Consider the following 70,558-nt stretch of genomic DNA (forward strand, 5'->3'; position numbering starts at 1 on the left):
TTTCTGTTGTTAGCTCATCTGGAATCCCATAGTGATCAAGCAGCCTTTTACAATGTGTTAATACATTGCTGCTCCATGTGTTTAGCAACAGCTCGTTTCCAATAAATTGTAGGTAGCCACCCATCATAAAAAGGTAGTCTTTTCGGCTGTATGTAGGCTGGCTTGGACAAACCTGGGGAGACGTGTGAAATTCCATGCTATTCCAAGCACTCTTTTCCACGGTGTTTCCGTTTTAATTTCCTAGCTGCTTCGTGCCTCCTTGCTTGCAAGGCAGAGTCCCAGCCAGAAGAGACTGTCTGCGACCCTGCGCGCTCCCATTTTCCAGGACAGATGAGGGCAGCCCCTCCAGCAAGACTTGGGCTGCTTAGCGGGAGCAGGAGTGAAAGGAGGCACAAAAGACCCACAGTTAGCAGCAGTTTAAGGTAAGGCTTGCAAACTGCTGGTTGTCCTCTGCAGGGCTGGCTGTCCCCATGCTGCAGCCTCAGCTCCATGGCTGCAGAGCTTGTGGGCCAGACAAGCCCGGATTCAGCAGCTGGTTCAGGAGCTGATCTGCTCAAGTTGCTCTATTGCTGTTACTATTTAAATTGAAACAGTCCAGCGTCCTAGAGCAGGTCTGCAAAATGTTGGCAGGGAGCTGAGGAGGAGGGTGTGAATCTCGTAAAGCCGCTATTGTCCCTGAGCTCTCCGCAGTGTGAAACCGCAGCCTGAGGGGCTGGGCTCTGCCCTGGAGGGACTGAGGCTCCTCGGGAAGAAAGAAACTCCACCACAAAAAATCCCTTCTGCCAGCTCTTTTATTGGAGCGAGCAGCTAGAGATGGAAACATCTTCAACCAGCGCAGCAAGCTTCCCCACAACCCGTCTGTCAGTGCCCTGAGCCCTGTCTGCTTGCATAGGAGTTACACAGCCATAAAGGCCAAATATTTTCTGCCATCAGCCACTTAGGCTTCTTCTGTCACACATAATTGTAGCTTAAAGGTATTGAATAATTGTGTTCGTACTGGGCCTGATCCAGCCCCCAATAATAATCTTAATGATGGTGTTCTTAACCAGCCGCGTGAACCTCTTTCAGTCCCCAATAGGGGCTCAGTCGTGCTGCAATTCTGTAGAGAAGGCCGTTCACTTTAGGGCTGGTTTAGTTTAAAAATTAAAGACAGCCTATTTACGAGACTGTTTTTTGTTATTGCTCTAAATTCCTGCGTCCAATCAACAGCCTGTAAATTGGATGGAGACAGCGCATGACCCATTAATGCAAGTAGTCGGCCTTGTAGCCCTTTCGAGTTATAGTTGTGTTACATTTGTCTCATGTTTAGGGACCCTGTTTAGGGGAGAAATAGAGAAATCTTCTTCCTACGCTGGAAATCCATAATACACAGTCTTGGGGTTGTGTTTGACCTCACAGTCATCTGCTCAATAAGCTACTTGGCCTTCCAAAAGGGAAAAACACTCATATGCTTCCTGTAAAAGAAAAGTCTAAAATGGAGGCAAGCAAAAGACACCCTTTCAAGAGAGACACCGGCATGATGGGAACGACCGTGCCTGGGCACAGGATTCCCAGGAAAACACTTTCCTCCCAGGGTGGTTCCAGGTGAGCATGGGCCTGTTAAAGAAGCTCAGTTTCTTTAAAGGATCTGCAAGAAGATTAAGAAGCGGCTTATTCACAAGTTTTGAAATACAACCCACAGTGTGTTGCGAGACTAGGCAGGAGCTAACACATGCCCGTATCAGTATCCAGCAGTGAAGTGGGCAGCAGGGCAGACACCCTTCCCTTCAACAGCTTGAAACTAGACGAATGCCCTCATTCAAGCAACCCCCTCCATTTTCTCTCCGGAGTTGTTTTTAATTTTATTTTATTTGTGATGATTTCAGCAATGCAGTTCACAGAGGGTTATGCAGGAGCTGTGTGAGAGGAGGAGAAGGATGAAAGTGGAAAAAGAAATCAAGCGGGAAAGAGGGGAGATGAGGATCCCATTCTGCTGCATGGGGAGCCTGTGGCCTTAGGGGGACGGATTTACCAAGGACAAGGGAGCCTGTGGTGGAAGAGCTGCCAGAAGTAGTAAATGAGCAATCCAGGTGGGAAACAAAGTGAGAGCAACTACCCACCAGTAAATACAGATGGAACAGGGCTTGCGTTTCCTACAGCTGTGGCCAGCTGTGTAGCAGCGGGGAAGGGTGCAATGGGTGTCCGGGGAGGGCCTGTTTCGGGTTAGCAAGGTTAAGTGCAAAGCAGGTGATACTGCCTCTTGAGCAAGCGGGGGCCTGCCTGCATTTGCATGCCGTATTTTTCCAGTGACACTTCACAGAGCGTGCATGTTTTCCGAATAGCCCCAAATAAACATGGCCCCCCTTATATGCACACATGTCTTACGGGTTTTGAAAGCGATCCTGACAGATAGAAGAGAGGAAAAGGAGCAAGGACTTAGGAGACTCGGTTCTGCAGACACCCTTTATATCAGGACCTCCAACAAAATAAATCAAGCCAGAACTGAGGCTGGTTTGGTTGTCTTCCTTTTTTTCTCCAGCTGTCCCACCATGTCACTGTATCCTTAGGCAACTCACTTCTTTCCTTTGTGTCCCAGTTCTTGCCAAGATGTGGGATAAATAATGACATCTACCTCACAGAAAATATTTATAGTTTCTGTTAGGATTTTCCTACATTTTCTGCTGAATTTCCTCGGTTTCTCCTTAGCTTTTGAAGAATGCTTGGGCTTATATTGCAATCCTGACACAGACACATATCTCCCACAAGCACTGTATTGCTTGTCCAATATTAAAGTCAGATTCCCCACACACATCCAAAAAAAAAAAAAAACCCAAACAACAACAACAACAAAAAATCCACACCCCTTAAGTATGCTTTTAAATGTTGTTTTTATTTGTTTTCTTTGCAGCAGACTCTTTACAATCTATGTCTATAGATGTAGGAAAGACTATGAGAAATGTCCTGACTCCAGGAAGTGGTGCTTTACTCTTCACTCTTCACCTTGCCGCAAATCTTTGGATAAAGTTACAAGAGCTGGCAATTTTGGAGCCTAAAGACATGTAAGTAGTGCAAAATGGCGTGGCTCAGGTTGGGCTCAAGCTGCTCTGTGTCCCTGTGTGGACGGCGTTGTCCAGGTTGTCCTTGCGGCAAAACATCCCCGGTGGTTAAACACAAGGTTTCCAGCACTAGGTTAGGGTGAGGAAAGTCCGTCTGTTTTGCCATTGAATTCACCAGAAAGGAGACACACAGGGGCGCCAAAGGCTTAGGAAAAGAAACCCAGCATGATTTTCTTTATTTCTTTTTTTTTTTTTTTTAATATGTATAGCTCCTTCCTGGGAAGCCTCCTGGCCACATGAATGCAGCCGGAGGTGAACGCCGCAGGCCATCAGCCCCGGCGCGGCCTCGTCCGCGAGGGCACCGGGCCTTGGCGCCCAGGCCCACGTAGCCAGGGCTGGTGCCGCTGGCTGCCAAGGCCCTGTGGCACTGGCCAGAGGCGTCGCAACGAGGTCCCCGAGGAGGCGCCTCTATCGCTGTGCTGTGGGGGACGTCGCTGGCGGGGCGAGCGGCACACCGGGCTGCCCATGGCACCCGCAGCGCCGTGCGCACCGGGCGCCCCTTCCCCGGCCCTCTCCTCGGAGCTGACTCAGTGCCCAGGTCAGCGCTGGGGCTCGCGAGGCCCGGCTGCCTCTTCGCTGCCAGGTGGCTCCTTTCTACAGACCCTCAGCACCAACCCCTGCCACGTGCTTTCCCCTCAGCGAGCTCGCTGGACTGGCCTCTACAGAGCGCCGCCTTTGTTGTTTTTTTAATATAAGATATAAAATTGGAAAAGCTCCTCCATATCGGGATGATTGTAGGACTTGTTAGAAAACACGAAGTTGAGCGTCGAGTAACCGTTTCCCTCCTGGAGGTCCTGGCCTAGTCCGCGGTGGTTGCGATAGGCGCTGAGGGGGACGTGACCTGCTCGTAGGTGCACACCAGCCTGGGAGAAGCTGCCTGTTGACTATCTAATGTTAGCATAGATGAATCAAAGTAGATCTAATTTGAACTCTGCTATGGGGAATACCGGGCTTTGTTTTCTAAATATATCTTGGAATTATTAAGGTGTTTTATTCAAGGCACTAAAGAATGAAATTCCACTTCTGATGCATTATATTATGCTTGCACTGCTGCAACTCCCAAGTATCCTTAGAGAGTAAAGCCAAGAGTTTCAGACGTGGATGCCTAAGTTTAGATATCAAAGAGCACAAATTAGGCACCTGCCTGAAATATATATATATATATATATATATATATATATATATATATATATATCCTGCTTTATAGAGATTCTGATCACCTGCTGCTTGTCTTAATATCACTTTCCTGGCTACAGGGTGCACTGTCAGCAGCAACAGGAGGAGCAGATACTGGTCTAGCGGTTGCTTCAGTCAGAAATCTTGGTTTCCTTTCCTTGATCTTCAGCAAACCAGCTGCGAGACCTTGGGGAAATTCCTTATCTTCTCCTTGCATCAGGTTGCTTGTCTGCGAAGGAGATAAATGGGTAACACTGTGCCTCTCGAGGCTTCCTGGAAGCTTATTATATCACAGCAACTGCTTTGAGAGGCAGGTCCTTGTAACAACAGCAGCGTTAGTGCTGCAGCACGAGGGAGCCCCGCTCTGCTGCGCCAGGGCCAGCCGAGCCCCGTTGCGCTGCCCGCTCCAGCAGTTGCTCGAAGCCGCCGCAGAGGAGGAGAAACACAGAAAGGGCCAGATCAAAACCCCTCTCCGTATTGAGTGTGCACGCACAGAATTTATTTTACTGAGTAATTAAATGTTTAAGATAAATATCCCTGGGGGAGCGGGGTTGTTTGAGGTTTTATGACATATCTTATTAAGGGCTCAGTTTTGAAATCTTAATCCAAGCAAAACTCCCCATGTAGAGTCTTAACACTAGAGTTTCGTCTCCAGTGCGGGGGACACACGTGGCTGGGGGCGGCCTTAACCGGGCGAGTGAAGTGCACGAAGCTCTGCCGAGAGAAGAGCAGCCCTTCCCAGGGCAATTTCTGGCCTTGGGATTAGCTCTTTGGTCAGCCGGGTCGTGGTGAGGAGCCTTAGATAGCATGCTGCCTTCTGAATTTCTTCTGCAAAGTTTGGGGATGAACAACTGAAAACAAATAAATGTCAAATAAACCCGATTTCTAATTGGTTTTGGGTGGTATGATCAGTAAAGCTGCAGACTACTCCAACTATGAGATTCTTGGCAAAACAGTGTCCTGATTTTAACTTCAAAAGTTTTCTTGGGAGGACATGTGAGTAGTCAGAATTACCCAGAAAATAATCTGATGTTTAATTCCAATTGACACCTTTAATTATGTTCTTCAAATTGATCTGTTTTTAATTTTGTTAAGCAATGAAATGTTCGATAATAATAATCATAATAAAATAATAGTACCAGTCAGAATAAATAAGCTGCTCTCTTTCTTTTTCTAAAGACAAAAGGAGGTAGCGTCAGCATGGACTTACTATGCAAAGGCAAGAGACAAATTCCTCACAAGTACTTATATTAGAGAGAAAAATACAAAAAGTTCCCCGGGTAATTAACAATAATAATAATGAAATAAAAGCTGGGAGTCCGAGTCCCCCGGCTCATGGCTCGTAGGGGGAGGCCGGGAAGGGCCCGCCGTGGGGCCCGGCGCTGGGTGACCTCTGCCCACCCGCTCCCTACGCCGTGACACCTAACACAACACAACGTCTATATTAGATAGGGATGTGTTAATTAAGAGGCAATTGCCGCGCTGAGGAGCCCTCTGTCGCTGCCGAGCTCGGGGGCTCCCGCGCTCCCGGTGCCCGTGGGTCCCGGCACCGGCGTGTCCCGTGGGGGGCGGGGGCCGAGCATCCTCCTCCTCCTCCTCCTCCTCCTCCTCCTCCTCCTCCTCCTCCTCCTCGTCGTCGTCGCCTCCTCCCGGCGCCGCTTTTCCTCTTCTCTGTTTCCCTTCCCTTTTCACCGCCCGCAGGGCTCCCCCCGGCCCCCCCCGGCCCCGATCCAGGCAGCTCCGTCTCGCCCCGCGCCTGCCCCACGGGAGGAGGAAAACGAGGGGGCAGAGCCCGGGATCAAGCGGGAAGAGGGTTCCCACCGCGCCCGGGAAGGGCAGCTGCCCCCGCGGGCACCGGCCCCCAACCAGGGCCCGCGCCCCGGCTCTCCCCCAACTTGCTCCTTTTCCTGCTCCCTCTCTCCCGCTTCCCGCTGGTTTGTTGGGCGTTTGCCCCGTCCCTTCCCTGTCCTGCCCGCGTTGTGACGGCCGGGACGAGGGAAGCGCTGGGGCGTCGGGTCGGGAACGGGAGCCTGGAGAGCGGAGACAGAGGCCGGGATCGGCCTGAGCACCTCTCCTTCCCTCTCCTTCTTCTTCTTTCTCCTTTTTCCTTTTCCTTTCCTTTCCTTTTCCCCTTTTCCCCTTTTCCCCTTTTCTCCTTCCTTCCTTCCTTCCTTCCTTCCTTCCTTCCTTCCTTCCTTCCTTCCTTCCTTCCTTCCTTCCTTCCTTCCTTCCTTCCTTCCTTCCTTCCTTCCTTCCTTCCTTCCTTCCTTCCTTCCTTCCTTCCTTCCTTCCTTCCTTCCTTCCTTCCTTCCTTCCTTCCTTCCTTCCTTCCTTCCTTCCTTCCTTCCTTCCTTCCTTCCTTCCTTCCTTCCTTCCTTCCTTCTCTTCCTTCCTTCCTTCCTTCTCTTCCTCCCTCCTCCCTCCCTCCCTCCTTTTCTTCCTCCCTCCCTCCCTCCCTCCCTCCCTCCCTCCCTCCCTCCCTCCCTCCCTCCCTCCCTCCCTTCTCTTCCTCTCTTCCTTTTTTTTCTCTTCCTTTCCCTTTTCCCCGCAGACCGACCCTGGCACAGGGAGGAGGGAGCAGCGGGACCCGGAGCCGCCGCGGCCCCCGCGCAGGTTCCAGGCCCGGGGCAGCTCTCGCCCGATCGGGAGCCACTGGTGGGACCCGCCGCGTCCCTCAGCAGGGGGTTGAAGGGCAGGGGCTGCGCGGAGACCCCTGCAACCCTCCCCTAGGGCAGCAGAGACTCCCCTGCGGAGTCACCGCCGGGACGGAAAACACCCGAGTGACCAAAAATAAATAAAAATAAAAAAACAAAAAAGACACGTGTCTTTTTTTTTTAAGGAGTTTAAAAGGGTCGTTTTTGCTGGGGAGGGAAAGCCGAGGAGAGGGCAGTGCGAGGAGTTTTCTCAGCCCGATCTCTCGGGATCGTGCGGCGGGAGGGGGCTGAGGGGAGGTTTGACCCTCGCTGCCCCCCCGGCCTCGGCCCACGGGCGATTCCAGCCCCCTGTGGCCGGGCTCTCCCGGGGGCTCCCTTGGGCTCCGACGGGGCGGGCGCGTTTTGCCCCGGGCTCCGCGTTACGCCGCCTCCATGAGCTGCTGCTCCTCGACGGGCTAAGGAAGAGCATCCGCTTCCCGAAAAAAAAAAAAAAAAAAAAAAAAAAAGGCGATAATAACAACAACAACAATAATTTTGCTGCAGGGAAGTCGCAGCCTCCCAGGGGCGGCTCGGAGGGGCCCGGGCCCTGCGGCCGGGGGGGAAGTCACGAAACCTCCGCGCACCTCCCGTCCCGCCGCGCAGGAGCCTCCCCAGGAGCGGGGGCGCTGCGGGGGGGTCCGGGCACCGCGCAGCCCCGTCCCGCTCCCTGACACCCCCACCCCGCCGTCCCTGCCCCCCGAGCAGCTTTTCCGACCCTCCGTGCCCCACGAGCGTGGCAGGGAGCTACAGCCCCCGCACCCCTGCCTGATACCTGCGGGCAGCTTTCCCTGCAGCTCCAGGATGGAATTTACTTACATCCCCCCAGATCCCGCGGCCGGGGCAGGAGGATCTCCCCCTATACGGAGTTGGGGAAGGGGCTGCGCTGCCTCCCTGAGGGTGCGAAATCAGAGCCGCGCTGCATATACATATATTTATGTATTGATACACGTGCGTGTGTAGACCCGAGGTAGCTTCCAAGGCAGTGTGACACCTGAACCCCCGAAGGAGCAACCAGAGAGGCTTGGGGGAGGCCCCGCAGTTCGGGCTCATTCCCGGGGAGTGCAGCATTCCCGCCGGGATCCGTGGGCAGGGACTCCCGAGGGCGCTGCACTGGGGGAAGATTCGTCTCCACTTTGTGCCCTTTTGTGTCCCTCTAGACTTCCCCGGCCGCTCACGGCACCCCCATATAGCGCTAGTTTAGTGTCCCCGTCCCCTCCCGGAGGACGCTGCTTCTCGCTGGCGCTGCTGCTGCTGTTGGGGCGCCGCTGTTCCCCGCACGAGTGGGTGCCGAGCGCGCAAACCGCTGCCGAAAAAAATGGGGGCGGGAGGGAGGATTTGGGGAGGGGGACGCGCCGTCTGCGCCTCCTCCCGCCCCGCGCAGCCCTCTCGGGGCAGCGCGTCCCCGTGGCGGGGAGCAGCGACCCCGGCCGTGCCCGGGGGGTCCCCGCGGGCCGCGCGCCCCGTCCCCGCGCGCCCAGGGCCGCCCCCGCGGCGCGGCGGGCGCGCGCAGGGCGCAGGCGCGCGCAGGGAGCGCGCAGGTGAGGCCGGTGCGGCGCAGGTGAGGGCAGGAGGCGCCCGCGGGAGCCCCGGCGCGCGGCGCAGTCCGTGACCGGCAGCGACCCGGGCACACGCAGCCCGCGGCCACCATGTCCGTTCTTGCCAAAATGGGCGACTGGCAGGTAACGCGGCCCTCCTTCGCTTTACTTTATCTCATTTTTTTCCCTTCTTTTTTGCTTCGGGGAAGGAGCGGGGCCGGCCGAGCTGCGGGCGCCGGGGCCCGCGCAGGGAGCGGCGCGACCCGGGGCTCCCCGCGGCCCCGGCTCCGGGCCCGGCCGCAACAGGTCGGCGGCGGCGACTCAGGCCAGGCCGGCGCGGCGGGTGCGCTGAGTTGCGCCGGTCTCTGCCCGCGGGGCCTCCCCGTCGGGGTGCACAAAGGGGCACGTGCGGGCCCGGCCACCGAGGCCACTGGCTGCGGCCGGGCGAGCAGCGGAGGCCGCCGGGCCGGGGCAGCGCCCTGGGGCGCGGGTTCGCGGGCGCCTCCCCGGGGCAGCCCCGGCGAGAACGGGGCCCAGGAGAAGCGTCCGCGGCCTCCGAGCGACACCCGTTCGCCCTCGGTGTCGTGGGCTGCAGGAGCGGCGAGGGAGCCGCAGGGAAAGGGCCGTTCTCCCGCCTGGGCCTGGCCCAGACCGCCCCACGGGCCCTCGGGGACGGGCGAACCGTCCCCCCTCCCCGGGCAGGGCGCAGGACACAGGAGAGAGACACGTGTGGACTCCTGACGGGCTCGAGACCCCGGCACGGTGACCGCCTCCTGCCCTCGCAGCCATGTGGGCCCTTGGCGAGGCCACCGGCGTGGGGGGCGAGCGAAACACACGGGGCTGCGCCAGGGAAAACGGCGTTTTCTGCCCCAGGACAGGCCCAGGACGGGCACCCACCTTCCTCCTCTCCATTTCTCGGATGCTGCAACTAGGGCCTTCCCCGGGCTGCGCTGATTTTTTTTTTAAGAGTAGCAGCAAGTGGTCTGCAAAGGAAGAAAGAAGAAAAGTGAGTGAAAAATCGTGCACTTTTACAGTAAAAAAAGCACCAGTCCTTTTATCAGTTCGGTGCATAGAAGTGATCACAAGAGAGGAAATAGAGGGCTTACCCCCCCCCCCCTTTTTTTTTTTTTGGACTGAGGCAAACCCTTATGTAATCGCGCTCCGGGGCTCTCCTCCTGGAAATCTCTTCCCGACTCTCCTTACGCCCGTTCCCCTCCTTTGCCCCTCTCCCGGCCGGGCCTGGCCGCGCTGGGGACTGGGGACAACCTCCCCCCGCTTTTAACTGGGGCAGCGGAGGGAGAAGAGGCCCCGGGGGGGTTCAGAGCGGGGCCGGTGCCCGGGCAGCCGCGGACGCCCCCTCGGGCCGTGTCGGCTCCTGCGGGACGGCGCGAAGTCGCGATAGCCCCGTGTCCCCCCCGCCCCCGCATTAACTCGGCCTAATCGGCCAGCTCCATTTGAACCTCAATGGGAGCAAAAACAACAGTTTACTCTCCAGACAAAAGCCATATGCACCCCCCCGCCCCCCCTCAAAAAAGACCATAGAGGAGGGTGGGGGCGAGCGGCTGAGGAAAGACAATTTTTTTTCTTCCCTTTTTTTTTTAATATTTTTTCTTTTATTTCTTTTTTCCCCGGGGTGCCCGGCAGGCCCCGCACCCCGGGGCAGCCGCGCCGGGCCCTGCGGGCGCTAAATCCGCCCCGGCGTCCGCGGGGGGCCCCGGGGCGGCTCCCGGGAGCGGCTCGTCCCGTTTGCAGGGGGAAGGTGCGGAGCGTGTGGCCCCCAGCCCGACCCTCCTCCCCGGGGCACCCTGTTCCCCTGCGCTTTTGGGAGCCCGGGGCAGCCCCGGCAGGGCCGGGCCCGACCGGCTGCTTCACCCGGCGCGTGGGATCGGCGAGGAAAACGAGAGGGAAGAAACAAGAGGAAGATTTTGGGTGGATGGATGCGAGCACTTGAAAGAAGGGGGAAACCAGGAAAAGAAGGGTGGAAAAGGAACCCTAAAGGAGGGCAGGATGGGCGCTCGTCTCGGCGCACATTGCGAAGCCAGCGACGCGCTCGGCAGCCACCAAAGTTTGGTCGCCGCGTCCAGAGCGTCGCGGATCCGAGGAGCGGGAGCCAGCGGGCGCTTTGCAAGAGAGGGACGCGCTTTCGTTAAACCCCGTGGGGGGTGAAAAAAAAAAAAAAAAAAAGAAGGAAGGAAGAAGAAAACGGAGAAATAGCAGCGATAATAACGAGGTGGCGCCCGGCCCGGCCAGAGCCGCGCGCTCCCGCGGCCGGGGCGCCCCGTGGCCGCCCCGCGGCGCGGGGCTGGGGGGGTCCCGGGGGGGTCCCTCTCCCCCGGTCGCGGGGCTGGCGCGGCCGCCGCCGTTTATGCTAATGAGGCGCGGAGGGCGCGGGGGAAGCGCCGCGAAACGGGAAAGTTTCTGCCATTAGAGGGAGATCTGCGAGCGCGCAGGGCGCCGCGCGAAGCCTCCGCGCCCGCAGCACCGAGAGGCAGCGCCGCGAAGCCGCTCTCCCTCCCGCGCCGATCCATGAAAATGCTCTGGAAGCTGACGGATAATATCAAGTATGAGGAATGCGAGGTAAGCGCCTTTTGCCCCGCCACGCCGAAGCCTCCGTCCGTCTCCTGGTTTCCTATAGGGGAAAAAAAAAAGAAAAAAAAAAAAGAAAAAGAAACTTCTCGCGCCTTTGCCAGGGTCCTTGGCAGCCCTGCAGCTGGAGAGGGGCTGCGGGTGCATCCCGGTAACTTGGAGGTTTGTGGAAAGCCGGCTGGCCGGGAAGTGTGTGGGGAGAGGAAAACAGGACGGAGGATGCAGCAGCCGCCGCCTTGGCTATAGGTAGATCCCGTGTAGATAAGGCTCTGTAGGATGCTACACTCATCCATACGGAGGGATGGACGGATGGATGGATGGATGCCTGAATGAATGGACGGATGAATGAATGAAAGGGCAAAGAGACAAAGGGAAAAGGACTATCCTTACACGCTAGGTACCCGAGGCATCCCAGTAGGATGACTCGGGACCAGCGCTTAAAATCAGCATTTTGGAGGTAGCAGCGGGTTTGGTAACACTGAACTGTGCTGCTTTCTTTTTTTTTTCTCTCTTTCTTTCTTTTTTCTTTTTTCTCTTTTTTTTTTTTCCCAGGGTCAGTTGCTGAAGTGAAACCGTGAAACCAGGAGGGTTGGAGCGATATCCCCCCAACCTCCTCATTTTCAGGGATTCACTCTCACACCTTTGAGCAGCGATATTTTAAACTCTCGCGAAAAAAAAAATGAGAGAGAGAGATAAAATAAAATCTACCTAATTTTGTTCTGGAACCAGTCAGCGCAGATTGTATTGCATGAGTGAGTGGATGCGCATCCAGATTTTTTATTTATTATTTTTAAAGAGAGGCAAGTGTCTATTAATCTGACCAAAAAAAAAAAGAAAAAAAAAAGAAAGAAAAAAAAAACCAAAGGACCGATGCCCAGCACAAAAGCAACGAACACTCGTGTCACGCGTGTCGCCCAAGCTGCCCGCAACACGGGGCTCCCTTCGCCGGTGAACGCGCTGCGTGGGTCGCACCGTGCGGGGAGGCGCCCCCGCCCCACGGGCGTTTCTTGGGCAGGAGAGGGGGGGTCGCTCCCGTCCGAAGGCGCCGCTGCTGTTTGCGGAGCCGTCGTTAGGGCAGGAGAGCGGCCGCGGGCTCGTCACGCTCTCCGGGCACTGAGACAGCCCCGGGTCGGGTGGTTTGGGGTGAAGATGTTTCCCAGAGCGGAGGGGAGCTCTGAGATTTTGCGGCTGTTTGGATGCTTGATTTCTAGCAATGAGGTGTCAGGGTGTTGTGATCAATTTTGCTTTATTTTTTCAAAAGGCGGAGAGGAAAAAAAAAAAAAAAGAAACACTCAGCTGGATTTAGTGGATTTAGGGAGAAAGGGCCTTTCGGCCCCGCTCTGCGCCGCAGGGCGGGCGTTTGGCCGCGCGCGTATCCCCGGCCGGGGCTTTCGCTGCCCGGCGCAAACGGGACCTCGCACCGAGGTGCCCCCAGCGCGGGCGGCCTCTGGCCGGGGCTCCCGTGTCGTCTGTCGCCGTGTCCGGGCGCGTGTGCGCGGCTCGGGCTGCCCGGTGGCTTCTTGTGGAAGGAAGAAAAGCGAATGGCCTGGCAGGACCTGCGTGGAAAAAAAAAAAGAAAAAAGAAAATAATAATAATAACAGTGATGCCAGCAGACCCCCGCTCCGCCCCACGGCCCGGGAAGGTCGTAGCTCGCGGGGGCGCGCGGAGCGCAGCGCAGCGCAGCGCAGGGCCGCGCAGAGGAGCACAGAGCCGCGCAGCACCGCGCAGGGCCGCGCAGCGCCGCGGGGCCGGTCGGGGGAGCTGCCGGGAGTTGCACATCCAGTCGGACGGGTTGCGCCGCGGCCCCAGCTTGTCTGGGCTGGGAGCAGCGCTCGCTTCGCCTCTGCCCGCGGCCGCCGCCGCCCCCCGGCCCCGCCACCCTCCTTCTTCGCTTCTGCCCCCCGTTATTGGTGCCCGGGACCCCCGCGAGGGGCGGCGGGCGCTCGGCAGGCCCGGGCAGCCGCCGGGCCGGGGGCGGCGGCGGAGGAGGGTAACGAGAGGACGGGGAGACACCCAAAAAAGAAGAAGAAGAAAAAAAAAAGGCGGCTTCGCCGGGCGGTTCCGGGGCGCGGAGGAGGCGCTCGCTGCGCTGCGCTGCGCGGCGCGGGAGCCGCGGGCGCCGCCGGGGCATGGACGGGGCGGCGGCGGGGGGCGCCCCCGCGGAGCCCACCCCGCGCAAGGGCGGCGCGGGCGCCGAGGGCCCGCAGGGCGCCCCGCAGCAGCAGCAGCCGCAGCAGCAGCAGCCGCCGCTCTTCTCGCTGCCCTTTGAGGCCGGCTACGCGCAGCAGCAGCAGCAGCAGCAGCAGCCCGAGGTGCTCCCCGCTCCGCACCGCGGGGCTCGGCCGCGGGGGGGGGCGCGGGCAGGGGGGGAGGGCCGCGAGGGGGGGATCCCCCCCCATTCCCTCCCTCTTTGGCCCCCCTTGCGGCTCCCACCCTCTGCCCGGCTCTTTCTCTTTCACTTTTGCGTGCCCTGCAACCTTTTAAAATGTGGCCCCTTCCCTGTGATTCGTCAGTCGCTGCGGCTGGTCCCCCCTCTCGCTCTCCCCCGCTCGCTCCCTCTCCCTTTTTGTCTCTCCCTCGCTCTCCCTCTCGCCCGTCCCTGATTAGATACACGGATTCCTCGTTCAATGGACGTCATTTAGCACGGGCTCTGCCTTGAGTTGCCTTCCTCGCTTCACGCTCGATTTCAAGCCATTCTTCCCTTATTAAGTATTCGTGTAATATTAATAGTCATGAATATCTGCTATTAGGAGTCTCCGGGAAGGCGGCAGATCTGGTGCTAGGAGCTCAAGTGAAGCGGCAGCTAAGTCAAAAGGAGGAAAAAAAAGAGAGGAAAGAGGAAAAGAAAAAAAAAGGATTAAGAAACAAACACACACTAAAAAAAAAGCCAAAAAAAGCGCAAAACAAAAACAAAAAAAAAAAGGAAGCGACCAAGTTTGGCTCCCCGCGCCGCGCAGGACGGGGCTCGTCGCCGCCGCCGCAGCAGATGAAGGGCGGCCGCGAGTGGGGCCGGCTCTGATGGATCCGCGCGGCGCGGCCGCGGAGCAGGAGCGGGATCAGGATCGGGAGCAGGATCAGGAGCGGGAGCAGGAGCAGCCCCGGCGCCGCGGAGCCGCCGCCCGCGCCTAGCGCCGCGTCCCGCTCCCCTCTGCCGCCTTCTCGCCTTTTTCCCACCCGCCGCGTCCCCCGCGACTCTTCGCAGATGTTAGTGCACAGTTTCTCGGCGATGGTGAGTGGCCGCGCGCTTCCCTCGGAGCGGCTTTGCCGGCGGGCGCTATTGTTGTCGGCGGTGGCGGTGGCGCTCGGGGCTTCGCAGCTTTCTCGAGAGGGATTTTTTTCTTCTCTTTCATCCTTTCGTTCTTTTTTTTCCCCCCTTAAAATCGGTGCTTTACCTTATATATATATGTATATATATATAAATTTTGCCTGCTTCGAGAGAGCGGCAAAAGGCTTCGCTTGGACCCTACCGCCTAGATCTCCTCTCTCCACCTGCGAATGGGATATTTTCTGCTTTCCTGTCTTCTTTTTATTTTATTTTTCCCCCCTGTTCTCCGGGGTCCTGCCTCCTTCCCCCATCCCCGCTCCGCGGAGGGCCCTGCCCGTTCCGCGCACGCACCCGCGGGCTGCTCCGCGGCGCGCCCGGTGCCCCGGGCCGGCTGCGCGGAGCGGCCCGCGCTGCCCCGGAGCCTTTTTTGGCCCGCGGGCGGGCAGGGGCGCGGGCCGGCCGGGCCATCGCCCCGCGACGTCTGCACAACTTGCGGCGGGAGCCGCGGGGCTGTCGGAGCCCGATTTCGGCGTCTTCTGGTAACAAAATGGCAGTGCCTTCGATTTTTTCCTTGTTTTTATATATTTATATATTTATTTATTTTGGGGTCCCTTAATATGTGTTAGCGGTAACCTTCGCGAGAAAAATTTATCTTGGTGTTGCTGGGAGCCAGTGGGAGCCTTTTGCCTCGTGGCAGAACGAGCATTTTAACAACGCCCGCTTTGCAGCGATGATGGTTTTCTCTTTTCCTCCTGCGGGTAATTCCTGCTCCTGAAATTCCGGGGGGCCGGCAAACCGTGGGCACGACCTGTTCGGGAATCCGGGCCGTCCCGCCGCGAGGCTTTATTTATTATCGTCGTTGTTGTTATTATTATCAAAGCGGCGCCGTTATCGCCGTTATTGTCGTTGCTGGCGGCGCCGCCGCCGTTGACGGAGCGCGCGCCCGGCTCGTCCTTGGGCTGCCGCGGCCGGCCGGGCGGGCGGGGGGCGGCGGGGGCCCCTCGGAGGCGCCTCCCGCCAGGAGCAGCCTGATTTTTCACCTGTTTTGTTTCCCCCCTCGTCTCCGCCGCCCCCGCACGCCAGGAGCGCCACGACAGCAGCAGCAACGGGACGGCGCGGCTGCCGCAGCTGGGCGCCGTGGGGCAGCCGCCCTACACGAGCGCGCCGCCGCTCTCGCACACGCCCAACGCCGACTTCCAGCCGCCCTACTTCCCGCCGCCCTACCAGCCCATCTACCCGCAGTCGCAGGACCCCTACTCGCACGTCAACGACCCGTACAGCCTCAACGCGCTGCACGCCCAGCCGCAGCCGCAGCACCCGGGCTGGCCGGGCCAGCGGCAGGGCCAGGAGCCGCCGCTGCTGCACCCGCACCGCGGCCTCCCGCCGCAGCTCTCGGGCCTCGACCCGCGCCGCGACTACCGGCGGCACGACGAGCTGCTGCACGGCCCGCACGGGCTGGGCGCCGCGCTGCCCGACCTGCCCCTGCACGCCATCCCGCACGCCATCGACGACGTGCCGGTAAGCGCGGGGACGAGCGCGGGGCCGCGCGGAAAATACCCCCCTTCACCGGCCCGGGGAGGGGGCGCCTTCTTTTTTTTTTATTTTTTTTTCCTTTTATTTTTTTTTTCCCTTTCCCCTTTAACCGTTCGCGCGCCGGATCGCTCCGTTATTCACGGCTTTGCCCGCCCACCCCCTCGGGAGGCGCGCGCCGCGCTGGGGAGGGGGTGGGGGGAGAAGAATAGGAGAAGCCCCCACCTAGAACAATGGGCCGGTGCCTCCCCCTCCCCCCCCGGGCGCGCGCGCGCCCCCGCGCCGCCTCCCGCGGCCGTGCCCGCCAAAACAGGAATAAATCAAATTACTGTCATCGTTAACAACGTGGCTCCCCTCGCGGTGACAATGAGCTGCGGGGGGAGAGGGACCATCAGCCGCGAAACGCGGGGTCTCCTCGCGGGTCCGGCCAGGCACACGGGCGGGGAGAAAGGAGGAAAAAAAAAAACACTGGGGGGAATAAAAACAAAAAAAGTGGGTGAAAGTGGCCTAGGAAAGGGGGGGAAATAATTCCCCGTGGTTGCGGGGCGGCATTGCGGGCTAAGGGCGCCCGGAGTTGCGAGGGGAAACGGGCGCGTCCTGCGCGCGGGCTGGCGCCGTAAATCACGAGCTATCGGTTATCAAATTGCAGCCCGAGCTGCTACGCCCCGTGCTAAACTAAACGTCGGGAGCCTATTGGGTGCTGCGTTATTGGGGGGGGGATCTAATTCTGTTATCAATAAATACAGTTTTAAGAAATGGTTTCTAATTAAGCATGACATTAGCACACGGGCTGTTTGCAGAGAGAGCAGGGCTATTGTTTCGGCGAGGAAAGTGGCCTTATGCAACGACTGCTTGTGATGATCAAAGTTCGTCTTTGTGGGTTTCTCCCCGAAAATGGAATTAGAACATGCCAATAAATTTATCAAAGCCCGTGGAGCCCATGCTAAGGGGCTAAAGCCGCTTTCCTCACACGAAAAAAAAAAAAAGGAGGAGGAAACTGGGGTATCTGGATGTGATTTTTTTGCTGAAATGCCATCCCAAATTACAGGATCAAATATTACAACAATATATTCGCTGACAGTTTAATGATTACAGTTTCGTGTTGCAAGGATAATGTTCAGATGAACTTACCTATTTCGGGGGGTCATTTTGAAATCTCTTGCAAATTATACTTGGGGAAAATAGTGAATTTATTGCAGCCTTCATCTGGCTAAATTAGCCACAGAAAATTGCTGGTTATGTTCAGCAGTTTTGCAATAAACGCACGCATTCCCCAAAGTGGAGGATTTAGTCAGCAGTTCGGATCCGCTAAAACCAGGTCGATTCTTTTAACTTGATATAAAATAACACAGAGGCAACAGCAAGAATAAACTAATTTGCTGCCTGCAAGCCCCTGGTTGCTGCAAGAACATGACCTAAAATGTTCTTTTGATTTCCCCCTTGCTGCAGTTGTGCTCCGGCGTTTGTGCCCGGATACAGGGCGCTGATTTGGGAAGCCTCCTTTGCACACAGATATTTCACAGTACAAATCGTTTTATTCTACTTTCAAGGATCTGCGAATTAATAGCATTACTATACTTGGTGAAAACCAAATGCCATCTGGTTCAAATCCTTAAACCAGCCCAGACATTTTTTTTCTTTTCTGTAAAACTGATTCAGCAGGATCCACGTAGAAAAACATAAAAACAAAAGAATGCATCTCGTAAGAGTATTTACTTAGTTATGCAAAAAAAAAAGGAAAAAATATATTAAAGAAATTTGGGTCAGGGAAAGGATCATTTCTGTTTTTTTTTTTTTTCGCTTTGCTGCAACAGTTAACCTTCAGTAAAAGTGTTCGCTAAATATTTAAGAAAATCAAGTAGACGGTGAAAATTATTTAATCGTAAATATCTCCGTGGGATTTTAAACTTAACAGTCCTCTCTATATGGAATATGTGTAGAAATAACACAAATAAAAGTATTATGCCACACTACATTTACTTTATGGGTTTAGGGTGCATGCATAAAGGGATCATATTTCCCCATATAGTTAAAACACAAGAACTGCAGCAGTAGTCATTTCTGAACATTTCTCAATTTAATTATACTTAAATCCAGAAGCACTTTAGGCAAGTTACAAATGAGAGCATTGAGTATAATAAAACCTGTAATAAAGCAACTTAGTACCATCCACCCGGAATCATTGAGATCAGGCACAATTAACAGGAGCATAAATCCAAGACAGAATGGAAAATGTTAGAATCAGTATTATTGTTGGACAAAGACTAGAGAAGGAAGTAATAGTTTTTTAAATGGTAATGCCTGCGTTTTGTAACGATTGCGAAATCTTCTATCTCAGCAGCCACTGGTGTTAATTTGTAAACACAGCCAGACATTATATTGCCTGTCAGTTTTGCGCGCATTAGAAACATGATTTCACTCGACTTTCTAATCACGTTTGGACCCGGGCGCACAACGCGCGCCCGCGGGAAGCGCCGCGGCGCTACCTGCGCGCTAACGGACGGGAGCGGCCGTTGCGCGGGCGCTGCGCGCCTTCTGCGCGGGGGCGCCGCCGTCGTGCGCTGCGGGGCGCGCGGGGGGCGCCTTGGGGGCTTCCCTTTTGTTGGCACCGCACGCTCACTCCCTCCCCCGTCTCCCTTTTCTTCCCCCCACTGCAGCACGTAGAAGACCCCGGCATTAACATCCCGGACCAAACGGTAATTAAGAAAGGTAAGCGCTGCCCTGCCGTGGGAAGCGTTAACGGGCGCGTGTCGGTGGCCGTTGGGAAGCGCTGGCGGGCAGCGCGGCCGGCGCCGGGGCGCGCGGCGCCGCTGGGAGGATGTCAGGGACGGGGCTGTGCGGAGGGAAGGGCGCCGCTCCCCGCCCGGCTGCGCGTTCGGCCCGCGCTCCGGAGCGGCCCCCGCGCCGGGGCGGCGCTGCTCCTTTCCCCGGGGAGGACGAGGGGTGCGCGGGGCGCCCCGGGGCGGCCGAGCTGCCGGGGGCCCGCGCCGCGCTGGCCATGGCGCTGCCCGCCCGCCCCCCGTGTCGCCCCCTCGCCTGCCCCGCGCCAGCCCTTTGTCACGTCGAATTAGACGCGCGGGGGATAAATCTTGAGAGATGCTCTTTCCACGGCGGCACGGTAATTGGCTCTTTTTATTAGTAATCTCCAGAGTTCGTTTAACTCCTGTTGTATCTATTAGCCTTCCCAGAGCTATTAATGTCACAAGCGATCTGTCCAAAGCGCGGAGGGGAGCGGGGCGCAGCGCAGGCCCGCGGCCGGGGCTCTGCTTGCCCGACACGGGGTGCGCGGGGCTTGGGGAAGCCGCGGGCTTGGCTCTCGTTACGGCTGCTCCCTCTCGGCTTCCCCACGTCAGAAGTTACTCGCTGAAAACGCCGAGTCCCTGGGGGGGTTGTTTGTAGCCGAGCGCGTGGTTCAGCGCCGCCTTCTCGCGCTGTTCACACGCAGCCTGCGGGTCGCCCTGCTCCCTCCTGCGCCGCTTGCGAGGTGACGGGCACCGCAGGGCGCCCGCCCGCCCGGCGCTGGCCTCGTCCTGCCCCACTCGCCGGGCAGGGGCCGTCCGAGCCGCCTCACTCGGCGGCGCCCGGTGCTCCGGATCGGGGGAGCCTCGTCGCCCTCCTCCTGGCCCGCTCCCCGCGGGCTCCTCACCCTCACCTCCCTGCTCCTCCCTCCCTGCAGGCCCCGTGTCCCTCTCCAAGTCTAACAACAACGCCGTCTCCTCCATCCCCATCAACAAGGACACGCTCTTCGGCGGGGTGGTGAACCCCAACGAGGTCTTCTGCTCGGTGCCGGGCCGCCTCTCGCTGCTCAGCTCCACCTCCAAGTACAAGGTCACGGTGGCGGAAGTGCAGCGGCGCCTCTCGCCGCCCGAGTGCCTCAACGCCTCCCTGCTGGGCGGAGTGCTCCGGAGGTGAGCGGGGCGGAGCGGAGCCGCCGCGCCGAGCCCGGCTCTCCCGCCGCGCCGGCGTCGCGGGAGCGGGAGGGCAGCCCACGCGGGAGGCTGGTTGTGCGTGTGCGTGTGTGTGTGGGGGGGGGGGGCGGGGGGCGCCTAACGGCCGCGCCCAACCGTCCCCCCGCGCGGGTCACCCAGCGACCCGCCCCGGCCGTCAGGCGCGGGGGCAGCGCGAGCTCCGCCCCGCGAGGCGTAGGCGGCGCTCGGCCGTTAGGGGGCGGGGCGCGCGGTAACGATGGCAACGCGAGGCCTTGTCCGTTAGCCCCCTTCCCACCCCTCCCCTCCCCTCCCCGCGCATCGCGGCTGAGAGCCCCGTCCCCCGATGAGCCAGTGGGGCTGATAACGGCCATGCAAAATAAATAATAACCGTAATAATAATAATAATAATAAGAAGAATCGCATCGAAAAGTTTCAGCTCTCCGTTCGAGTGACACATGGTCACACTCTGTAGGCACCCCGTCCTCTACTTCCCTGCAGGTTATAATCTAATCCAGACAATTAAGGAGTGCTTGGATAGGGAATAAAATCCAGAATTAATTAACGAAACTCGGATTTTGAGGGTTTGTGTAAAGCCACCCCTGCCCAAAAAGAGCAGATAAGCTGCTTCTATGTGTTCACGTGCTTGCCAAACACCCCTGGGCTCCCTCCCGGCGACGTGGGCTCTCAACCTTGCAGATTAGTCTGCTAAATAATGCAGCAGCTATCGCAAGAGAGCTGGGTGAAAATACAGTTCCCCTCAGGGCCAGAGTGTGTTGGGAGTTTAGAAAATTATCATTATTACTGCTGTTGTTGTGGCGGGTGCTACCCGGAGGTGCTGGTGAACACCCGGGATGCTAAAACTTTTGAAATCTGCGCTAGTTTGTGTGGCGGTTTGGGCAGATTTAAATGTGAAGCCGAATGCCCGTAGGTCAGCAAAGGTACATTTCATACTCCGTTTTGCTTTCAGCAGTTTCTGCTCCTCACTTCCCCATCACACAACCATCCCCAAAACCCTTTACCCATGTCTCTTCTCCCTGGGGTATGACCTTTTCCAGTTGGTTTGGGGTGATTTATAGAAGGGGGCTGAAATACAGCCCAGTGCTTGGCTCGTTTTGTTCTAAGCATCTCTCTGTGTGAAACAGGGCGAAGTCTAAAAATGGAGGGAGATCTTTGAGAGAAAAACTGGACAAAATAGGATTAAACCTGCCAGCGGGGAGACGCAAAGCTGCTAATGTTACCTTGCTCACATCGCTAGTGGAGGGTAAGTGTCTCTGTGCTCCCAGACGGTTTGTTTTGAAAATGCCAGTGTTGTTTTTGCCTCACAGGATAAGTCTTTCTTTTTCTTTTTTTTTTTATTGATTTTATTTTATTTTATTTTTCAAGTTGGTTCTCTGTGTTTGAAAGGCTCATTTGGTTTAATCTTTGAGTCTTGTTTAAAAAAAAAAAAGAGGTGAATTGTGTATTTTTGCCTTTTGTTTTAACCTGAAATGGACTTAAAAGGATCCTGCAGAATCAGCACTGCATTCCACCATGTATTTGCTTTTAAGTCTTTGAACTAGATTTTTTCAGGGTCCCATCTTGCTCCCTCATTCAACTGAATAATCCCTCCCCCGGCTAAATGGTTTTCACTGGGAGCAGCAGCCATGGGAAGGATCCATGAGAACCAGGGCTACAGGCTCAGACCCAAAAGTGTCATGCGAGTTCATAGGTACAGGGAGCAGAAATTGTAGTTCCTCTCGTGCCACACTCCTTCCTCCAAAGGACAGCCAAGCAAATTTACACTGCAGCGACTTAAAAAAAAAAAAGCCTTTTTTTTTTTCTTTTAGACTGTCCCTCCTCCCCAGCAACATAACAGTAAATCATTTAAGGTTTCTGACATCTGCATTTGAGAAATGCGTGACCATTACTTCCTGAATTAATTTGGGAATCCTTGACCTAAGCCATGAATTAATGGTGTCCTGAGAGCCTCAAAGTTGCACCCAGCCCTCCTCCCTTTTGGTTCTCATTTTCAGAACATATGTTCCCTTCATTATATCATTCTCCCCTACTTCACTCTGGCAAGAAAAGGTGCAACTTCTTGTAACACCTTCAGGTATCCCAGGTTTTTCCAAACTCAGATGTGGGAGGCTCAAAGAGTTTGGAGATCGTCTTGTTTTAAAATAGTTACTTGGTCACAGTTACTGGTCCAAGGTAAACCTGAATCTACTAAATATATCCTGCTCCTTTCTCTTCATTTTGGGAGTTTGATTCAAGAGCGTCTTAGAGTGATTTAGTCTGCAAAAAGCTTTTAACTTCAGGCCATGAGGTGCCGATCAGCTGAAGTCTGGCTGCTTGGAAGGGAGTTTGTAGCTTTGTTTTGGTGCTGCTTTGCTAGAAATGCTAAACATTCAAAGAGACCAGGAGAGAAATACTGCACAAAGCCAAGCTGCATTATGCATATATATTTAATATTCTGATTATTAGCTGCTCTGCATTTGTTTTCTTGCTTTTAAAGAGGCTTTGCAATTGCACCGAAGTGCTATAGTAAAAAATCTGGAGGGAAAAAACTTGTAAAAAGTCTAGATTTGGTAGACACTTAGCGTTTTTTGTGATGTTAATGAATATGGAGAACGTTTTATGGTAATCTATTGTTCTGTTTGGCTTTCACCTACAATGTTTCTCAAAGAATAATTTTTAAAAAACAACCCTGGCCTGCTCTCCAGATAACTCAGGCTGGTTTTGGTGGGGAGACGATAGCCTAAACATTGCTTGGGCTCTGAGTCCCGTCGTGATGAGGCAGTTTCTCGAGCACTGTTATTGTTTATGATCCGCTCCATTTTATGGAAACAAGCTCACTGGACTGAGGCTTTGAAGCCCTAATTGGCGCATGCGTCTTCCGGAGCTGGAGCTAATGGCAGGAAGCCCTGCAGTAAAAACCAACTGGTTCAGGAAATTAAAACCAAAGATTTGAAAATCAACAAAACAGACAGACCGGGTGGAATGACCCTAAAATTCTCATGGTTAATCGTTTGGAGGTGAACGTATAATTATATGCGATCAAGTTAAATTTTAAACACTTAGCTGTTTAATGCATTTTATTTAGAAGAGCTCTAGGAGTAATTATGATCAATATTAATCATTGATGCATTGCAAGAGAATATAGAGGCATGTACTTGAGGTAAAGAAATACCTCCCGAGTAAATAGCTTTGAATGAAATGTATGGCTGGCTGGGTAAGCATACATATTTCCATGTGAATATAAGCACGCGCTCTACGTGGTTAGAGCGGACCTGCCTAGCCCACGTGCACTTTAGGAAATGTGTGATTTCACCCCTAACAATTGTCTTGAACATATCATTTGGCCTGGCCCTAGTCTGAAGCAAAGAAAATCCTTACAAGATGAGATGTGATTCACATTTCTCACAGTATCTTTTTAAAACAAAAATATTTGAGCCTTTTAAGAAGAAAAACCCAAGGAGAAAATAGCCTTTTTAATGGATTTTTTTTTTACCTTTGTGCTACGTATATTGATCAGATCTTTTTCCCTCCCACTCGCACCCACGCCTCACTTTCCAGGAGAAGCAGTACATCTAGCTAGAGATTTTGGGTACGTTTGTGAGACAGAATTTCCTGCCAAAGCAGTAGCTGAATTTCTCAACCGACAACATTCCGATCCAAACGAGCAAGTCACAAGAAAAAACATGCTTCTAGCTACAAAGTAAGACATTTACCTTCCTGGCATGTTGTTCAGTTGTGAGGGGAGGGGTGAACCTGGGTCTGGGGCTCCTAATTGTGTGTGTGTGTGTATGTGCGCGCGTGTTTGCCTCATAGTCAGTGGCTAATGGCCTTGCAAATTATATCTGTCCTCGTGCTATAGGGGAGCAAGGCCTGTATGTAGTCCAGCCTATACGTAGCTCAGCTTGATTCCCCTCAAGTCAGTTTATGCAGATTACCTTGGAAGAGGGTTGTGAAAATTGTGGGTGGCTATTTAGTTAAAGAAGAAACAATAACTGTTCAAAGCAAACATTTTCTGGGTCTTTTCACGTAGCTTACCAATTTAGATTGGTAAGGAGGGGAAGGCTTCCTATTGACAGTAAAATTAAACTGGTGCATTAAACTGATTTCAATTCATTAAAATCTGCAATGATTCTTTCTTGCTAAGCAGCTCTGTTACTTGGTGAGTGTAAGGATATTAAAAATATATTTAAAATGGCAATCTGTATGCCATTAAAATGCTAGTGGAGTTTATCATTGTTGGGGTTGCCTAGACTTCCAGGTGGTGCATGAAGAGAAAATGATTGTTTTGATATGTTTGCTGAAAATTAAAAGGGTTGTTTAGTAGCCCTTAATTACCAATGGAGGTGTCACCAAAGGGCACAGTGCCAGAGGGCGCAGGCAGAAGATGGGAACGGGTTTCTGGCTGGAAGACATTAGCACGGTTTTCAGAACACAGACTGCTTCAGCACAGCCCTAAGCTCCTGCTATGAGGCGTGTTATTCCCCCAGCCACTGGAGCAGCAAGGAAATGATAAAATGCAGCTTCTGCACTATGCGCTCCCAACTCCTCTTTTCACCTCCCTGGAAGGAAATTTCCAGAGCTCAGCGTCAGCCTTTCCTTCCATGGGAAGATCCTTTTGGGTTTGGAAATATAGATGTGCACACAAAAGTGTTTTGGAACACTTCATTTTAAAGCCTTGATTCTGCTTTCCGACTTCACTCTGTCTTTCTTCCTGACACCCAGGCGTATTTTAGCCTTGTGGTGGAAGAGATCTGAGTATGTCCAGTTCTAAAAAGGTATCCTCCAAAATGTGAATAAACACTCGAGCCTCCCTGTGGTTATTGCACCCCATCTTTTATTCTGTGTTGCCGGGGGAAGACTTTGAACTGCTGTTGATTCAGTGCCAAAATCCTGCTCAGAAGAGGCATGTGTGGAGAAGGAAAACCGAGGGGTAGGGGTAGGGGTAGGGGCAGGACTCGTGTGCACGTTCTGGTGGGTGCGTGTGCGTGCTGTTTGCCAGCACTATGTGCGAGGCGGCGGGCAGGGGCCAGGCACGCGTGCCACTTTGGGGGCAGGGCGGCAGTGGGGAGGGCAGCAGCCCCCTGCTCTCGGCGCTGGTGTAAGGCGGCAGGGAGCAACGTGGGGGCTGTGCAGCCGCAGCAGAGGTGCTCACTGCTCTCGTCCTCTCCCTTCCCCTGCCTCCCTGCTCCGTTTGTGCTGCAGACAGATCTGTAAAGAGTTCACCGACCTGCTGGCTCAGGACCGATCTCCCTTGGGCAACTCACGGCCCAACCCCATTTTGGAGCCGGGCATCCAGAGCTGCCTGACCCACTTCAACCTCATCTCGCACGGCTTTGGGAGCCCCGCAGTGTGCGCGGCCGTCACCGCCCTGCAGAACTATCTCACCGAGGCGCTCAAGGCCATGGACAAAATGTACCTCAGCAACAACCCCAACAGCCACACGGACAACAGCACCAAAAGCGGCGACAAAGAGGAGAAGCACCGAAAGTGAGGACTCCCCCAGCTCCTCTCCCTGCCCCCAGGTAGCCACCGCTCCGTGCAGCTCCCTCCTCCCTCTCCCCACAGCCCGCACCCCAGGAACGGACCCGAACCAGGGTCCTCCTGGCCAGCCTGTTCTCTGGCTCCCAGGACTGCTCTGCCCTCTCCCCACATCCCCCCGGTGCCCACTTTTCCACGTGCTCCTGTCGAACTTGCCCCCCTTCCCAGCAGCGCTGTCGTGTTACCCCGCTCTGGAGCCCGAGAGAACAGGGCGGGGGGACGGAGCCAGCAAGGAAAAAAGTTCTGTCTTGAGTTTGTGAACTTTTTTTTTTAATAAAACAAAAGGAGGAAAAAAACACACAAAAAAAAACCAAAACAAAAAAGGACCTTTTTTCTAAAAATATATTAAAAAAAATAAAAAAAAAAACAAAAAGAAATAAATAATACTTAAAAAATTCTATGAGCTTCACCGGACTGAATCACCACCTTCCCTTACATAAACTTCAGTTAAGATTGTAGCCATATTAAAAAAAGGAAAAAAAGCGAAAAAAGCGCAACAACAACAGCAGCAGCAAACAAACAAACAAAAGCAAAAAGGACTGATGACGTTTTATCAGTATTGTGAATAAACTTGAACACAAAACACAAGCAGTTCCATGTCATATCTTCAGTTGTAGAACTTTTTCCTGTCCAAGGTAAAGCGACCAGCTTGAACTTTCTATTGCAACACGATTCACGGTTATTATATAAGGGAATCAGTGTTCATGTATGTATATATTTATTTATGTGTAATTTAATGGGAATTGTAAATATGGTGAGTCTGTTTTAAGCCTTTTTTATTTATCTGGTGATCTCGTTTACCTCTTGTTTAGTGGGTTTTAAATCTTCCCCTCTTAGTTCATCATGTGGTTCATGGTACTTATTTAGATATCAGAGGTTTTTTGGGGGTTTTTCTCTGGGATTCATCATTTTTAGCCCTGTTGTAGCATGTTAAAGGCGACAATGAAGCAGCTGAACAAATAATAAAGAAAAAAAACATGAATTTTTATATATAATTAGTATGACATTTAGTTTCTCGTTGAAGAAAAAATTAAGTGATGTTGGACCCTGGCAAGATTTTTAAACGTTAGTGGTTTTACAACCCTTATGTGTTGTGGAAAATACAAAGTTATTTTCATCCACTGTCCTCTTGAAAGCACCATCAGAGCAATAAATTAATACTGTCTTTTAAATCAAGGCTTAGCTTTTCTTTCCCCCGCTTTTTTTTTCCTATTTTTTTTTCTTTTCCCCTTTCTTTTGTTTTTCTCTTTTTTTTTTTTCTAAAGAACTTCAAACATTTGGGACCACCTGGTATCCTGTATTTCCACTGGCCATATTGGAAGCAGTTATAGTTGTATTGTATTGAGTTGTGCCGGCAGTAGTTTCCATGCCTGTCAATGTATCATAGTCCTTTGTTGCCCAGATAAATAAATATTTGATACGCTTTATGTCGATTTTTTTATTCAGTGGCTGTCTTTACCCAGGCGTATTTTTGTTCTTGGCAGTATTTTTTATTCAGTATGGTTACAGTAATTGAGTTTAACTCTCCCTTGACAATTGCTCCTTGCAATAAGCAGCTGAACCCATTGTTTCCCTCAAGTATAATAAAAACTTACTTTCAACTTGGAGTTCAGAGCAGGGTATCATTTAGATATTCCACTGAGTCTGTATTCAGACAAATGACACAATAAAGCACAATGTATTCTTTTGGATAAAAAATTGTCTGTACTACTAACAAAATGACACACTATCTTTTCTTTAACCAAAACATAATTTTATTTAAAAAAAAATAAAGTTTTATTTTATTTATGTTGACCTCTAGGTTTTTATTTACGTTTACACATAGCGTACAGAATTATAAGCCCGTAATTTTGTACATGTAGTTGTCCTAACAGAGAGTGGAGAGAGAAACACAAATATCACCTGTCTCAAGAAGGACATTTTAAAAAGAATAAACCATGACAGAGCAAATGCTGAAAATCGGGTGCTATGAAAAAAATGATGTAGCGCTGAACCAGAGCTGGGTGCTCCTTCCCCCTCAAAAAAGAGGGAAAAAAAAAAAAGCTCTGTAGCCTGTGGCCAGCAAAATCCTCGCATGGTTTTGAACTAGGCTGAGCTGTGTCGGGGGGCAGAGTGTTGCTGGTGGATGGTCCGTGTTTTAGTGCGGTGCGCGGATTGACGTGGAGGGGCGGTCGTGGCAGCTTATGAGGAGCTGAATTTTTAAAGTTTCTTGTGGACACTGGTTGTAAAATAGGAAGTTTGCTTTAGCAATGGAGTGGGCAGCTTGTAGGTAGGCTGTAAAAACATGCGAGGATTTGGGGTCTGAATCCCCTTTTCTTTGGCCCATGGGGTGGCTGAAGCCAGAATCACTCTGGATTATACAGAATCATGGGAGAAGAGGCTAATGCAGTTTAAAATGTAAAGGGATGGTCTCCTTTAAATGGTGATGATATTTTGGTGGTGGTGACTGGTTTCTCTCTCCTCTCTCTCTGTTTCTCTCCCTCTCTTTTTCTTTTACTCAGACAGAAATTGAGGAGGTTACAAGGGAGGTGTTTACGATAAAGCTGCAAAGAGAATTAACATTTGCTTATATATTTTGACGTTTGGTAGGGCTGGTGAAGCAAAGCATTAGATAAAGCCCAAGATGTTTCATTTTGCTTTGGTAATCTACTTATGGAGGGCAGTGTAAAATCAATCTTGCCAAGCAGAAAGAGAGTTGGTGGAGTCTAATTCTATTTTCGAAAGCCGGCCAGTTTATAAAAATGGTGGATATGTGGTTTTTTCCCCTCCTTATAAATTGAAAGCGGATCTTCTGAATGCAAAGCTGCAATTGTTTTAAAAACAGTTATTTATTATTTCCAAGAGAGACTGGTTAACTGTAAAGTAGATGTAACAAAATAATGAGGTGAATGAACCCTAACTGTACATATTCTTGACATAAATGAAATGCGCAGCGTTGTAGCAGGTGAAGTGAAGCATTGTCTATCAGGGCTGTTTTTCTTGGCTGCATCTCAGATTGTGTGTGGGATCCTAACCTCGGGCACAATAGCATTCATAAACAGCAATACATTGCTGCTCTTTCTACAGCAGCACATAAATACTCATTTTTAAACGAAAACAATCTTATTAAATACCATTCATTCATATCTGGATTTACAGATGCTTGTTACTTTTTGAAACCTGTACCCAATATAATCGCTTTATACTGGGCAATGTACAAAGCAGTCTTATGCTAGAACATTATAAGGTCATAATAAATAATGTTTTAAAGATATAATTAGCTGCTTTATGCTCGGAGAGCACATTTTAAGTATCCTTCTGCTGCATTCGCAAGCCACCAGAAAAGAGAAATGAAATGTCCTTGTGAAGATTTCTTTATTATTATTGCTATTTCTACAGAAGGATTTTACAGGCGAGGATGGGAATTAGACTAGCTGCAGTTTAGCCTCTTGCGCGGTGCCCAATGTGCGGTTCCTAAAACGCGCTAATTGCTCCAGCAGCCTTCGGATGCGTTTTTAACATCGGGACCCATGTGCAGCAGTCACGTTCTAGGTCATGCTTTTATATGCTAACAACAAAAAAGCGCTGTTGTCTGCTTTTCCCCCCACTTTTTTTTGGCTAAAATTAGGGAGAGGGTGGCTGAAGGGGAGACCCCGCTGCCACGCGATGCTGCTTTCCCCACGCGACCCCAGGAAGGAGGAGAACCCTCCTCTCTGGGCCGTAACCTACCCCACCCTCCAAAAATCGAATATTAATATAATTTGAGATCTAACTGGTGGAACAGCCATCAGGACAGCAATGCCCCGCAGCTGAAATAATATTTAAAATAGAAGGGGTTTGACATTTGAGAAGGCAGTGGCTTGAAATACCCAGTTGTACTTAGCTAATTCAGTCCTTAACCTCTGGTTTCAAATAAATCAATTACAGTCGATTCCACTTCAGTTCAGAAGTGCACGAGGTTTTTAGTTAATTGAATACATTTTATTCACTTGCTAGGAGTATTCATTTATCCAAACCCTTGCGTTTAAGGGCGGCTTTTTATTGCCCGTGATAAATCCGACCGCCGTCGGGTGAGCGCCGCGTTTGTTGCCTCGTGCCCAGACCCCGTCCCGGGCGCTTCCCGCTCCCCGTGGCCGCTCCGTGCGTGTCCCGGCCGCCCTGCCCGGATCCGCAGCCCCTGCGGGCGGCCACGGCAGCGGCTCCGGCGCGAGGGGCTAGTGCAAAAAGGGGGAAAAAAAGAGCAGGGGTAGAGGGGGCATCAGCCTCCGTCCTGCGCACCTTTGTGCTGCGGGAGAGGCCGCCGGCGCCGCGGCCCTGCGCTGCGCTGAGCACATCCCGGGACTCCCCTGGCAGGATCCTGCTGGCTGCTGTGGGGAGGAGAGGGGTTAATTAGCGTCATTATCAATCACCGCTGCTTGTCTAACGCGTCCAAAGAATAATCAAGTTAGGGGGCTGCGTGGAGCTAGCATCTGCCTCATTCCGCTTAAGGATTTTTCTCCCCTGTATCGTTCAATTATTGGAACTCTGCGCTGGTTTCGGGCTCCGTCAGGCCCATAAAGCAGGGTCAGATCGTTAGAAATCCAGAATGGAGGGGAAGCTGCAATAGAAATAACAAATGGCTTCATTATTTGAGTTACAGGTGCAAGAACGGCCGTGAAAATGATCAGCGCTTACTAGAAGGTACTCCCCCTTTTTTTCATCTCCACTAAGGAGGGGAAAAGAGATCAGCCAAGCCTGGTTCTTAAATCAAATGATTGTTTTGCATAGGTTGCAGCCTCTCCGTTTGCAGCATTTGCCTTAGTCACCTCAAATGCTAAAAAATAACTAGCCTAAAGCGAGCAATTGGGAGCGGAGAAAAAGTAAAAGCTTTTACGAGCATTTATTAGTGGAGTCTCTCTGGCTTCAGTAAAGCTATTTTAACAGAGCCTTACTTCTTTTCTAAGGGTAGTTTCTAGATTTTCTTTCATGGACCAACTTATATTTTGGGCCGGGCTTTTGTGGCAGAGGGGAATGTCTGTGTCCCTAGACTGTGACCCCTCCGCCCTGGTGCCTGGTGCTGTGGGTAGAAGGGCGACAGGCCCCTGCTCTCCTCCTCCTCCTCCTCCTCCTCCTCCTCACTAGCGTGGCTGGGCCTCTGTGGCCCCAGGTAAACTCAGGGACCCCAAACCCTCACAGTTGGGTCACCCGGACGTCTTCACTGCGCAAAGGCGATGTGGACCTGCCAAGAGAGCGCTCTGCTGAGTAGGAAAAGGACACGCTGGTTTCCAGCAGCGCTTTTCCTTTAGGCCGTGATTTTGCAGGGCAGGTAGGAGCAGCTGGGGCCCTCTGAGCACGCGGGTGTTTAGAGGCCTCCAGCCTCAGCCCCCAAGGTCGCCACGAGCTCCACCATCAGCATGAACCTGCTGGTGGCCTCGTGGCTCCTCAGCACCGACCTCTCCAAGCAGAGGCGGGGAGACGCGGCGGGTCGCGCGCCCGGGGCCGGGGTTGCTAGAGCAGGACTGGCGGGCGCGACGCGCGGCCCACGTCACCGCGCTGGGGTGGGCGCACACGCGAACCCTACGTCTGCGGGGCACGAAGGCCTTCCCTGGCCAGGGATGTTCCCAAGCGGCGCTGCTGCTGCTGCCTGTGGTTGGGCTCGTTCCCTTTGTGACGCTCTATTAAAAGCAGATGCGGCGGCTCTCAGTAGAGCACGGTTTTCTAGCGGCAGCGTGGACTACTCAGTCAAACGCAGGGATGATCTCTCCTCTGCACGATGTTTGGGTTACGTTCCTGCTTGCTTGGTGGTTGTGCAAAACTTTCTGCCTTCGGGCACGGTCATCCCCCTCCCCTCTGTGCAAGAGCCACCCCAGTCCCCGCAGCTGAGTGTAAAGATGTGGAGATGGACAAGGTTTGGGGCCCGCTTTTGGCTGCTGAGCCAAGGCATTTCTTGGAGGTGCTAGGAGGAAGAGGAGAACGGAGTTGCCTTTCTGCCCCTGTCTGCTCCCTGCCGCTCGCCTGCCTTGCCCTCCTCCTTCTACCAAAGGCTGCTCCTCTGCCGGGCCAAGCTCAAGGACTCGTTGGTAACTTGGGACCGGAGGGGCGTTCGGCTTCCCCTGCCCTCCGCCAGCCCTACCCTGTGTTTGGGAGCTGCTTGTGCTCGGCAGGGGCTCAACGATTTGCCGGGCTCCCTGGCACCAGAGCCGTGGGGTGCAGGGTGCTGCTCTTTGGGATGGGGGCTGGCTGCTCTCCATCCCCATGTCTGTGTGTGAGAGAGGGAGCAGGAGCCACACGATTCCCACAGCCATCCCGCTGGGAAGGACTGGCCTTTGTGGGAAGCTGGGAAAGGGAAGAGAAAACTGGTGGTGCCGGAAAACCAGGAGGAAAAGGGCCAGCACAGGAGGCTTTTGCCTTTGGTGCCCAGGAGAGCCTGGGCATCTGCATTTGGAAAGTTTCCTGGGAAGGATATGGGGAAACTGGAATCACAAGCAGAACTGGCTGCTGCTAAGGCCCTGCTGGAGCCCAGCTGTTTATTTGTTCACGCTGTCACATCCAGGGAGATTTTGCAACGAGGGCTCCTCTCTTCCTGCCCGCGTGTGCAGGCACAGGCGCGTGTCACCCTGCACAGAGGGTCAGCGCACGTGTCCATCCCTGCGGGCGCGCGTTTCCATCCCTGTGGCTCATGTGTGTCCATCCCTGCGGACACGCGTTTCCATCCCTGTGGCTCATGCGTGTCCATCCCTGTGGGCACGCGTTTCCATCCTTGTGGCTCATGCGTGTCCATCCTTGTGGATGTGCGTGTCCGTGCTGGCGGACGCGTGTCCATCCTTGTGGCTCACGCGTGTCCATCCTTGCAGGCATGCATGTCTGTGCTTGCACGCGCGTGCCCACCCTTGCAGGCACACGCGTGTCCATGCTGGGGGGCGCATGTGCATCCCCGCGGGCTCGTGCGTGTCCATCCTTCTGGGCAAGCGCATGTCCATCCCTACGGGCACACATGTGTCCGTCCTCGTGGCTTCATGCATGTCCATCCTCGCGGCCCATGCGCGTTCATCCTTGCGGGCACACGCGTGTCGGTGCCGGTGGGCGCGCGTGTCCCCGTCCCCACGCCGGGAGCGCTGGAGCGGCTGGCAGAGGGGGTGGGGAGGCTGCCTCCCGGATGGTTGATATTCCAGGTTCAGCCTCTTTCTCTGCTCTCATTCTCTAAGCCCAGCCGGGGGGAGCGTCGCCCCAGGCCGAACATATGCTTCTTTCCAGCGCGCTAATCCACCTTCCGCGCGCAGCAATAATTGCTCCAGTGTCCGCGGCTCCTCGGCGCTTTGTCCCTCGCTGCCTCCCATCAGTTTGGCACACGCCATTTCCATCAAATCCTTTCAGAGCCCCGGCTGCTTTTGTCACGGCCCCGCTCGGGCGAGCGGGCGGCGCCGAGGCCCGGGTGTCCCGGTGCCAGCAGCGCCGCCGGCCCCGCTCCGCACTGGGCCTGGCACCGGCACCGGCACCGGCACCGGGGGGACGGGCGCCCCGGGAACAAAAGGGCCGCCGAGCTGCTGCGCCGGGCAGAGTTTGCTGCTCCTGCGAAGGCGCTTGAGCGATTTTTGTGGTTGTTGCTGCTGCAGAAAAAAATCATAATAAATAATAAATTTAATGAAATAATGATAATAATAAAAAATAAGCCCCCAGGGGGTGTTGGAGCTGCCGCCCTCTCCCCAGGGCGGAGGAGAGGGGCAGCTCCATCAGCCGGGCCTGGCCCCCGCGGGGACACGGGTGACACCTTCCTGCCCCTGTCGCTGCGGAGGGGACACGGGTGGCTCCGGCGTCTGCCTCCCCTCGCGGCCCGGGAAGGCTGCGCCGTGCGGAGCCTCCCGGCCGGAGCCACTCGGGCCGCTCCGGGCGGGACGGACCCGGGGGGACGCGCGGGCTCCGGGGTCCCGGCCGCCCCTAGGGATCCGGGCCACATGCGGGGCCAGGGACCCCCCGGGCAGGTCCCCGCAGCCCCTGGGTCCCCCCGCCGAGCCCGGGGCGGGCCGAGCCCCTCTGAGACCGCAAGTGTCCCAGCGCCCACCCGGGGCGGCCGCTTTCGATGGGACAAGTTTGTCCGGGATTGTGGGAAAACGTCCTGGCAAACGGGCTGCACTCGGCAGCGCAGCTCGGATTTTCTCCTTACACGTTCTTTTTTGTTTGTTTGTTTTTCTTCTTTTTTTTTTTTTTTCCTCTGGGCGGCTCTGAATAGTTTTGCTAAAACACGGGTCTTTCCCGCTGCTGAGAAAAATCGCCCGAAAAAAAAGAGGAAAAAAAAAAGAAAAGAAAACGGGGGGGAAAAAACAGCAAAATCCTCTCCACCAAACCCCTCTACACTAGGTTTGGATATAACCGCAACACCCACAGAAACTGCTTTATGAAAAACAGACTTTTCTATGAAAAGACTCTTCTGGCAGCAATTAGTCTGGCTTTCCTTAACAAAATTCTTTGTAACGTCATTCGGGGAAAGAGAAAAAATCCAGGATAATTTTGATTACTCAGTAAAAAAAGAAATAAATAAAGGGAAATAATAATAAGAAAAAGGATATTCGTGATTGTCCCGGGAAAAAAATAAAAATAAAAAAAAAGGTCCAAACTGCCTATCGATCGAAACATCAACCCCGCTGCACTGTCTTTCGGAGGACGGGGTCTGGCTCGCTCAGTCCGCGCGTGGGGGCGCAGGAGGCACTAACAGCCCCACGCGCGGCGGCTCCTTCGTGGGCTTTGCTCGGCTCTCAGCCTCGCGTTGGCTGCGCGGCAAACGGGCGCGGAGGCGTAAGTAGCGCCCCGGGAGGCGGCGGCGGGGAGGAAGGGGGGAGCGGCCCTTCCCGGCGGGAATCACGTTCCGGGAGCCGCGCGCGCCTTGGGCCGCCCCGCGGCCGCGCGCAAATCCGCGCCGCTCTCTCAAAATGAGGCGCGCGCTGCGCTGCGCTGCGCTGCCCTGCGCGGGGGCCGAGGCGCCGGGTGCCCCCCCGGGGGTCGCGGGACGCCCTCGGGCTCGCTGCCCCCCTCCCGTCTCCGGAGGGAGGAGGAGCAGGAGGAGGAGGAGGAGGAAGGGCGGGTGCCGCTGCCTACCTGGGAGGCTGTCGCGGATGCTCAGGTCCCTCCGCAGGTTTTTACTCCCCCCCGCCCCAGCCCCGTGCGCTGGTGAAAGGTGGCGTGTTCCAGCGCGGAGGTTCAAATGTTAAATCGCTAAACCAGAATAGTAAAGGGGGGAGGCGGGGGGGAGAAAAAAAAAAAGGCGTGTTTATATTTCAGATCTTTTAAAAGGTCGGCCTTAATTAGGTTAAATACAAGTATTATTGGCCCAGAAACACATACTGCAGCAAGCTCGTTACAAGCCTAATTGCAAAGAAAAAAAAAAGCGGAGGGAGAGAGACAAAAAACCGTGATCTTTAGGCATGGAACACCTCGTTCCGGCGTTGTTTTTTGGGGGGATGTGGGGTTGTGAATCTGCTCTGAACTTGCCGGGGACCCCCGGCCCCTCTCCAGCCTCCAGCGCTCCCCGGGGCTGCTGCTGCCCTCGCCCCACCCGGCAGCGCAACTTGGGGCAGGAGGGGGCAGCCGTTGGCCTGAATCACGAATGTTCATGGCTTAAGAAAAAGAGAGAGAGAGAGAGAGCGAGCTGAACCTCCCGCCTGGCGCAATTAATAAACATGGCAATTTCACGCCCAAGAGGGGCACATTGTTTCCTGCGGGCGCCCCGGGCGCGGCGCGCGGGGCCGGCCGCAGCTGCGGAGCCCGCGCTCCCGGCGCAGCCCGCGGTCACGGCGGGGCCCGCGGTCACGGCGGGGCCCGCTCCGCGCGTGGCTCCCGCCGCGGGGCCGCCGCGAGCCCCCGGCGCCGCTCGTGCCGCCTCCTGATAAAGGACTTACCGGGCGCGCGGGGGAGCGGAGCGGCTTTTCTGAGGGGTAATCAGCCCGCAGGCGCAGCCGCTCGCCCCTCAGCCCCTCTCTATTTATTGCCCCCAAATGTTATGTATTTATTTATTTCTCTACAGGCAAATCTCGCCGTGCCCCGGGAGCCGCCTGGGTGTGTGGGGGGGACAGTGGTGGCTGACACGTCCCCGGGGCCAGAAGCTGCGAGGCGGCGCGTTAACGGCGAGCCCGTAATCTCTTAATCACGTTACATTTTAAGTGAGCGTGGGTGATTTCACTCATCGACGAGTTATTTAAGCGGCGGAGCACAGACCCCGGCCTCGCTCACGAACATGGGCTGGCGGGGGCGGAGGGGTGATGTTTGCTAGAAATAAAACCCCTCTGGGTCGAGGGGCTCCTCCGAGCCGAGGAAACGCAGGGATCGGGACCCCCTTCCCAAGCCCTTTCCCAAATCATCCCCGCCGAGCGCCGCGGCCGGCGCTGCTGCGGCCGGTGCCTTTAGCGAAACCGCCGCAGGAGCCGCGGGGCTGGATCGGTTTGGCCGAAGCGGGTCTGGTTTGTGGGGAGGGCTGAACCCCACGGGTGGGGAAGGAGAGGCAGTTTCCTGCGCCTGGGGCCTCACGTAGGTGGAGAGGTAAATTCTGAAAACTAACCCCGGCGTTTTATTCGCCTGGTGTTCCTTAGGACGGCCCCGGCGATATAAAAATAATAAATAAATAATTAAATAAATGTTGTCCTGCACTTTAGCGTTCCCGTCCCTCTTCTCCCTTCCTTTCTAACCTGCGGCTCAGGCAGCCACTTTCTATCCGAATGCTTTTTCAAAGTTGTCCGATTTTTTTTTTAAATCCCGTTTCTGCAGTATAAATTTCTGTCTTTTTTTTCACTCTTTTAGTCTGAATGTTAACAACGTAAGGGAAAAGAAAGTAGCGACGGGGCCGAGGGATAATCCACGCCGTTCTGCCCCCGCCGCCGGTTTTACTCGGGTCAGGCTCCACCTCTGGGCTCCGCAGGGCGCCCGGGGCTCCCTTTGTGACGGGCAGGGGAGGCCGGTGCCGCCCTGGGTCCCTCCCCGCGCCTGGAGCCGGTTCGGAACCGGGACCGGGACCGGAACAGGGGTCGGGATCGAGGCCTCTGGGGCCGAGGGGCAGGTACCCGCCGCACCGTCCCCTCAGCGAACTGCGCCTTATTGCTGTTTCTACTAGTATTTTTTGGCTATTGCTATTTTTATCATTACTATTTTCATCCTTACTATTTTTATCGTTACTATTTTTATTCCCTTCTCCCTCCCCGCAGGTTTCTCTGCGTAAAATCCCGAACCGCCCCGCGCCTGTATTGAGGAGGGAAAGACCCCTTAGGCGGAGCATCACAGAACAATAATCTCTCCCCTTCAAAAAATACATTATTTATTTATTTATTTGAGTTCCTGCCTCCGCAAAAACGGGCTGGGCGTTTTCCAAAATTTTGTTCTGCACGTGCCCGTATTTTATTAAATCGTCGATACCAAAGAGAGAGAGAGAAAAAAAAGCCCTTTGACTAAAGAGATGGAGAGGGAGAAGAAGCGCCCTGCTCCTTTTTCACTCGCTTTTTCGCTGGAGTTTAAGTCAGGCATTTGGCAGATTTAACGTTGCAAAGGAAACAAAGAAAAAAAATGTAATTACATTTTTGGAAAACAAACAATAATTACACGATACAATCGGTGTAACAGTAAGCGAAACACAGCAGCGGGAGTTAGAACCAATATTCTAGCCATGGAGATGGGCTCTGTCGCTGACTCAGCGTTTTCGAATACTCCAAATTATCCTCGCATCGGGTTTGCGCAGCGCAGTTCAGCTGCTGTCTATTGGCTTTTAAATTAAAGCATATCTCACTGATTAGGTACGTATTAGTGCCAAGGGAAAAATAATAATAACAACAAAAAAAAACAAATCAAAAGGAGAAAGCGGGTTTCCCTAGGTAAGAATAGTTCTGGTGAAGCAGGAATATTTCATGAGCACTGCTCTCTGCTTGTATGTAAAAGAGAAGAGCTGCCTTTGCCCGGCAGAACGCAGAGGCTCCTCTCGCCGCTGCCCTGTTATTTCTGCCTGCAGCGGGGGAGGAGGGCGGACGGGCTCCCTCGCGTGGCATTTTCTCCAGCACCTGCCACCTGCACAAGTTGGGGCTCCGCGGGCCCTGCGGCAGCACCCGGGGCGCCTGGGCGCGGGCACAGACCCATCCGTGCGGGCAGCCGGCACCATCCATCGGGCGGGAGGAAAACTGCCCCTTTGTGTGTGTGTGTCTGTGTTTTTAAATTTAATTAAATTTGTGTGATTAATTTTTTTTTGATTTGCCTCGGTTTTATTTGGGCCGAGAACCATTAGGATGAATGGCAACGTATATGAAGGGTGAAGATGGGAAGCGTCAGGGCTGGAAGGATCTCTCAGAAGAAAACATCAAACATGCCCCAGAAATAAGCGTGCAGAACCCAGGTCTTGCGTGGAAAGGGGGGGAAAAAAAAAGCCCCAGAGCTGTTGGTGTAATGTGAGGCGGACTTGAAATCTAGGTTTCATTCGGTCAAATCTTCCTTCTGTTCCCCATTAGCTGCCAAGTAAAAAACAACACAAAACAAAACAAAGCAAGCAAATAAACAAAAAAATATGAGAAAGGTGAGGAAAAAAAAAAAGGAAAATACTTTGGTTGCCTCAAAATGCAGATTCCCACCACTAAAGCAGGAGCACCCGGGGAAAAAAGTTTGGAGCTGGGCTGCTGCCTCAGCCCGGACTCTGCTCCCGAGACTCCTGAAATCCCAGGAAAACGAGCACATTAACAGCAACAACAGCAAATGCGAAGCTCCTGGTTGCCTGCCCCTTTGAAAACAAACAGCATCTATTTTTGGCCAGGAAACCCCAGACAGAAGTGGCAACTAAAGCTTTAAACCATTTGGAAATTCCTTTATGATTTAAAGAGAGAGCCGGGGGGCTTTCGTGCCTCCCCTGCCATTGGTCGCGAGGAAGGGCAACAAAAGAGGGAAAATGCTCCGACTAACTGGCGAAGCGCTTCCTATGCATCAAAGGGGAAGAAAGAGCTAATCCGAAAATGACCACTTTAATGTACACAAAACGGTTGCAAACCTATGGCTACAGCAGCAGAACCGAGGGGGATTTTGAACCTTCCACCACAACAAAAACCTACCCTTAATGTCATAATAATAGATATTAAACAAAGGGGAATGAAAGGATCTCACGCTGGTTTTTCTGCATTCTTGCGTCTAATTAAAAATATATAGAAGGAAGACGTCGTTTGGGTCAAAATGGCATGAGAGCCGCCTTGTGCCACCGAAGGGTCTACAATTATCAGCTCAGAGGCAGATCCTGGAGGTCCTTCTCGCTCCCGGCTCCGGGGGGCCGAGGGGCTGGCGCGGGGACGAGGACGGGGACGAGGACGAGGACGAGGACGGGGACGGGGACGAGGGTGGCACCGACGCCCGGCCCGTGGCAGGAGGGGAGGCTGCAGCGGTCCCTGCTGTCCGGCTCCGCGCATTCGCCTTCACACACAATAGCGGGACATCACAAAGGGAGACTAAAACAAACACGGCAGATCCCCGCAAGCCTTTTCAAGCCTTTTCAACGCTTTTTTTTTTTTTTTTTTTTTTTTTTTTTTTTTTTTTTTTTTTTTTTGCACAGCCCATTCAAAGGGAGCCGCGGTGTTTACCCAGTGTCAGACTGCAACTGCACTCTTGGGCAAGGGGGAAGCCCGTGGTGAGCAACAAGTGCCCTGTGTGATAACACCTCCTCCCTGGGGGAACACATAGCGCAGGAGGGACCTTTCCCGAGAACTGGAGACCAGCGGCTGGAGCCAGACAAATCCAAATGCGAGATAAGGCGCATGCGGCGACTAACCACTCGAATCGGGCGCCGAGGGCAGCGGCAGGTTCCCCTGCCTCGGTGCCTTTTGGCAGGGGAGCGGACACTCGTGCAGAAGATGTGACTCAGTCTAGCCCAAGGGTCTGGCCTCAGCATGGATGTCACCAGGTGGAACACGACAGCCTGCGCTTGGTGAGAGGTTGCTCTTGGATGAGCCTCGTCCAAGCTGTGACTCATGAACGACTTGAACATGTTGTGATTTGGCTCCCGAACAGCTGTGATGCTTAGCTGATATTGCTGATGACTGACAGCAGGCAAACTCTGCCCATGCCCTGGTTTGGGCAGTCTTTTTTAATACTCATTAATTTTTATTTGCAGTTTTTTATGGTCTGGCTTGACCAGGTGTCGAGGTGACAGGTCTGCTCTGAGAAGTCACCAGCATCACAGCTCTCCAAGGATGGAGATGAATGGAGTTGATGGATCAACTCAGGAGCCTGGAAATTGTTGTATATGCGCTTCAGACTATGAAGAAGTAGCACAAACCAAGGTCTTACTTTTGCTGCCAGGTACATGGGTAACCTGAGAGATCTTCATTTCTCAGGTTGTTTCCTTTGGGTGCAAAGTCTTCCCATAGGCTCCCTGTACAGGCCGGTGTCCTTATTTCTTTCTCATCCTCAGACGCTTCAGTGGCCCGGTACTGCACATCCCAGGGTGCTCAGCTCTCCTTTGGGACAGATGCTGCTCATCATCCTTCCAGGGCCACTTGTCTCTTGGCCTGGTCTGCATGGAGCTTTATTACCTTGCCTTATGGTGGGACGAGTCTGTTTTAGGACTCGGACACCAGGTAGGGCTCTGAGCATCCCTCGTGCCTTCCTCACGGCAGAGTGTGCAGGAGATGCAGAGGTTGAGCAGGAAGCTGTGAGGGTGCCCACGGTGCCCTGCCGGCCAACAGTCTCCCGGAGGCGGGTTTTTATGTGAGGTCCTTGTTTTGGAGAAGCTGAGCTCTATTTCCTCTCTTTCCTTTGTATGAAGGGGGGATGCGCGATGCAGTGGTGTGGATGGAGTTCTCACCAGGATAAGTACATTAAAAATAGCAGTGGACAGATGGGTTTTGAAGCAAAAAAACAATTCAGGGCAGCAGCAGCTTTGTGTACAGTTCATTCCTTGAGAGAAAGATGTAAATAGCCATCCTATTTTAAAAGCCAGTTGGACTCAGGGGATAAAAACAACAGTAGGAATACGAATCTAATAATAAAATTATCATCATCATCATCATCATCATCTTAAACGAAATCTTAAATGAGAGCCAGAAGGAGCCTGACCATCTTTTCCAGGCTAATAAAATAATCTTCTGGTCAATTTTGTTTGTATCTGATTAACGTGGTTGCTAATTGCCAGGCCTGTTGATGTGTAATTTTGAAGTGCTTTACGGTTTGTTTGTGAAGAAATTGCCTTCATGTGAGTCTTGGTTTACACAGTCTTCACTTAGAAGTGTTGATTTTCTCAAACCAAATTATGCACAACAGTTGGTTAAGCCATAAAAGTAAATGCTAGTGTATTTAGGGCCAAAACGTGTTTACTTTTCACTCCTGCTAGTGTGAGCTCTCCCTGCCCGCTCTGCAGGGGCGCGTTTGCAGTGGGGCTGAGCCTGCACGTCTCGGCCATGTTGATGGATGGCTGGGATGGGGAGGGAGCTGACGGTCATGGGGAACTGGGAACCAGACAGGCCCCTGGGGGACCTGCACCTTCTTCTGCTCTTTCTGAAATGGGGCATGGGTGAGAGGAGATGGGATCACAGGCGTGATATACGTGCAGAATGCTTTGTGTTGCCTATTTAAGGGCAAGTCCTGCAATATAACTGATTAACTCTGGCTCCTGTACTAATATCGTCCCCCACATATGGGCCTGCCTGATGTGGACTGTGTTGCAAGGCTCAACTCGCGAGCTGTCGACATGTCAGAGAGCCCAAGTGCACCCCAACACTTCTGCAATCTACAGCATGCTCTTTGCAGTTTTTAACTGCAGTAAGTCCTGCGAGTAAATTCACTACTTTGTACCCAGTTCTTTTGCACTGAGAGCAATGGGAAACAGCTAGGTGTCTCTCTGCACTTTTAGGTGCTTCAGTGCTTTAAAAATGTGATCCTCCAGCGTTGACATCCCTATCTTAAAATCAGCCTAATCAACTCGGAAGCAGCTGGAAATTTTACTGCAAATACTCATTGGTCTGTTTCTAAGTACAGGTTAGAAAACAGAGACAAAACGGACAATTTGATGCTATGCTATTTAAACCTGCTTTTGCCAGGGGAGCACCTAGCAATGCCATCTGCAGCGCTGGATCCTGCAGATAATGATAACCTGGGACTGGCTGAACCCATTGCATGTGGGCACTGCTCACACCAGGAAAGCTGCTCCTGAGCCTCAGCACTTGGAGGTCGAGGCAGAGGGGTTAAGCAGTCGAGGCATCACATCAGCCCCCCGGACCCTTTGTAACCATTTCTTTGGTTCTAGTTGTACTGCGCAAATTCACGAGTAGGAAAACTTCCGAGGAGAAGGAACAAACCCCATAATGTACAAGTAATGCCACGGTTGAAACCCAAAGTGACAAGAAACTCACATTTTAAGCTGGGCCTGTGTCCTGGATTCACCCGGTGGAGCAAGGAAGCAACCCTGTCACTTCGGATTCCTGCTGCCTGTCGCGCTGGCCGTGTCCAGGGTGGGAGCGGCTGCGCACAGCTCTTGCAGTGACGCTCTGATGTTGGTGCCACGGCTACAAATGGGTCATTTGCTCCTAAACTCAGTGGCCCGTAGCAAGCCCAGTCTCTGAAATTCCTCGTGAAGCTCTCAGGTGGCACGCTGGCTTTTTCCACAGCATCCTGGGAGAGGAGGGAAGATATCCTCAGGCACTGCCCTTTGTCCTGTCCCCGAGTGCCTCCTGTGAACCCCTCCCAAAAAAGGACTCCGAATGCGTCCAAGCAGTGTGATCCATCCTGGCATCCCTGCCTCGACCTCTGCAAAATGCGCTTCCCCTTGCTCGCAGCAATCAGGCCATTCCTGGTGATGGTTCAGCAATGCCTCCCGGGCAAGCGAGGGCATGATCAGGCCCTCTCCTCTCCCTCCAATTTTCTTCCGAGTGAATCAGACAAGTTAACAAAGTCAGCTTGGCAAGGGGAGGCTCAGCGAGGCAGGGGCTGGCAGCGTTTCTGTGTCCCTCGCAGCCCTGCTTGGTGAGGGAAAATCGCCTCGGGAGACACACGCCTGAGTGTCTCTGTGCTGCTGGGGTCCGTGATGAGTTTCTCCCCAGCACCCCGAACTCGAGATCCCAGCATGTAGAATAAAACTCAGCCACGCATCACCATAGCTGTTGTTTCCTTCACGGTATGTCTGCCTACAAATCTGCCAGAGGAGGATCTCACAACCAAGAAACTTTTGCTTTTTGTTTTTTCCTGAAACTTTTTGCAGAGTAGGTGACACAAATATCTGTCCTCTTTTTCATTAGATTTATATGTATCTGTTTGTCTGTGTCAGGCTAGGGGTATGCACCAGTGTCCATCTTTCTAGGATCTGAGCATTCCAGGGGCTAAGAGATTTGTAAAGCTGTGAATTTAGTGACCTTCACAGGTCCCTTGTATGCAAACTCAAACCTGGTATTGCACCCATGTGCACCTCCTGCAGCAGAGCAGATACAGTAACATGGAGATATACCTGGGCGTTATTAACAGTTTAATGAAACCCAGAAGTGACTCCTCTGACAGTTTCCACGAAGTGGCCATCGGTGTAAGGAAGGGATTTATTTTAATGGCAAATAAAGAAAAAGTGATTTCACTTTCCACTGTTACTTGGTGTTGCAGTCAATCTACTCATTTTCAAGGTGAATTGTGTTTGGATTCAGGCTTTGTAATCCGCAAAGTTAAGTACAGGGCTGGCAAGGATACCAAATGAAGACAGGGTGGTAAAGAAAGTTTTTTAAAAAAATATTTTCCATAATTATTTGCTTCTGAGGAAGCAAAAAGCACGTGTATCCTCTCCTAGCCTATCCTCTCTCCAGCCAGGTATTTTGCATAGTGGCTGGGCAGAGCCTTCAAGAGTAAACGTCCCCTGAGATATCTGATCAGCCCCAACCATGTCTTGGCACGTTCCTCCTCCTCTTCCTATTGCAATAAGAAGAGCACAGGAGCTGATAAACTGTAGCTGAGATGGTGAGGAGAGAAGCAATGTTCTCTGGGGAAAGTATGGCCTGCAGACCCCACTCGGTTGACTCACCCCTAAATTAGCGGTTCCTGTTTGGGATTTGGGCCGTTCGTGTTACCAGGAAAAGGCCGGTCGGGGAGAGGAGGAGCAGCCTTGAAGAAAGGAAGCTTGGGCTGCTGCTGTTCTGCTGTTCATTTGAGCAATTCTGGCAGGAACGAAAGCTGTATTAGCGCTTTGCATTTACAGCACAAAATGTCTTCCTCTTGGGCTGGAAGCACAACCAGGTAGTGAGTGCTGATGTTACGCTTCTAGTAACAGGGGAATCAAAGCACTGAGTTATTAGATGAGTTGTTCAAGGCAAGTATTGTGTCCCACACAGAGTTGGAGTCTCACACCAGCAAGCGAGTCTCTTACCTCTCAAATCCTGATGTTAACCACTCTTTCCTGCTGCCCTCCTGGAGAGCAGTATAGGATTTTCATGCACTGGGAAAAATAGACAGAGTATAAAATATAGAATAAAAGAAAGATATGAATAGGTTTGTCCGAAGGCATTAATTTTCAGGAAATAAAATACAAGCTCCTTCTCATTTTTTCTTTTTTTTTTTTCCTTTCTTTTCTTTTTTTTTTAGTTTATTTGGTGCAAAGAAGGGTTTGGCCTGTATCCATATAGAGAATTTTTAGCAAAATTTGCATAAATACTTTATACTAATGTGCCGTTATTGGGTGCTTTTATTGCTAGCATCATGAGGGTGGACTATTGTGATAAACTCACTGCTCAGGACAGCAGAAGTGAAATATAAGGACCTTGCAGATGCAAAAGATGAGAATAGAGGTTTTCCCTTCACTGTTAGTTGCTACTGGTTGTGCGAACCTTGAGTGTCTAAGTGGGTGACTCGGGCACAAGCGACAACCCCCCAGGCCCACAGAGTTCACCCGAAATTCATTGCAGACCACATGAAACCTTCGATCTACACAGAGTTGTCCCAGTCTGCAGGAGCAACCGCCAGCCCTGTCTGGTGTTGGGGCCACAGTGAATGCTTTATAAACCCGGGTATGAATCAAAGCGCCTGTGCAACCCAGGGGAAGAGCCACCGCCGGGATGACGTCCCCTTGGCCGCGCGCAGGGGCAGGGAGCCAGATCCAGGCCCTGCTGCCCGCCCTGCAACCCAGCTGGCTCAAGGGGAAGAAAATCAGGGCTGGCAGTTTGCTTTGCAGCATTATCCTACAAAGCGCACGTGCACAAGGGGCTATTCTCTGTGCTGCGTTTATGTGACGCTCCTGTTAGCGCTAATAGCAGCTATGTTTGTGCGTCCCGCGGAGGGAACAAACCTCTTAGTCAATAATGTAGTGTTAAATTCTGGGTAGCACATCGAAGTGCCAGTAAAACCAGTGCTGTAAGATTACCTCTGGCAGCTCTAACTTGTGACCAAGCTATTTTTAATATCATAAAATCTGTAGCTCCCCTCTCATGAATAGGCATACTGTATTTTGCTCTTTCAAGTCAGAACACGCTTTTGTGAATTTCTTTCTCTCTTTCTTTCTCTTGCTTGGATATTGCAATGCTCTCCCTGTCCTCTCAGGAGGACAGTAAAAGTCAGAGTTTGAGGATTCAGGGAAATTAAGACATGCATATTTTAATTCACGATGTGGTTGTTAACACCATTCCTTTAAGATGGCATTTTGATGGATTGGCGTTTTGACGTACACCAACAAAAACAGTGTGCCTAGATATGGTTGTACCTGTGGTACATCCAAAATATCACATGCTTATTGACCTGGGATCTCAGCAATACCTAAGCAAATGAGAATATTAGAACCACAGGAAAAGGCCATGGGAACAGGAAAAGGCCCTTTTAATTTCACCTTCCTGCTTTTTCATCCTCCTTCTCCCCCTTCCTCTCCTTCTCCAATAACAAATCTAGGTGTCTGTGGAACTCATTTACATGCTTTGCTTCAACTGCCTACTCCAGTAACTTATTCCATATGTTTATTGCCCTTTGTGTGCAATAGTCCTGCCTGTGTCCCGTGTTTGCTTGTAACTTCTTAAATTTTCAGGTTCTACCTCTTTTTTTTTTCTTCTTTTTTTTGAACCTGTTTACCCATGGTGATCTCTATGACACTTCTGCTTAACGTCAAGTTAGCAGCAGACACCAATGCTACATGAAGTCTCAGCCAAGCAGTGCTCTTAAAGCAATGTCTTGTTTAGTGGTACTATGCTGAGACTGCAGATGGGATGGGACCTACTGGGAGATCCAATTAATATGAACCCGTCTTCAGGACCAGTGCTTCCCCTCTTCTCTGCTGTTTTGGGAGCCACAGCTTTCCAGAATGGGCCCACCAGGAGAGGAAATATCAAGACACTTTCCAAGTACATGGCACAAAGTAGTATTTCGACTCCCGCCTTTCACCTATTCCATCTTGTTGATTCTCCAGAGAAGCTGGACAACTGAATCACTTCAACCTGCTCATCACAGATTTCCAAAAGGGTTGCAAGTCAAGGAGAGGGAGATGCTGCCTCCTTGAGCACCTTGACCCAAGGAAGAGCAGCAGGACCATGAGGCCTACTCCCACCCAGCGAGGGTGCTGTTCTTCCAACACGTGGGTTGACGGGCGGTTTGGCAGTAATGGCCAAAGGATGCCGGGAACATGGAGGTGAAAGGAGGAAGGAGGCTTGGATCCAGAAGGAACAAAAGGAGGATAAAGGAAGAGAGAGGAGAGGAAGAGGTGCCCAAGGTGCCCATATGCCCGTGGGAGAGGAGGGAAGACACTCATCCGAAATGCCAGCCCCACAGAAGTCCAGAGGGACCCTCTCTTTCCCTTTACTGAAACCAGGGTCCCAATGTTTTCTCTAAATTACTCCATTCAAAAATAAACATAGACATTTACATCTTAATCACACTACATGTTTTCTCACCTGATATGGAAATAGATTTTCTTTTCCCATCATAATCTGCCTTGTACTGAGCATAATCTCCACAGCATTACTCTGGTTTCTGGGTCAGAGGAATACATCCATTTAATAGTCCCATTGCCTCTGGATCAATCTTAAATCCGCATGAGGGGAAGTGTTTTGAGATTACGGAGTAAGAATTTTGCATGGGCAAAATACCTTGGGGTCAAGCTTTGCCTTCCAGTACATGACGAGAGTTCCCATCAGAGGCTACAGGAGCAAAATATGTGCCCAGGATTTGCCATTTGGGAGTGCTTTTAGTTAAAAAGGGGTGCACAAATACAGAAGTACATGCAGAAGTACAGCAGGACACAGCCAGGCCTGGCTGCTGCTCATGTCACTGGCTCCTCTTCCTGGCATTGCCACTGAACATGAATGACCACATATTAGAGTCACCCAAACACCAGGGGGAAGAGGCCCCCCTTCTCTCTTCTACCCACAATGATGGAACAATTTAAAAAGCTGCAATCAGAAAAGCTACAATTACCTTTTCAGGTTCCCCACAAAGCTTTTCCAAAAAAATCTGATCTGTTTAGAAATTTGTCTGCCAACCCACCTTGGTGATTTTTCTTTTGCTTTATTTTACATGTCAAACCGAGGCTAAGATTTTCACTCTTCTGGTTTTTAACAGTTACTGATTTTACCACGTTTGGTTTGGCGTTTAAAAAAAAAATCAACAGAAGGATTACATTTCAATGGCACAACACCCTAATCCTCAGGCAAATGATTTGTCCAAGCTTAATATGAAGTACTTAGGATGTATTGTTTGATGTAAACACTAGTTCTAATAAAATGGTGCCTGAGGTACAGTTCTTCAACTTGTAATACCCTATTTGTGTTGGCCTGTACACATTGGATTTGAAACCATTATGATAAAATATATCCTCTTTAGCCCGATAAAAAAAAAACAGAAATTGCAGCGTGGGGCCTGGACACAGAGCACAGCACGGAACGATGCAGGGAACAACGGGAGTTGCACCCTGGTGTCCACAGGGGTGCCTAGGGCAGAGCAGCAGCTCGCTGCGATTTACGTGTCCTTTCCAAGGTGCACGCAGGGCAATCTCGCCATGGAAAGCAACTCTTGTTGCATTGATGAAGAAGCAGCTACAGGGGCCTGGGGATGGAGCAGGCACGCGGGACCCAAGCGGAGATGCCCCCGCTGCTGGATGTTGCCCCAAAGCCTCGTTGCGTGGGGAGCGGTGGTGTGGGGAACTGCCAACGTGCTGGGAAGGACCTGGAAAAACACGTCGGTCTGGATCTGCGTTTGAGCGCGAAGGGGAAAGTGGCTTCTCCGCCCCACAGCTTGACATGGGCATCTTGGAGCCTGTCCAGGTAAGGCTTTGCCTGAATCACCACGTCTTTTTGCATCGTCTATTGGCATCGCAGAGTATAGATATGCTTTGGATGTGACCAAGGATTTTAATAATTGCTTGTTTTTAAGCATCCGTGAGGGGAACTGGACAAAGGGACAGGGAGGGGCTTGTGTCTTGGAAAATCCCTGTGTGGCGAGCCGCTTGAGAGCAGCCAGCTCTGCAAGAGCAGGAAAAATGTTTGGCATGTCCTGACGCTATGTTCATCTTGCTGCTCCATCAGTACATGAGTGACAAAAAGTCACTTTCAGCCACCTCCCCTGCTGCTTGCAGGACCTGATTTCTGTGAAGGACTTTCACAGGAATAACCGAAAATCTGCTGTTTTCATAGCTTTATGGCAGAGTATACCAGTTTCAGAGTACCTTTTCTGAGTGAGTAAGTATCAGCATTTGGGTAAGTTTTCTCATTCTGAGCTGTGGCTTTTTCATAAATAACAATGTCTTTGTATTAATCTTTGGTGTCTTTTTCATAACATAGGCTAGCAAGCATAATGATAAACGGTGCAAAGAGCCCACTCCCCTGGTAACTCTCTAAACTGAGAGAAAATGATTTAAAATATGAGAGTAGGTGAGGAAAATCCCAGAAACTTGCCCTCACACAGGAAGGGGGAAAATAGCAGGCACAAATGCTCGAGACTGAGTGTACCTGTTATTGGTATGCATGTCGCATTGGGTTGCTCCCTGTTCAATGATGTGAGTGAAGGATCTGCTGCTCTAGAGGGCGCAGATTTGGGCTTCACATGAGTCTGTGCTAGAAAATCCCAAATCGTTAACCAAGCTCCTGCAGCAAGGTTCCTGTGGGTCCAACCTTGCCCCATAGGGACAACATCTGGGGCTTTTCTCCCCGCCGAGACTTCCGGGATTTCTGGCATCCCCATCCAGCACCGCAGATTCTCACTTCCTTTCCTTACCGAGCTCTTTCAGCCCTCTCCGGATTGCAAAGGAGCATTAAGCCAATTCACCTGGAGGTGTGCCCAAGGCCTGGGTGGGGAGGAACAGAGGGGCCTTGCTTGACACAGAGGCTTCATGTTGGACAGAGGAGGGATGGTACCTTACACAGTGCCTTGTACTGTTCCTGTTTCCCCCAAGGAAAAACCAGCAACATTTGCTGTGTAACAAGAAAACATCCAGCTTGCTTGTTCAATGTCTGGAGTTAGCTCATGGGACAAGGTAATGCAACTGGAGCACGGTCAGATATTTCACTTGCCGGGATTCAGTACCTGTTGTCGCCTGCATCAGAGAGTGGGGAAGTTAACCCAGGCTTTGCTGGCTGGAATGCCTTTGCCTTTTCTAAAGGGACTCCCTTCACCTGGTGATATGTTGAGAGGGAGCTGAGCCATTGTAGCTAAAACACATTTAACTGAAGCAGTTCACAAAAGAATAGGGAAAAGAGGGGGCCTTCCCCCCCTGCTTAGACAGCCCCTTTTTGAAGCTGAACAGATTTCTGTTAGGGAGGAGCTGCTGAGCTGAAAAACGCCAATAACATCCCTCCTCTTCTTTCTGGAATTTTGTTTCACAATCAGGGTTCCAGTGGGAAAAAGAAAAAAAAAACCCTCAAGAAAGAACAACAGCACCAGAGGATGGGATGGATTTCTATTGTTTCCCCAGAAGATATCACTCAAGTCAAGACGGGTCCCTTAGTTCTGTGCTCCGTTTTCGTTCGCGCGTGTTGCAGCTGCTCATAGGGATGCCTTTGTGGAGGCCCTTTCTTGGATGAGGTGGCTTTTCCAGCAAGGTGTTGTTTGTGGGAGGAATGAGGTGAGGCACTTTGAGAAGGCGACCGGGTGCCAGGATTGCTCAAGCTGTGCAGACACCCTCTTCCCGCTCACAGAGTAACCGAAACCGTTATTGCTCTCGGCCGGGGCCGCCTCACCCACACAGGAGCGGAGCCCTAATGCTCCCAGAGCCACTTCAAGCAAAATCCTCACCGCTAGCCCCAAAAATCTGACAAGGTGCTTTGGGCAACCGGCAGGTGCCGGTGGCCCCGGGTTGCAACAGACACGTGTCAGTGGCCTTCGGTCCTGCTCGCCACTTTTGGGGGCAGGTTGCAATCTCTCCCTCTAGCAGCTTAGTCATCTTTAAAGCAAGTATAGCAATACTTAGCCCTAAATCTAGCAAGGAATTACTCCCGAAGGCTGAATGGATAAAAACTGCCTTCCATTCTACAAGCAGGGGCTGAAGACACCCTGCAATTATAATGCAGTTAACCTGTGACTGTGCTTTGTGTTTTCTCCTTCAAACTAATTATTCCTAAAATGGGAAAGCTAACAGTATGACTGAGTTCTTTATCACTGTCCTGAGAAGAAATCATCGTTCGCTTGCACACTCCTCGGAAGCCAGGTACACTGCACGCCCTATATTTACACTGCCACTAGGATAACATTATTATTAATACTGCTGATTTCCCTGCAATATTGTTGATATTAATAATGCTTAATTCAAACCCCTCATTTCCTTAGGAAGAATCAAAGCCCACAATTACTATTAGGCTTGCAAATGCCTAATAAGCAGCCTGTCCAAGCAAAATTACAGCCTTTGCAGCTAGACGACAATACACCCTGGGATCCTCGCCTGCTTCCCGAAGTTGATGGAAAAAAAAAAAAGCATATCTGAGAGGTTCAGTTGAGAGGTTCCGTGAGCTTTGGATCTGGCTCCCTGTGACCATAGAGAGCCAGGAGAGAGCACACAGAGAGCAGAGACCAAGGCTGGCTTTGCAGCCTTGCTGCCTCCGTGGTTTCGGTAGCGGATTCAGTACTATTAATAAGGCAGTTTGGCCTCATCCCTTAAACCACTTCTCCTGGACTATGCTTTTACTCTGCTCTTTGAGATATTATTTTATCTGCATAGATGTAAGCCCTATTCTGGACTTGCAGGAATTTTTTTACAATGTTTTTCTCCTGCTTGACTTTAGCCACTGACTATTGGTGTTTTAAGCTCCTGAGCAGAGAGAACTAGATGTCTTCAACTGGGCCATGCTAGGAGATGTTGTTCTGCAAGCAGAAATCTTACATTAGGATCTGTCCTCTTGATCACCCGAGAAAAGGAGCACTCTCCCCACCCTCAAATTTTTAAACTTCTTAATTTGCAGAGAAAGGGATCTGTTTCCTGCTAAATGATCATCATGCCAGAAAATTATAAAAACATTATTTTTATTATATTTTGAATCATAATTTTCAGCCTTTCTAAATACAGTGAACTTTTCTCTGAATTCCATCTGAAATCTTCTGCAATTGCTAAGAGATTCCCCTTCCTCCATGCCACCAGATATGAAAGCGAAATGTGCTTCTCCCCGCCTTGCTGTTAAAAACCTGCCTGTTCTGCTCTCCATAACTCTTTGCTCACCCTTGCCTCCCCGCAAAGAAGCCAGTTTTGCCTTCATGGCCATTTTCCTTCCAAAAGCCCAGCTGAAAAGCAGAAAACTTAACCAGAAAACTTAACATAATTGACAAGATGACACTTAGTGGCCTTGAGCTGGGGTGCACTGCTCTTGGTGTGGATCAGCTGGACTCACTCCAATGGTTAGAAACTTAAACAGTAATTAAAAAAAAATAGTAGTTCGTTCTTTTTTAAATAATACATACATACATATATATATAAATGCATGGAGGAAGACCATACCATCATATGGTTCCTAGCCTATTGCCCCATTTCTTTGCCCACAGAATAGTTGCTGTATGCCCCAATCCCTGGCATGCAGGGGCCAGAGCTCAGGTTACTGTTTCCAGCCCCAGGCTGGCAAGACACTGCGCACACGGGTGGCCCCCTGAGCCCAAGGGACTTGCTCGTGTGAGTAGCTGCTCTCACTGTGGGCAGATGACTCAGGAGCAAGAGGGCCTCCCATGCACATCCCCAGTCATGCTCGTTCCTGCTGGCCTCCAAGAGAGCCAGCGCGGCCTCCCTGCCCGCTCCCACTGGTTGCGTGGTGCTCATTAGGAAGACACCCTCGGCGCAGAAGTTCACCCGGTATTTGCTGCAGCTCTGCAACTCCCCAGACCTGCGGCAGCATGTGCAAGCGAGGAGGGCAGAGCAACCCATTTTTCTTTTTCTCTTTTGCCAGGATCCCTGGCTCGGGTGCATCAGATAAAAATAACGAGGCGTGCGGTGGAGGCCGGAGCGCGGCGCGCCGCTCTCGCCCGGGGCCGCGCATGCCTTGTGCGGGCGGCGCGGCCGGGGGCGCGCTCGGGCTGCGGCGAGGGGCTGCGCTTGATGTATGGGCCTTGGCTCGCCGTCGTGAGTCACCCCCCGAAGTAGCTGTAGGCGAAACGAAAATCTTCTGTGATTAATTAGAAAAAAATGGACAATTATGAATTGACTGCGCGCAGCCAGTGCATGGTAATATAAATAGTAATGAAGCTGGCTGGATGTGATGAACACACTGTGTTTATGTGCGATCGCGGAAGAAAGGATCTGATTTAGGTGATGTCAGTTTAAATAACGTGATTTCTGCTCCCTGACTCTTTGTTCGGTCTTTTACCCAGGATTAGATCTGAAACTTTAAAACTGAGTTTTAGTTGTCTTATCTAAATGCCTGGTTGTTCTTTTGATGTCTGCCAGAAACATATGCTTCTCTTCAGTGACCATCCAAAATCGTTATGTTGCAAAGAATGGATAAGTCTAGTAGTGCTGTAAGTGGTGTGCAGTTATTGTTGCTTCTTTGTGTTTGTCAATAGCCCTTGCACAGGCTCTGACAGACTCCGTGCAGAGGCAGCCAAAGGTTTCTTGCATTCCCCAGGTTCTTCATAGTTTTCAGATAGGGTGGAAAAAAAAAAAGAAGGTCTACATGCAGACCTCTAAAGCGCTCAATGTTCCACATCACTCTTCATTTAGCTAGTTTTACATATATATATATGTTTATAGTGGTGCTAAAATTACATCATTCCTAGAATTTGCCTCCGATTCTCCGATTCTGGAGGAAGCATTCCACTTTGGAGGAATAATTTTCTTTTTCATTATGCAGGAAAGAAAAATGGAAAAAGGCCGTACGCGCAATGTGGGGGCACTCCGCCCGTGTCCACCTGCCCCTGCGCGGGCTGCGGGCCCGCTCCGCCGCCGAGGGACGCGACGGTGACGGCCGCGGCCCTGAGGAGCGCGGGGCAGGGCAGAGCCGCGGCGCATCCCGCCGCGCGCCCCGCTCTCCGCGCCCCTCCGCGCCCCTCCGCGCGCGCATTGTTCGCGGCCCATTGTCATGCGGGCGGCGCTCCGGGAGCCGCGGCGGGTAATTAAAAGTTCCCAACCTCCTGCCCCCGGGCCAGGCTAGAGCCAGTCAGCGAGGAGCCGGGGCCGGGCTGCTCGGGGACCCATCGATCAGTGATTAACCCTTATTAGGGGCCCGGCCCGCCCGGTCGCGGCTCCGCGCTCGGGCGCTGTCGCCTCCTCTGCCCTCTCTCTGCTTTAATTTTACCCTTTCTTTTCATTCCTTTTTTTGCACGCCTTGCATTATTTTTGGTGCGTGTTCGCCTGTCAAGCATGCACGTGTACATCTATTTGAAGGGATACGCTTTTAAGGACTGTTCTTTCGAGTCAAGAAATGCTTAGTGGTAGCGATGTACGCACAATCTGTTTTTAATTAGTGCTACAAACCTCTAAAAAAAAAGGAAAAAACAACAACAACAACAAAAAACAAAAAACAAAAAAACACCACCCTATCAGGAAGGCAGGGCTCTTCTGCAGTGTGCTGCGCTTTTAGTGCCTTTGAGGCAAAAGAGCAAACCTGCGATTGGGCAGGTGTGAGAGACAAGACAGCAACAAACGTTTCTCCAAGATTACTAATGATCTTTCTGTAGGTGCTGTTGACAAGAGATGAAGATAACATGCAAAAGAGAATGAATGGCTCATGGTGGTATTAGCTGTTCTCAAGTTGTATGCAATTTGGGGAAGAGTGCTTTTTTAAAAAAATGTTTTTTAATGGCTGAATTAATGGGGTACTCACTGAAAGCTTTGAGTATCACTGCAAATGTCTGCAAATAATTGCTGGAAAACTATAGGTCTTACACAATGACATGTCCCATGTAGATGCCTGGATTTCCAAAACGGTTGCTGAGCCATATTTTTGCTTATATTTTAGCTCTATTTTTAATCCCTAGGGACTTCTGCAATGACCTAGGCTATTAACACTCTGTCACAGTCTCATAAGGTCTTAATCATTCACATCTTTGAATGTTTTCAGAATAGTTGATAAAGACTTTTGCTGAAGAGTCACCTTGGGAAACTATCAGGCCATATTCCTTTTGTCTTCCATATGGAAGTGTAAGGGACAAGGACAGGAGCAGCATAAGCCACGTTATCTTTCCTCTCATCTCTACCAACTCATCTATCCTGAAAGAAAACCTGGGTCTTTATCCTGCAAATCCTCCATGCACAAAATTTTCATTGCAGTCGATGATATCTGACTTAGCAATTGATTTTCTCATTACTGTTCCCATGTCCAATAATTTTCCCGCTCGGTGGCTTCCCGCAACGCGGAGGCAGAGCACATCTGCACGGCAGCCAGGAGGCTGACCTCAGCGTGAGTGCTGAGTGCTAGTGTTTTTACCTAGACACCCTGGGTGCCAGTGGCTGCTGGGGCAGGTCAGCAAGGGCTCCAGCCGCCACATGTCCTGCTCCGGCTGAGTCTGGGAGCCCGCTATAAAGCATGGGACACTATTTTTGTTGCTCTTCATGCACTGTATTCTGACTGCAACAGTGGCAACCTCCACACCATTCATTCTGTGTTTCTCGGTAGACTCCTATGCAAAACTGGGGTGCCGCGCAAGGTTTCCATCGTGGTGCCACGGCTTTGGGTATCGCCACCCCATAGTGATGGGGCCGCTCTCCAGGCCAGCCCCATCCCTGGCTGCTCTTTGTTCCCTAACAGCTCCAGCCTTTAGAAAGCTCCAGGCAGTTCAAAGTGATTTACAAAGCATTTGGCATTTTCATAGGCTTAGCCATGCAGGCCTCGTGTCACTCGGTGCCTCTCTTGTCCGTAATGCGGCTGACGGGAACAACACTGTCCCCCATCACCGTCTGGATCGTGCTTGCTGAAGAGTCAACGGCTTGCATTGACCGGGACAATGTTGGCTGATCAAGGCCCTTTTTTTTAAAAAACAAACAACTTCCCCCCCAACTTGCATTTTGCTTTTCATGTGTCATGATATAAGGATATCCTTTAAAACAAGGATGGCTCAGAGCTGCATTCTTTCATTAGCAATAGTTGGTCTTTGTTGCTATCCCTTTCATCTGGGAATGGAGCAAGCTCTCTGTCAGGCCTTGAGTCATTGCACTGCATCTTCTAGCGCCTGAACTGATGCCTTTCAGCCAGCACTTGGAGGGTGCCACGTTTTATACCTTGAACAGAGATGTAGCTCTGCTCAATCTGTGCCTTGAGCAAAGCAAGGGACACTGAGATTGTATTCTTGCCAGAAGGCAGGGGTCAGTATCAATTCACTGCAGCAACTGCCCTTAAACTTCTCCTTGGAGAGAAGGGGAAAAAATGAATGCAAATATAGCAAAATAGCAACTGCCTCCTCCCGCTCTCTGCTGAACAAGCACCTGAAACAAATGTAAATACAGTGTTTTTAGGGAGGAGGGCCAGCGAGGAAGAGAAGACCAGAAACCTCTTGATGCTGAGATGTGGTTTGACATCACAGGGGTGGGTTAGTAGCCACTTTCTGAGCACCTCACTGACTTTCACTGTGTGTCCAATTTCTTGTCTCTGGCATCTGTTCAGCAGCACCCAGCACTTGCCTTGCCCTTCACTTTTGCTGTTGTTGTCAGGGGCAGGGTGGACATGTGTCACTTCTGTTAGCACAGAAGCAATGCCAGATGCTTTGATGATCCAGCCCGTAGCTCCACGTCTTCCTGAAGGCCTCACTGTAATGTCGGCTTCTGATCTTTGACTTTGGCCAAAATAGTTGTAACTATGTGAGGCTCCCAATTACTTACCTGCCGGGGTCTTCCATTCGGGCGGTAGCTATTCAGCATCCTTGATTGTTTCTCTCGCCCTGGCATAACCTACCTCTGTAACTGTGCCTCGGGATTCATTGCATTTGCTCAAGAAGTTGGCAACGTGGTGGTTTACTTTCTTCCTACTTACGCCCAAATAGCGAGCCTGATAGAGTAGTGAAGTATGCTGTGATATTCCAGCAATGACAATATTGATCTCTTTCATCTACCAAGACTTTTTTTTTGTACTTTATCATTTGCCATCTGCTAGCTTGTTTGACTGCATGCAGCTCAGGCTTGGCATGTTATTCCTGATGGAAATATTTAAGGGAATTGGTCAGAAGAACCACTTATAATCTATGTTTTCTTTTTATTTTTTCCCTAATTTAACTGGAAAAAGACATGAATCAACCAAGGATTTATAATTTATTAATTAATTGACTGGTGATATCCTGTGCAACACCTTATAAAAATACCCCCAACTGAACCAAAGCCAAAATAAGGCAGTAAATAAGAGGCAGACATCTTGGCAAGATTTCTGGTTTAACTCAAATATGCACCAGCCAATCATGTACCGAAGTTTCCAGAAATATCATGTTGCTTTCACCTACTCTTTTCTTTACTGGTACTTCTCTATTTCTTACAGAATCACTTGGTTATCTTATCTCTGATGGGTGAACTACTATCTACAAATGAACATCTTTAGTTCTGTTTTTATGCCTCCCAGCTGAATGGTAAAGGTTATAACCAAGATTTCTGACTGCTTTAGTAAGACACAGTATTCTGTGCCTTTATCAGTAGTTCACCATGGAACTATTTTTTTATTTGGAGGTACCTAGACCTTGTCAGCTGATTGCACATCTAGAATCACGCTTTCAAAATTGAGTTGGCTTGGAACAAGTTCTGTGTTTGTCCCAGCATGGATGAAAACTGACTTTGTTTCAAACATGGCAAGAAGAAACACATGGCTTCACATGGGTCTTTTTAAATTACTGAAATGACTTGCTTCCTCAGTGTTTAACATGAGCTCGTTTTGCCATTTCTTGATAATTTGTGCAGTCTGGCCAGAATTTGATATAATGATGTCCCTGGTATGATTTCCAGTATTTGATGGATTTACTCATATTTTACCATGGTTTATTTCTGCTCATATTCATGAATCAAAAAGATTAATCAGCATTTTTTTAATTGGAGTGCAGATCCATTTTGTGTTAGGCTGTTCCTTGAGTAAAATAGCCTCTAAAAACAGGCGAGTTTGTACTAGGCTCTTCGCTACCTCCAAGATGTTTCATTAAGCGTATATCCATGACTCTTTCCCTTAACTCCCAGAAGCTTTTCTCTTGCCAGGCATCCTAGTGGCATTCTGAACTGTCTCAAAGATATGCTCTTAATAGGGCACTTAGCTGAAGGCAATTAGGGGATGGATTTGCTTAGGTATGTTCTATACCTAATCTATACCTACCTAAATATATCTATATAATATATCTATACCTACCTAAATCTATAGGAGATTGCCTTGTTTTGGCATCTTTCCATTACATAGTCTACTGTTTACTGAGATCTTGTCAAAAGTTTTTTCCACCAAATATATGCTTCATACATATATGGCCTAATTTATTTTTCCTTATTATTATGCTGTGAGTTTGATACTTACATTCTTTCGCCTTCTTTTATAGTGCCGTCATTTTCTACCTCAAATCAAATCATTGTCCAAAATCTTATCAGCTCATCTGAAACCTGCAAGACCTGAGACATCAGGTTTCAGTGACTTTTCTGAATTTGGTGGTAGTTTCTACAGTACCCAGATTTGGCTTTAAGATCTTACTTTGCCAGAGCAAGAGGCAACTGAACACTGTCCCTGGTAGCAATCTGGGGGCAATTCTTGTATCCAGTAAGCACAGTTCTGAAATATTCTTCCCCCTTTCTGTCTACCTATGAACAAGCCCACGTGGTAGGAAGTTTAAGGAGTGTGTGTGGAGCTTCCAAAGCAGTCTTAAAATATCTTGCAGATTTGGAAGAGGGATATTCTGTCCCTAGTACATTATCTTTTCTTCCCACATTAACTTTTCTGTAATCTCTAGGAGTTAGGAGTGTCGTGGTTGAAAGGTTGTAAAGATTTCTTCCTTCAAGAAGACAAATTTATGAATTAAGGCACTTTTTATAGGTGTTGAAGAAGATCATTCTTCTCTTTGCTTGTCCAGTCGCCTTGTGTGTCTCTAAGTGAGACACTTTGACATTTTTTGAGGGCCTACCGCCTATTATGCACAAAATTTTTGTTCTCAAAGACCTCACCAAGCTGCCACTTATTATGGAAACAAGCGCCCAAGGCTACATTGAGGAGTTAGGCTGCTGCGGGTCAGATACCTCAGTGCAAACTGGTGTTTCAGGGTTCAGAGCAGACACTGAACTCGCTCACAACCGTGGGGCTGGTGGGCCTCCTGGAGCAAAGCCTTCATTAAGTGTGCCAAGGCACTGGCATGTATGTATGTAGGAATAGTTTGGATCCTGGAAGTCCGCTCAGCTCAGCATACTGTTGTTAAGACCAACCACTAGCGACTGCTTAGGGAAAGAGTATGGGAAATGGGGCAAATCTGGAGTGAGCCTTCACTTGCTATACCCTCTTGTAATCACTGCTCTGCCTGTCCCTGAGGACATCAGGTGGACATCTTGGAGAGGGGTTTGTCCCACACAGGCTGGTGGCAGCTGTGCCTGTCATCAGCTAGTCCCATAATTCACATGATTTGTACACTTTGGTTGAAAGTGACAGTGCCGTGATCAAGGGGATTTTTGAACCTTTCTCAAGTTTTCTACTTTTAAGTAGACTTTGGAGTGTTGTCGGGTGTGGGGGGGAGGGGGCTCATCTTCTTTTTGTGACATGACTTGTGAGGTGGGTTGCAAGGGGTCAGTCATTGGAAAGTCCTGAAACTCCCCAATGCTGTGGTGCCTAGTTTCATCTGCGGGTCCAGCCAGCAGCATCTCCATGCCTTGTTCTCATTTTGCAAAATGAGATCATGGTACTCACCTAATCTGGCACGAGTGTCATGAAAGCCAACAAAAGATTGCAAAATGTAAATATTGCAGCAACGGAAAGCATTTAAATACCCCAAGGAGATGGCCTGAGTGGTGTGTGTACTCTACTATGTCAGGCTTTATTTTCCCTGGAAAATATGGAGGACTTGAACTATTGTTTACAAATTGGCAGTCAGATTATTCACTTATGCAGCGCTCTTAAATCCAAAAGTTATACCACAAGTGGATTTGGCCCAATATTCTTTAACAAACTTGTTAATAGTGTTTGACAGTTTGTCTATGTTTCAGAATGTTTAGTTACTAGAGAGCAAATTAAGCTTACAGCCACAGCCATGTCACCCATGTGAAAAGCATGTAGAAAAGTACACTTAAAAGAAACCACAGAGAACATGAAAATTAATATTGGAGGGATAATAGATTGTTTCTGAGAAAAAATCCTTGTTTTTTGAAAACAATAATTTCTATTGTTTCTTTACCAGTTTAAGTAAACACAGTTAAGTTGCCTTTGGTTTTGGATGATAACACTGAAATCAACCAAGAAAAGTAAAAATACAGTTTCTATATTATTCTTCAGTTTATTTCTCCCTTTAGTCTGTAGAGACCTTTAAGCTTCCCTTAATTTTGCCATAGGGATGGAATCCAAGCTAGTGAATCCACCACCATTAGATGCTGAGATCCCTGAAGATATTGACTCCTTCCTTTCCTGGTAGGAAAATGCCATCTGCTTCAGAGGAAGTGGAGGAATTTCTGTTCCTCTAAGGAATGGGGACTCTGTTTCTGAAAAAAAATAACCCCCTTAAAATACAGAGAGAAGAAGTAGATGATATCACTGTCTGCATGTTTACCACAAGGTAGATGCTGACACTTTTCCGTATCCCATTTAAATTTCTTTGTGATACAGTAGGCTTTTAAAGCAGTAGTCAGTGCATGCTTGCTCCTGGTAAAATAGAAGAGGCCAATATGTAGGGCTTTTACTGCCTCAATATCCCAAGGAATTTCTAATGAATCAGAGTCAACTTCTGTGCTTAAAAGTAAAATATGGTTATGGCTCTAAAATGCAAGCTACATTTAACAACCATATATTGATTTTTTTTCCCCTTGTAATTTTATTTCCGTGAACATTTCTGTTTTCTTAATTAGTAGCCTTTTAAAGAGAGATTTAACATTTTCATTATCAGAGGGTTTAACTTATAAAACAGCTGTATGGAAAGAGAGAAGGAAAGAGTTCAAGACAGAGGAGTTGAAAGAAAAAAAAAGATAGCATGAGCGAAAGACTTTCCGTATTTCAAGGGAAAAAATATGTGCACATGCATGCATGTGCACACTCTCACACACACGCATTGGCTCTGTGTTAGGATTAAGACAAAATAGCAGTGCCTAAGCTGGTGACAAAACTCAGCAATTTCCAATTGCACACTCACTCTGTAACGGGAAGAACTGTTTACCCCATGTTCCTTATTAAACTGAAGTATTTTATTTAATGAGCATGACTCATGCAAGGTGTTCCCATAAATCATCAGCTGGTTTACAAACTCAATAACTAGGCTTCCTGCTATAACTAGGCTGTGCACACCTTAAATTATTAACACGCCAGGGCCTTAAGGCAGATCTTTGATGATGATGATATAAACACTGTGAGGACAAGGTGCTCTCTCAGCAAAAGATTATTGACTCTAATTACCATTTACCACAGGAAAAAGAAAAGAAAAGACAATAAAATATGAGGGAGAATTTAAATCTCAGATTTAATTTTATGAGGAGTTTTAAACCCCCAAACTTTCTGTTGTTGTTGTTGTTTTGCTGCTGCTGCTGTCAGCTGCTGCTGTTGCATGATACTCTATAGTTGGCTGATCTTGAAAGCATGACAGTTGTTAAGAAGAAAAGAAACAAAAAATAAAACATGAGAGAATGTTCGGTTGATGTTATGTACATTCTTTGAAATGGATGGAAAAAGGCCAGAGGGAACAGAAAATGATAATACATTGGAAAGAATCCCAGCCTTAATTGTTTTCATGTATGTAATGTAATAAAAAGGTTAAAGCACTAATATGCCTGACTACAGTCATTTGGTTTGTAAACCAGAACTGCAGGTCGGCCTTTAAAAAAGGAATAATATACTCTTATTGTATGCTTTAATTTTACTGAACCCTCATTATAAGAATGCTGGAAGAAATGGTCTAGAGGTTGAAATACAGTTACAGGAGAGATTTATATTTAATTCTGTTCAGGGAAAAAAGAGCAGAGGCAGATCAGTGTACAACGCGCACTTTATTTCTGTGAGCGCAAATTTCATTACAGAGTGGCACAGTGAGGATGCAGAAGCCACATTCGCTATAGTCACATCCTAGCAGATGAAAATAAACCTTGCAATTCACTATGAGAGGAAACGGCTTTCGTTTTAAAGGCATGTTTACAATGTTGTTGTTTTTTTCAATCTAATTTTTGAATATGTGTTTTTATTAATGTAAACAGCAACTTCTTGCATTTTTAATGATCCTTCCATGCCACCAGATCCCAAAGGTACTTGGCAGATGGTATGATGAAGGCTCACTTTATGCCCACTGCTGAAATAACCCATTTGGGGCTGAAATAAGGCTATAATGCCACCTCATTATAATAATGGGAACACGTCTCTAATTTTGTCAGGAAGAAGCCTCTCCTTCCCAACTCCAATGTGCCAAAATTCTCCCATTTTTGAATTTTTATATTTTTATCTCTAGGTCGTTTGTTGATGGAAAAAACAGCTTTTCCAAATTCATGTCTTATTTGCCCCTGCTTTGGAGTTAGCAATGGACATTTGTGTGCACTCATTCTGTAAGATAAATATGGAAATGTAACTGCGGCCAAACCGAACACAACCGGAAGCAACATATTATAATTTCTCCTCAAAAAAATGTTTGGGACTGTGATTTCCTGTTTCCCTGAAAAAGTAGCTCCTCCAACCAATAGATCATAGCTGGAGTACTTGTTCTATATTGGATCACAGGGAAGTGTGCTGCATAGTCAGCCACTAATACCACATTCTGCAGTATTTAGACTTTCCTCAGAGGTCCTTTATCCAAGCTCTGATCAGTCCTGCTTCTACTTAACACATGATGTATGGCACAGCCAGAGCCAATGGTTGCAAGTTACAGGCACTCATTGGGTGTGAAAAGCTGGTGCTGCCACCCTCTTCCAATAAGAGATGTTGCTCTGGGAAAAGCAGCTGTATTTTCTTAGGAACATCTCTCTGTCGTATATGAAAGAAAGATAAGCATAGGATGCATGGTATCTAGCAACAGCAGGTCCTTAGGCTTGTGTCTGACATTTCATTTGGATGTTAGTATACTGTATACATAATAGTCCCTGGAAAAAAAAAATTAAATGTGATACTTTCACACTCTCCGAGTCTTTGTGTCTCAAGGATGAGTGGGAGATTTAAAAGAGTAACTCTTGTTACTATTACTGGGAATCAGGAAAGCTACACAGCACACACTGTATGTGAAATATATGAACTTAAGAAAAGATGCAGGTGAATGAAGATGCAAGAGAGGTGAAAAGAAAAAGCTAACTGAAAGTGTTCACATGGAACAACACAAGAAAAAAGGTCTTTCTCCCCACAACTCCATTAACAAGGGATATTCTTGGTTGATTCTAACTATACAAGTTAGAACACTCTGAGTTTCCATAGAAACCCCAATTCTGTTCCCCTCTGTGCATGTATTTCTACCTTGTTTTTACTCGTTCACAGACCATAAATGCGGCTGTGTAAAAGATGTGGTTCTCCAGTAACAGAAGTAAATGTTCTTCTCTTGTATCATCTCCTGCTTGTGCTTTGCGCCTAGCACACAGCCCTGCACCTACTCGTGGCTGGGTTCGTTTCAGCAGAGTGAAACTCCGTATGAAGTGATGGAGCAGTGGATCTGACATTGCATTTCTGGAGCTTGCATTTCTGGAGCTGTATGATTTAACTGATGTTGTGCCACATTGCCTGTTTTTGGCACTTTGGGAAAGTAGCGAAGTGACAGGAATGGGTTTTAGACCAGGAGCCACGTTAATCAGAGATAAGAAATAACCAATTAATTATCGCCTCAAATGCACAGAGAGCAGAGCTGGCTGCTGATAGGGCTGCTGAGGTTGCTCTGAACAGAGTGACAGGCCCATTGAAAACATAGAGACATGAGAAGGTAGCAACTTTTGTGAAGACTGTTGAAGAAAAGCCAATTCTCAGGTGTATCATGGGCCTCTTGTGTGAGCAATTTATTTGCATCAGGAAAGAAAAGGTGAAAGGTGAACTTGCTCTAAGCATTGCAGGCCTGCAATAAGGAGCACACCACTTGTTTTCCCCTGCTCTTTGGTAAAATATCAGCTACTTTCCGTGTTCAGCCCTGTGCAAGTGTCTCCATGAAAACACGAATCTGCTGGGTCTTCCCAAAACATTGGAATATCACCAGGTAGAGGAGCAGCAGCACCTTCAGAAGGGAAGCTAGTTACACACCAAAACCAACAAAAAGACAGTGGAACAGTCACATTTTGTCCCCATTCTCCACATTTCTCTGTCTTAGCAGATGGCAATCCTTCCTCTAAGCACTGCTGAATGTCTACAGCCCAGAGAGAAAAATTCAGAGTCTAAGGCAAAACTTTTGTGTGATACTCCTGCGCTGTGTGCGAAGGACTTCACCATGTGCAGTAAGTGCAACATGTTTTGCATCACTCAGTGCTCTCTGCAATGAGGGCTATAGATGTATCTATGCTACTTGAGCAGCTGCTCTGGAGTTTGGACTGAAAAGTAAAGGTAAGTCGCTCTGTGCATGCACACTGATGGCAGAGGCAGGGCTCAAGTGTGAACAGGGCTTGCTGTCCTGTTGGGCTTGCTCTGGGTGGGGTGAAACTCTGAGACAGAAAGTGAGATTTTTAGTTCAGATCTTAAGTGAGAGTTCGGAGCTGTCACGTCAAGGCGTGTTAGTGATCATCATCACCTGCATCTGTAAATTGTGTGGAATGGCTTGACCGTAGCAAATGGACATCCCGAATTACTGTGCAATAACTTTGGGGGCTGCCAAGCCATAAGATTCTTCCCTGTTTCAGTAAGCATGCAAGCAAAGGCTCTCACTGTGTAGTGGGTTGCACTAGCGCCAGCCCAGAAATAGTCTCAACCACACCAGAGAGGAAGAGCATCATAAAGACACAGTATACTACAGGTGGAAGAAATAGTACCACCACTAAAAACAATGTATTCAGGACAGTGATGGAGTGCAGCACCTGTTTGCACTTTTATATACAGATGCACTCCAGGCCTGTGTCTCTATCTTTCCCATAGTTTATAGCATATGACCCAGATTCATGTGTGCTTCTTAATTCTTGGCACTTAGGAGGAGGTGGTTGGTTGCTTTTCTGTAGCTGACTAGCTTGGAAAGCATGACTGTTGTTTGAAACCATGGAAAATTTTGCAATACTAGAAGACTTGGACATAGACACAGATCATCCAGCAGAGCACGTAGCTGTCACAGACTCAGGTTGTCCACAGGACCGGTAACTTGACCTAAAATGGGCCATACACTCAGCACCATCTTGAGAAAGAGGGCAAGCCCACATACATCTGCAGCAAACTACAAACAGCACTGTCCCATCAGGATAAATAATTCCAAGAAGCAAACATCTTTTCTGGTGGGGAAAAAAAGGACCAGCTCTGCCCCAGGTTCAGAGCAGTAGTGTCTTCATGTGCGATAGGTTGCCCTGAACTTCAATATGTATGCCTTGTGTAAATGTGAGACACTGAGTCTTAAGATTGCTGAGTGCCTCCCAGGCTGCACCTGGCAAAAGTGTTTCTGGGTTTGCATTCTAGCTCTTTCGTTAAACACATGTAAACACTATCATAATTTGTAATAAAAGAATGTACTGAAAAGTAACAATTTTAATGGCTTTCCTCATTTGCCCATTTGCCTTCCCACCTAGTTAGATTAATAGTTGTTTTTTTTTTTTTTTTTTAAGCAAGGGGAAATTATTAGGAGTTCTGGTATTAGGTATTAGAAGTTCTGGGCACACTCTACAGCTTGACTCTGTGTGTGGGAATGATATGGAAATTTTAATCTCTACTACTAGTTTGTTGCTGCTCTGGGAGGAAGCAACAAAAACAAAAAAGTGCTGGTAAGTACTTGTTGAAATAATGGCCCCATCAAACCAGATGTTGGCCAGATGAGCAGTCTTTTTGTATATGTTCATGTTCCCCTTGCTAATATTTGAATTCTGTGTAAAAATTAAAACTCACTTAGTGCCTGCCTACAAACTGGCAAGCCTCCAGATTGTTAGGCCATTTTAACACTCTTATATTTTAAACAAAACACTCAAAAGCATTTGCTGTATTTTTTTTTAACTGATACCTAGGAGAATAAAACAAACCCCTCAAAAATCCAAGGTACCAATCTTGTTGTAGCTGTCTCATGGGCAGAATCCTACAGAAGAAGAAGTCTATGTTATACCCAGATGTGTCATGCAGATCTACAGATGTGGGGCCATCACCTGTGGTACCATTCTCTGAGCTGGACGCGCTCACTGGATTACGTGTTAGGACATCATTGAGGACTGTTGACTTGCTATCAGCCTCATTCATTAGGTCTCTTCCAGTGACGCACGCCAAGCAATAAACAAGTCATGATAACTTGATTTTTTTTCGGCTATTGCCAGCAAAACTACACCCTTATGCAGTAGCACAGAGAACATTTTCTAAAGTGAAGACTTCACAAACCAAAATACACTGTTTCTGTGATGCTGACTTTCCCAAAGGTAAATATTGAATGAGTCATTAAGTTCCTGAAAAGAGATATATTAATGTGAATTTATATATGTTTACAAAGGGAACCTTTCCCCTTGTCACAACTCTCTCCCTTTATGGGAGGTTGAAAGCCCTTTTTTGACAGAAAAACTGTGGCATCACGGAGATGAACTCAGTAAACATAATGCAGCATTTCCGACCATCCTCCAGAGGTTTCAGGCTGAGTGGGTAACAAAATGTTAGCAGGGGAAATTCCTCCAAGGAAGTATTATTTCCTTACAGGTATTTTCTGACTGTCATATTATATCTTGATGGCAACTGGGTTCTGATTCATCATATATGTTTACATGCGTGTAGCTGGTCGAAGTCGATGGAGCTACAATAGCTCAACTACGATGCATGGCCTCTGACCTTGGGAGTCAAGCCTGAGATTTTGGGATATGATTTCTTCCACCAGAAACAGAGTTCCTGAAACTATTCAAAATACTGTCCATGGAGACTCCGATTCCTTCACATTTCTGTAAATTAGGCCTCTTGGTGCCTCAAGCAAATTGCTGAAACATCAAGCATCTCTCCTCAGTTCTTCTGATCATTTTGGCATATGTATAATTATTTGGCCCAAACCAAAGTCTGTACTGGGAACTGTGCTAGGAGGGGAGAGAGGCTGTATTCAGATTGTTTCTTGAGTCCTACCCAAGCAATGAGCTTATCTAGTCTCTTAAAATGAGAGTGTGCTGAGCTACTCTCCAATGAAACATTCAACCCCTTAGCAGCAGAAGACTTCTCAAATGTTTCTATGTGAAAGTGAACTACTCTATGCAAACTACTCTAACAAACTACTCTATGTGAAAGCAATTCTTCATGGCTGGGGACCATGGGGTGATTGCGTGGAGTCCTGATGTGATAACCCCCTGCTCCTTAACAGTTCTGTGTAAAGTAGCACAGATTTCATACAGCGTGTGCTTTATTTTGAGCAGATTCTACATTATAATGCAGCAGTGTAACAGAACTCCTCTTCTCGTTGACAAACACTCTGGTGTAAATGATTTAATTTACTAGCTGAAGCATGAGTCTACATATTATTGTACTGATCAGTCATTGCATACTAAAATCACTCATCCTTAATGTAATGATTTGGTATCCCTACAGAGAATTTGAGTCATCAGAAAGTCATTAGATACAGTAAAAAATGAAAATTACTATTACACAGCAGTAAACACTATTAACTGTTAGTTAAAACAGCATTTAATTTAGCAATGCAACAGTTTACAAATTTCTGCAGTTTACTTAGTTCTTATGTAATTGTGACTACAAAAGTAATGATTCCTGTGCCAATAACATGACAGAGTTGGAGGCATAGGAGAGGGAGTTATGACTAACTATTTCAGCTCAAAGTGGAACAGGTACGTATTATTACAACATACCATGTTGACCTTTATCTTAATAGTTCGGTTGTATAAAGTAGAAAATATAACTGACCAAAGAGGAGACAAGAAAGACCAGGATTGTTCTTTAAGCCATGCAGGTACCAAACCGTTCCTCTGTAGCAGGGATGATATGTTGTTTATTCTCCTGTAAGTTTGGAGATAAATGTAGAGGAAAGAAAAATACAACAAACTAACTTCAACATTCTGCTGTGGTCTTCAGACTTAGAGAATACACTACATGGAGATCTTTTACAGCTGATTTACATTGCTTCTTAAAAGCAAGATAATATTCTTAGCCAAAGGAGAGATTCCTGAGCATTTTTCAACATGAGCACATATTAAAACTTATCCCCTTATTTATTAAGCCACAGTTGTTGCTGTCTCATTTACCTTGATGCTTTGTGACCTCTTCTGCTGTGCTTCCAGTATTACTATACAGTTGCCACTTCACTTTCTTTGGAAAGAACCAGAAAGGTGTAAAAAATCAGGAGAGAGTTGCAAATAATGACCGTTTCTGAACAACCCTCTAAGCAAACATGCTTTGTGGTGGCAAAGTTGTAAATAATCCTCTGTGTCCATGACCTGAATACGAGATGAAGAGGTCTGGTGGTCCTGTCACTTCAGTGAGTCCCATGGAACATTATGAGTGAGGCAGTGGTGGATGTAACTGCTAGGGATGAAGTTTGAATAAGCGTTGTTCTGTGTCCACCTGTGAAATACAAGATTCGTGCAGGTTTAATATCCTCTTGGTGTGGCTGAAATGACTGACACTTCTACTGTGACTGTCTCCTCTCATGCCGATAGCAAAATGTTATGACATGTCTTTAAAGAGAATGACTTGCCTGGGCAGTGTACAATGCATGTGAAGTGTGTAATGCTTACCAGGCTCTAACTCCATATTAAGGATAGCTCTAGTACCTACGTGGGGGTGTAAGCATATATTTGCTGAGGGTTGTATTTGGCCTGGTGTCAGTAGCAGCTGAAAACCTGATGGGTGTTTGCTTAGCAGTAAAACACTTCTTTGAAGTATTGGCTCTGTTCTTCACATGTGGATAACTGAGGTATAGCTTATCTGGGAAAACAACATTCATGTTTCTTTAGGTTCTGACAGGTTAGCGCTGCCAGATCTTGTTTTTGGGGTGTAAGAGGTCGCTCAGGTGGTAGGGCTGGTAGAAGGGGTCCCATGGCTTAGCTGGCCCTCCGTATTCATAGCCAGCCCTTTTAGCAGAAGCTGCTCACCGGAGGAGCTTCGTAGCCATTCAGCCAGCAGTTTGCTGGCATCTTTAAGGGAACAGGAATCTGAACCCGGGTGTGATTTCTAAAGCTAGCTCCATCAGAATCCTTTAAATCATTTTCTTTTAAAATTAATGTAATTAGCTGTTTGGTGAATGAGATTTCCTTTGGTACACCTTAGTCTGTTCCATATTTTTAAGTGGAATTAAAAGGGCATTTAAACTAGCTGATCACAACATTTGTAAAATCACACTTTTAACGGATACTGTTTCCTCTTGCAGATAAGGCCCAGGATAAAATTTCCATTTCCTTCCCTTCCCTTCACTTTTCGCAGCTCCTCTTTCACTTTCTTTCGTTATATATGAAACTTGTGGCAAACTGCTGAAATCATGTCTCCTCAGTCCAAGTTTAACTTGACTGCAAAACTCTGATTTCTCTCATCCTTTCATGTTGTTTTTCTTTTGTCACACAGTGTTTTAGAAATGTCAGGAGCCAGTTTTATCTCTACCAGTATTTCTGTCAGTAATCAACACAGGTTGCCTAATGGACTCACTTCTTCTGTAATTTGGGTGAGACTGATGGAATATCACCAGAGATGAACCTAAACCATCACTTTGTGAATGCATGTATATTCCTTGTGGATTCTGTGTACATATAAGCCTGGGAAGCATTGATTCGATGTGTAGAGAATCAAATATATGTGCCCAGACTTCCCTGGTAAGATAGAATTATAAGAATTCTCTCATTTTCCTATGTTTGAATGAGTAATCGGCTGGAGGGGCATTTTTTGTTGGTATCATATGAAAGTCTGGTGATACTTTTCAGTTAGCAATAATTACATTACATCTGCTGTGTACATAACAGGAAACTAATTCTTATGAAGCTACAGTACATGGATACAGATTTTGAGTTTTGTATTGTTACATTTACTAACCACATAATTGCATATTTAGTCCTATTACAGTAGGTCCTGAAATGTTATGGTGCAGAGTATAATTATATCATTTACTCTTGAAGAAACCCTCAAGATATAATATAAATAATAGGATTGCAGATTCATAGAAATTAGAGATGGGAAAAGAGCCTATTAGGTCATCTGCAACCCAGTGAGAAAAATTATAAGGGCTTTCTTGAGTGTGCCTCATCACAGGCATTACTCTTTATAACTCCTTCTGCTAGAATTCTCCCAAATCTCTCCAGAATTGCTGCTTGCTGGCCAGCATTTCTGCACTGTTCGATAACGATTCAGATGAACTGGCCAAAGCAATTCATTTTCCCCGTGTGGTAGAAGGTCTTCCCAGAAATCCATACAGCAGTATCTTCACTTCACCGAGACATCTAACTCAGAGCTACACTGGGCACTGGCAGAAGTGGGGGCGAAGGCTGTACTACATGTCCTGGGGTACTCTCTACACAAGACCTGTGCAGAGGTTTATGGTGGCTACATTGTTCAGCTTGGCATTTGGATCCTGGCCTGTCCCTCCACTTAGTTATTTAATTGGACCATAGCTAGCAAATATAAAGTGGCCACAAGTATTAACAGCAGGTCATATCTGAAACAGTTATCTCCCTTCCAACCTCCCCCCGCTTTTTTTCCCATAATGCTGAGATACAGAATAAATGAAAAGAGAGCAAATGTAGGAAATGAATTAATTTAGAAGTTGTTCAGGTCTCTGTTCATTTTCATACCTCTTTCAGGCACAACTCTTTCCTTTGTTTTCTCATCTCTCTTTACTATTTATTTTCTTCTTCTGCCTTTATTTTCTTTCTTAGGGAGGCTAACTTTCCCTTTTCTTCCCTTTTTCTCCTTTTCCCAAGGGAGAGCTCAGTCTCAACAAGAGACATTACCTTCCAAAAGTGCTCTCCAACATGTAAGTTTAGAAGCAGGTAAAAAGAATATAATTGTAATTGGAGTTTTATATGTTCCCTCTGCTTCTCCTTCATTAGCTGTTACCACAGATGAGTGATGGAGAAGGTACTGCTGTCATCTCTCTGCGTCTTTTTCCAATGTTTCTAGACAGGCATTTGATATCCCAAGGCATGCTTTTCGGCCTCGCACTATTTTCATTACCTCTACATTGCTAGTGGATGCTTTGCTTGCCTTCCTTCCTCTCTCTGGTAGGGATGAGTATGAGCCCCGCAGGGCCCTGTGGCACCTGACCCGTTGGAAAGTAGTCACGTAATGACACAGCAGCCCCCGGTTACGTCTGCTGAGGTCTGTGCCTCAGGGAACTAATCCTTTCCTGGATTCGCAGCCAAGAGCTCACGACGAGCTGGGCTCTGGGGCCGTGTCCACTCTTGGGGCTGAGCCTCTGCCTCCCTTCGTGCACTTGGGCAATGGGTGGCCAGACTGTGCCTCTCTTTCCTCGTCCTTTTTTGGGTCAGAGTCTGACCTGCCATAGATCAGTGTGCCTTCATTTGCCGCAGGCGATCTCTCCTGGGGATCTGGCCCCCCTTTTTTTATTATTTTATTGTGAACCAGCAGTGCAGCATTCCTGAAGTATGACTGAAATGATGAGGCAATTAATTACAAAGCTGACTTAACTGCGTGCTCAGGTTTAAACAAGTTTACATCACTAACATTCCCCAGGAAATAATTTTTAAAGGAGCAGAGCCTTCTGCAAAGCAAAACAAGACAGGCAGACCTGGCCGTA

At 49.7% G+C, this 70,558-nt stretch overlaps 1 protein-coding gene across 1 annotated transcript; it reads left to right on the forward strand.

The window, feature by feature from the left end:
• Positions 1-11,031: 11,031 nt before the first annotated feature.
• Positions 11,032-25,459, forward strand: TFAP2A (transcription factor AP-2 alpha). Its single transcript, XM_088521704.1, has 7 exons — positions 11,032-11,076; positions 15,435-15,869; positions 18,539-18,590; positions 19,558-19,789; positions 20,953-21,071; positions 23,366-23,507; positions 25,010-25,459. The coding sequence occupies exons 1-7, from the start codon at positions 11,032-11,034 to the stop codon at positions 25,296-25,298; spliced, it is 1,314 nt and encodes a 437-aa protein (XP_088377830.1). The 3' UTR covers positions 25,299-25,459.
• Positions 25,460-70,558: the final 45,099 nt, after the last annotated feature.

The sequence above is a fragment of the Tinamus guttatus genome, unplaced genomic scaffold, assembly GCF_059628265.1.
Source record: "Tinamus guttatus ecotype Peru unplaced genomic scaffold, ASM5962826v1 Tinamus_guttatus_pri_ptg000131l, whole genome shotgun sequence".
Taxonomy (NCBI): Eukaryota; Metazoa; Chordata; class Aves; order Tinamiformes; family Tinamidae; genus Tinamus; species Tinamus guttatus.

What these genes read in the sequence shown, in the direction of transcription:
- TFAP2A (XM_088521704.1), top strand. Translation starts at nt 11,032, where the DNA reads ATGCTCTGGAAGCTGACGGATAATATCAAGTATGAGGAATGCGAG. An exon ending in TCAAGTATGAGGAATGCGAG is followed by an intron (nt 11,077 to 15,434) that starts GTAAGCGCCTTT and finishes CCCGCACGCCAG; the next exon opens with GAGCGCCACGACAGCAGCAG. An exon ending in AACATGCTTCTAGCTACAAA is followed by an intron (nt 23,508 to 25,009) that starts GTAAGACATTTA and finishes TTTGTGCTGCAG; the next exon opens with ACAGATCTGTAAAGAGTTCA.